Here is a 72,089-nt window from a genome sequence, read left to right on the forward strand (position 1 = left end):
TCGTTTTAAAATGGTATGTTTTGTAGAAGACCTGCATTAAAATAATTTTTTTTTAACAAATAGTTGTGTTAGTCTGCAGGTAGTGATACTAGATTTTGAAGGGTATTTCTTCCTAAATATATTTGAATGCTTGAAAGTAATAACTAGACAAAAATGTAAGTCTTGAACTAGACATCAATTTATGTGCACTTTAAAAAATTTCTAAAAGTATACATTAATTTTTGTAAACAAAAAAAAAAGGACATACATTTATGCCTAGTTCTTAAATTTTTCAATATTTATGTTAACTTTAATAACAGGTCACTTTAAAAATGGACCTAAAATTTCATTATTAAAAAACTGGACATATAGTTTTGTAATTTATAATGCGGGCATATATTTATGGTTAGTTTAAACAAAAAAAAACTTTAAAAACTGCTCATTTAAAAACTGGTTATTAATTTTCGTGATTCTAGAAGTGGACTTTTATTTTTATAAATTATAAAATTAACGTGTATTAATGGACAGGTTCTAAAATTTTCAATATTTAAGTTCACTTTAAAAACTACACATAAAATTTCGTCTTAAAATTTTTAAATTATATGGTGGACATATATTTGTGGTCAGTTTTTAAATTAATAGAAAATTATGTCCAATTTTTAAATAGCAAAAATTTATTGTCTTCGTGAGCTCATAAAATTCCATTAATTAAGAACCGTTAAAAATTAAGTTCTTAAAATATTTAAGATTTGCAATATCTTATGACCAGTTTCTAAAGCACCAAAATTTATGTCCAATTTTTTTTAAATCCAAAAAGGTTCCTGTTCAAAATTCGGGTTTAAAATTAAATACATATATTTTGAATTTTCCAAAATTTATGTCCAGTTTTTAGGTTACCGAGATTTATGTCCAGTTTTTGAATAAATAAAATTTTACCATGTATGTACATTTTGTACTTTCAAGCGTTTGTAGGTATAAAGGTTTTACTAACTTTATGAAAAATACAACGAAATTATTTTTTGTATTCATAAGCACTAGTTCACTGGTTTAATATTTATAAGTTGGTTTCAAATTTGGGTTTACAATTTCTTTCCACCTTAAGTTTTTTTTTTTGCATTGATATCAGATCGGGGTATATGTACATACAAAAAATCGTAGCAACAAATATTTCAAAACTTAAATATTGCGCTATTTTTGGGTATTTATTTGGACATAGAAATTTGTATAAAGCTGGAATTATAATAAAAGCTAAGAAGCGCTATTGTTGCGGTTGCGTTGAGAATCTCAATTCGTTCTCCAGTTAATAAAATATTTTTTCTTACCAATTTTGCATTTAATTTTTTATTACTTTTTAAGAATACTTAACATTTTTCCCAATTATAAGTGACCTTAAAGTGTGTTTTTCATTTTAACGTTGTACTTCAAGCATACTAGTAGTTTACGTGTCTAATTTATTTATTTAGTATTTAATTTCGATTAAAATCGAAATATGCATTTGAATGTGTGACACGAAAAAAAATTTAGAAAATACAATCATCTCAAAGATACAAATAAATGAATGCGTAGTTTCGAAGAAATATACAACGAAAGCGCCATAATCGAACAAAAAAATCAAACATTTCATCGAATAATCGAAAAACCAAAAGCGTAAAATCGATAAAATGCAAAATGCACAATGCCAGGCCATCATCAACTGTGAACTGAGAATTGAAAAAGAGGAAGAAGCGCATAGCTGACATCGAAAGCGTGCAACTACGAAGTGATTAAAAATGAATTTATACAACGAGTTTGAAACTAAAAGAAATAAAAAGAAAAAAAAAAACAAACAAACAAAACAAAAACAATAACTGGAATAATGCATCCAGCGGTAAATAAAAGTACTTTTGTTTGCTAAGTAAAATTAAGAAGAGAATAAAACGATTTAAACTTTCATGGAGACTTTGTAGTGGCGAAAATTACATGCCGTTTCGTGGCCGAGTGGTGGTGGTGTGGAAAAGGACTGTTTCTTTTCTTTGAAGGGGGCAAGAGAGGTGCCAAAGTTGTGATGAGTGAGCTGAATATGAGCTATTGTGGCGTGGGTGGGACTGTGTGTGTGTGTGTGTGTGTATGTATGTGTACAAAAGATGAATGCTCATTCGTTGCCGTATAGCGCAATTGCAGCACTGCGGGACATCCGAGTTGAAAAGTGTGGCGCTGTGATTTTGATGGCTGTTGACGAGATGGACATCGATGGTATGTGGAATGGTTGTTTATGATTTTGACGATGCGTTGATGAAGATGAAGTGTAGATGAAGCAAAAGTATTGCTGAAGGCGCTGATGAGGGTTGTGACTTTGAGGATGCTGTTGTTGGTGGTAACAAAGCAAACCTTGTCTGTTGGTGTTGGCAATGATGAAGCGCTTCAAGATAAAGATAAATTTTCGCCAAATTTATAAATAGATAGTTTGTTTGGCAAACAAAGCAACAAATTTATATTTGTAAAAATTTAAAATTTTTGCTGGGCAAGTGTTGCAAATAAAGTTACAGTTTTTTTTTTGATACAAATTTTCATAACTTTTTTTTTTTAAGAATTTACTTATATATATTTTTCTTGCCTCTAAAATGTTGTTGTTTTGCTTAGCGTTTTTTATGACTATTATGTACAGTGCATGAGCGTTTAATTTTTGTTCTTGTTCTTTTTAAGTTTTTTTGTTTTTTTTTTTATTTTTGTTTTTCATATAGCTTACCAAAGGACTTGCAAGAATTACTCCAATCCTGCTTAGAACCGCTGGAAGACGCTGGAAAAATTTACACAAAATAATTCTAGTAATTTCATACTAAAACACACTTTAAGTTTTTTTTTGTTGTTTTAATAGAAAAAATTATACTTGAGTTTTTTTGAAATTGCAGCACCATTTCGGTTAATACCTTTGTTAACAATTTCGAAATGCATACAAATCTTTTTTTTTTGTCAGTTTGTGAGCATTTTTAATAGGAAAAGAATATTATTTTGTTCTGAATTTTTATTTTTTTGATTGGCAAGCGCACTTGGTCAAATGCAGGTTTTGCTTGGCTTTTTAATTTACTGATAGTAATCGATTGATTGCTCGATTATTATGTGGATCGGTCATGTTGCGATTAATCACGAAAATTGGGAACAATGTTAGTTCTGCTTAAAATATTTGGTGTAAAATTTCTTATATTCTTTTTTTATTAGTTGAAGTGCACTATTTTCTTGCAGGGACGTTCGTTTTGTTTCTTCTTCCATGCTTTAGGTGGAGTTGAAGCGCATCGAACCAATTTGGGAATATATTTTCAGGGGAAATATATGTACATTTTAACGAGAGTTATTTACTTAGTTTTCAGGGATACAAATTAAAAATTAACATAAAAATCTGGTATGTTTTAGAGTTTAGGAAGAAAGAGTTACACATCTTATAAGTTGATAGAGAGAGCAACTAAAAATATTCCAAAGAATTTTCAAGTGCTGTTTCGAAAAAAGTGAAGTTAAATTTGGTAAAATTTTGTTTACAGATTGAATTGAAATTTTTTAAAGTGGAGAAATTGTTGCTCTGAACTTTCAGTTTTTGCTTCTCAATCGAACTCAAAATTTTTGCAAGGTTTGCTATTTAACATTCATACCAGATTTTCATTTTTACCTAAGGGTTAAGACACGTTTTCTACTTTTAGTAAGGTTTAAGTACATTTTAGTTTTTTCCTACAAATAAGAATTTGGTTAATTTCGAATACAATAACGTCAAATGTACGAATGAAATTATATAATGAAATATCAACGAAAAAAGAACAGTGAAATTAAGTCAAAATTTTGAACAACATAGAGAAATGGAATTTGTTGATAAAATTTTTAGGTAATGCAAACATGACACATTTGGTTAATAATTGGCAAAAGACTGGCATTATCACGTAAAATACACATATCAATTAATTTAAAAAATATACAACTAAAAAAAAAGATTTTAAAAAAAAAAAAAATAAAAAATTTAATTGTAAAATATATTCTTTCGTTAGGAAGAAGTAGGTAAAAAAATGAATAGAAAAATTAGATTTTCTTTAAAAAAGCTCTCAAATTAATAGGAATATTTTCGATTAAATTTGTGAAAAAAATTTGTGCAGAAGATTTAAAAGAAATTTTGTGTAAAAAAAACAAATTTCAAAATAGACAAACTGGCATTATTAGTTGAAAATAAATAAGTTTTTTTTTATTTCCGTAGATGTTTCGTAATGCGTTTATCCCGAAATTGGGGGAAAAATTTACCGAAAAGTGGATAAAAAACAATAAAAATTATAAAAAAGAGAATAAAACTAATTTTTAAATGAAATTAGGAAAAAAATTATAAAAAGTTTAAATTTTTAATAAAATGAATTAAATAAAACAAAATAAAAACTTAGTAAAAAATAAAAACTTTGAACAAATTTTTAACAAAATTTTTTTGAAAACCCGTGAAAAAGTGGTAAAGACCATTAAAATATAGATAAAAATTTCCAGTTGTATTGGAAAAGGTTTGAAAATAATACGAATCTAAATTAAAAACAAAAAAGTTTCAAAAATATATTAATTTTACAGTTGCATTGAAAAATGTGGTAAAAATAACATAAAATATTTTTAAAAAAAATATTGAAATTTTTTTATTTTGACAATAATCTCGGGCTTGAAATTAGTCTTGATTGAAATTTTTTCTTTAGCAAGCACAATAAAAATTAAGGCAGAAATATAGAATTGCTTTAAAAAAGGTGTTGAAATCAAAAAATTTAATAGCCTTATTCATAAAAAAATAAAGTAGATTTAAATAGCTTTAAAAAATATATTTTTTCAGTTTATAAACCCTTTTTAAAGCTGCTTTATTTTTTATGAATAAGGCCATATGAATTTTGAGCTTGAGGCTAATTTTTTATTGAACGACTTTTGTAAAAAAAATTAATTACGGGTGAAAAAATATACATACTAAAAAAATACAAAATGTGTAAAAGCTTTTTGTTTAAACAAAAATTTTTAAATAGTTAGTTGTTAAAAAAATATAATAAAAAATACCAAATGTAAAAGCTTCTTTGCTTAAACAAAAATTTTGAAATAAAGGCAAATTTTTTATTGAAGGTTTTTGGAAAAATGGCTTTAATTTTAGATAGAAATAAGATAGATAGAGTGGCATTGGAAAAGGGAGTGATACAAAAAATAGTTAAATCAATTTTTTTTTTTGTTTATAGAAGAATTTTTAGTTTGGAGCCAATTTTTTATTGCAAAGGTTTTGCAAAAAAAAAAAAAATTAATTGCAGACAGAAATTTAGAGTTGTATTAAGAAATTAAAAGAGAAAAGTTTAAGAATTTTGATTGGAAAATTAATATTTTAAATATTAATTTTTTTCCTGAAGTAGAACTATGAAAAGGGTGATATTTTAAACCAAGAAAAGAAAATAAGAATAAAAAAGTGCTGAAATAAACTTTCAATCGTTCGCTTGAATATGCAAGTGACAAATGATGTTTTTAGGGTGTTGACAAAGAGAGGAATTGGCCCAAGAAGGTAGTGAAAGAAATGTGAAAATTAATGAAGAAAATTTAGCTTGAAGAGCAAGCCTAAAAATAGTTACTAAACTACTAACGAGTAAGAAAATTTTTAAAGTGTGTTAAAAACCTTTTACACGAAGAAGAAAGAGAGAAAGATCAGCACAATTTTCGAGACTTATACATAAATACATAGAGAAAAATCTGGTCAAGTACGAGATCAAATTTCAAATCACTAATTGAGCTTTGTAAGATACTCGAACAAACACAGCAAGTAAAACATAGACAGAGAAAGAGAGATTGATAGAAAAAAGTACTATAGCGTGGAGTTAGAAAGAAACAAAGCGCCAGTTGAAGGCAAAAAAAAATGTATAACATAACAGCATACAAAGTAAAAAATGGGGAAAAACACAGAGAAAAAAATATGAAAAGTTATGAAAAGTAGAAATGAACACCGTTTCGAAGGAAGAATTGCTTTTAACAAAATTTTTGGGTAACTTCTTTTTCTATAACCAAATTTTTTATATGGAAATTTTAATTTTGCTACGCGAATTTATTGTTGTAAGTATTTTGCATGCGTATGCCTTGATAAGCCAATTTATTTTTACAGGTAATTCTCTTATTTTGTTTTCGTATTGTATTACGCATTGCTTTTTGGTTGAGTTGATATGCAATTCTCAACCCGCTTTTTACTTTTTTCGCACGCTAGTGACAGAGATAGAGATACACATATGTATGTAGATGTATGAAGGTAAGTAAGTAGTGTCGCTTTTAATGTTCGATGAATAAATGAAAGGAGTAATGCGCATACGGAACGTGAATGAAAAATAGAGAAACGGAGAGAGATAAAGAGAGAGAAAAGGACTGACAGACAAAATGAATGTGTCTTCGTATGTATATATTTGTTTGGACGAATTTGTGTGTGAGCATGCTATATACATTATGTACTATGCACTTTTTTATTACCTGTGTGACAGGATTCTCGCCTGGCCGATAGACAGCATTATGTTGCGGCCTTTTACGACCCATATAATTAACGCATACAAACTCCAATAGCGAGGCATAGATGAAGCACATGCAGACGCCATCCCACACATTCATAGCGGTGAGATTGGAGACGACGGGCAGTGTGCTGCGGAAACCGTTGGATGTTGTGAAGAAATTCAACATTGTTGTTACACCTGTAAGGGCGCGTGGGACGGTTGTGTTGTTGGTTCAAAACAGAAAAGAAGCAGAAGAATTAATAAGAATATTAAACATAGAAATACAAATATGGAAATGACGTTTTTTTGTTGTGTGGGCGTGGTAGTGGACAATTTGGTAATGTGTTAGTATGGCGCTGGAGTGTGAATTACATTTGCTTTTGTTAGTATGTATAATGTGGCGACATATTTGTATGCGTGTGCACAGTTTTTGCGGGATTTTTATTGCATTTCAGGATTTTAAATCACTTTTATATCTGGTTTAACTAGGCAGGTATTTTTTTTACATATATACATACATTGTTTAAGGACTTATTTGAACGCTGATGTTAGTAAAAATTGCATAAATTTTGTATAAAGAGTGTAAGAAATCAAGTGAAATCGTGTATAAATTGTGAAAATATAAATGTAAAGCGAGTGAAATTTTTTGAAAAGTCGATTGATTTTTTTTTGTAATGAAAAATTAGTTTTAATGCAAAAAAGTTTTTTTTGCAAGAAAACTTTTCGCAAAAAGTTATGCTTAAGAAATGATTAGTTTATTGTTTTATTTATTCATAAATAATGAAATTTGGATATTTTTTGTGCAAAAAGTGTGAACCTTTTTCCCAAATACTGGGTCAACCTCGGAAGTCTGACAATTTGAAGTACCATGATTGTACTACAAAACAACAACACTGTTGTAAATTCTCTTCGAAACATTTATAATAAATATTTTAAATTTTCTAAATGTTGCAAATTTATTGAATAATAGAAGCTCCCAAAACACGTTACTGATATTAACAACTGCTGTTCATGCACGCAAACAAATTTGGTATTGCGCTGCGCATTTTCTCTTTGTATGCTTTAGATGGCATCTTTTATGCGACGTTGCAGGTAGCGGGCTCCGGAAGACCAGGAATTGGCTAAGCAGCGTAGTCGTGGATTAAATCAGGCTGAATGGAAAATGGCGCTGGTTGTTTTCCTGAACTACAGACCCATTAGCCTAAGGCCGTTTCTTCAAAAGACCATGTAGAACTGGAGATAGGAGTACATATCAAACAAAACGTAGAGCGCGAGCTTTCTAAACCACAATATGCTCACATAAAGGGAAAATAGAACTGCATAAGCAACAGTCGCGTGGAAAGGGTCGGGCGGGGTTGTTAGGAATTGATATCCCGCAAGTCAGATATAACACTCATGCATCTCCAATTTGTACTTCGGTATTTTCGGTTTCGAAATGTCAGGCTCGCCCGTTCAGAAAAACACTTGACGAAAACCCCTGGGGGGTTGTGCACTGCTGTAACCACAGCAACAATATTACATATGTTCGATATATGAAAGTTAATTGTAAAAATTCTGTTTAATAATTTGCGAAAAACCAAGAAACCCATTTGTGGCCGGAACTTGCATGTAATGCGGTTGGAAATATCCGTTGTCAATAAAAGTGGACGAAGAAATTTGGCTACACAATATATGTACATAGGTACATACCAGGGTTGTTGCGAATATTCGCATTCGCAATAATCAATGTGGAGCTTTTGCGACTGCTAACATTGTGCAAGTGCCTCAAAAAAATATATCAAAAGACATTGAACGCATGGAATGGAACAGCAAAACGGATTTGATAGCTTATGGTACCGACAGCGTTGAGTAATTAATTGTGACTGCCTGCAACTAGGAAAAGCCAAGCTCAGCTAACTTATAAAAAAAAATTAATTACAAGCTATTCATTACAGGTGCACCTTTCCAGGAGGTCACCCGGGTGATTGCAATAATTGAAATTATTATAAAAAACGGGGTACCTTTTTAACAAAATAATAAGATAAAAACTAATTCTGCTGGCAGCCGCGGCTTTCAAAACAGAATTTTCTTCGAAATTTTTATTCCTACAAAATAACTATTTATTAGCCATATCCACATATTCACAACGTCGCGACCCTGTAAGTACACGTTTTTCAAACCAGTCATAGAAGACAGGATTAAAAATGAATTATAAAAACTAACATCGAAAAACGCCGATGACGTAACAGATTCTCCAAATTCTGAAACAACCAAACGAATTGGTTCTCCAAATTGGAACACAACAGTGTCATTTTCGCCTTAATGAACCTCAAAAAATAAAATAAAAATAACTGAAGTCCTCTCAAGTGGTGCAGCGTCAATCGGAAGGAATTAACAATTTTGTAAAGTTTCAAGTTTTTCAAGTTTGTCGCCTCGAGCGAGTTGTTATTTAATAGCGCAGGTTTGATTTACGACCCGTTAGGAGACAGGCTGTAACCCGAAAAAGCAGCAAAGTTACTCTTTCTTAAATACAATGTTCCAATTTTTTAATTTAAATACTAATTAAAAAAATATTCGCATCCGCGGATGTCTAAAATTCCACATTCGCAATATCCCTAGTACATACATATGAGGCATTCTCGGTCAACTGAAGCCGCTCTACAAAATTGGTTTAGATAAAAAAAAATCGATTATAGTTAGACTTGAAAATTCGGTACAAATTTTAAATTTTAAATAATGTTTTCTAAAAAATTATAGGATTTACTTGAAATTTGTTGCCCGGTGGTTCTTTGGGTCGTTGATTACGAATATGATAAAAAATTCTTAAAATTCAAACTGGCGGAACAAACATGGCAGATACATTTTTGAAAATTCATTCATCATTTCTCAAAAATTGGTTCAGGCGAACATAAATTTGCAAAATGAGAAGATTCACATGAAATTTATTATTCGGGCATTTTGGGGTCGCTGAGTACGAATATGATGATGCATTTTTAAAATTCCGCCATCCAATATATGGAATTCAATAAATTCTCTAAAATTTTGCCAGATTCATAGTAATTTTTAAAAACTTTTCCGTTACATATATTCGATCCGCCATATTGCATTTAAAAAAATGCTACTCATAATTTAAAAGTAAATTTTTTTACTGAATTTTCAAGAGATTAACCGATGTTTGTTTAATTGAACTAATTTTGGAGTGAAAGTGGCGTCCCTTGACGAAGAATGCCCCATAAAATATATGTAAGAATGTGTGCATGTGTGTGTTCATAGTGTAAATGCACTACAGGGGTTTATCAAATACTGCTATGAATAACTGAGGAAATAAGCCAACTTAGCTTTGGGCCTACACTACAAAAAGGCAATTAACCGGAAGGATGCTTTGTGTGAGCAAAATAAATGCGGCGAATTATGCTGNGTTGACGAAGAATGGCCCTTAAAAATATATGTAAGAATGTGTGCATGTGTGTGTTCATAGTGTAAATGCACTACAGGGGTTTACCAAATACTGCTATGAATAACTGAGGAAATAAGCCAACTTAGCTTTGGGTCTACACTACAAAAAGGCAATGAACCGGAAGGATGCTTTGTGTGAGCAAAATAAATGCGGCGAATTATGCTGCTGATGTATGTATGTGTATGTGAGTATATACACATGTATATTTGCACATACATATCGCTTAGCTGATTACTCATATCTGAGTAAATATTTAAAAACTTTACATGTAGAAGGAATACAAATAAGTATTTTGTTACTGAGTGAATTTAGTGATTTCTACAAGAGATAAGTTAATGATTTTTTCCATATATACATATGTACGAATCCATTTGTTAAATAAAATGTGATGCATACAAATAACTTTCCCTGTTACTGCAATGCGTATGTTGCATAATAATGCCGGATATATGCTGCTGAGATGCATAGTAAGTAAAGAAAATAAATAGTTGAATACATGCATACATATTTACATAAGTATGTATATTCTTCAAAGGAATTGCACACAAATTACCAAGTACGGCACGTACTATCATCGAAAAGCAACATTTTTCTCTTAGCTTAGCTAAATAAAATTTAGAGCTGCTCATCCTTTTCAACTACACGGATTTATTTACGCTATTTTTCTTCAATGAAGTAAGAACATACTACATACATACATAAATATTACACTAATATCAGGGCCACTATATCCTGGTTTCATGTTACCCTGAACTGTGTATTGCAAGTTTTCAACAAATGTAAAATCCCATCCAAAATAAGCGTAAGTAGTGTAAGTGCAACAGCGCACGAAACGAAATGCAACATGAGCTCTCAGCTTGAGAACAATGGAAATGGAAATGCATAAGAAGCAGCTTTAAAGCTGCACGTAAGACAAAAGATATCTGCATCTAACCCACCGGAGAGGTGGATGGGGTGGCTAGCGATGCGATTTCTCTGTCGCAATAAGTCACTTGTACTCGTATGGCAACCACTATGGCAGGTACCTACTTTAGATTGAGCTGCAGTATTAAGATGCAGATGATTGTTAGCATGCTTGCTCGCTCGCTCCGTGAATCAATAGCTCGGTGTAAAAGCGCATAAAGCCGTAAATTTAAGATAATTTGTCATGTCTGATGAGGAGCGTAAAAAAGTTAACGACAACTTGGATTACAAAAGAAGAACAATTTGAATTTATGTTGCGAAATTTTCGGGCAAGCATTAGACGTTAAACGCTTTGGTGTTTATTCGAGGAGTGCAGTGGAAATACGCGCGGTAGAAGTGAAACTTTGTATTTACCTTAAGAGTAGTCTCAACCCTAATCTAAAGCTTAGTCATTATCTTAGTACTAATCTGCATCTTAATCCTTCTCTTCACCTGGATCTTTGCCTTTATCTTTATCTTTATTTTATTTTTTTTTTATTTTGTCTTTATTTTTATCTTTGTCATCATCTTCACTTTCATCTTCTTCTACNCCATCCTTTTCAAGTACACGGATTTATTTACGCTATTTTTCTTCAATGAAGTAAAGAACATACTACATACATACATAAATATTACACTAATATCAGGGCCACTATATCCTGGTTCATGTTACCCTGAACTGTGTATTGCAAGTTTTCAACAAATGTAAATCCCATCCAAAATAAGCGTAAGTAGTGTAAGTGCAACAGCGCACGAAACGAAATGCAACATGAGCTCTCAGCTTGAGAACAATGGAAATGGAAATGCATAAGAAGCAGCTTTAAAGCTGCACGTAAGACAAAAGATATCTGCATCTAACCCACCGGAGAGGTGGATGGGGTGGCTAGCGATGCGATTTCTCTGTCGCAATAAGTCACTTGTACTCGTATGGCAACCACTATGGCAGGTACCTACTTTAGATTGAGCTGCAGTATTAAGATGCAGATGATTGTTAGCATGCTTGCTCGCTCGCTCCGTGAATCAATAGCTCGGTGTAAAAGCGCATAAAGCCGTAAATTTAAGATAATTTGTCATGTCTGATGAGGAGCGTAAAAAAGTTAACGACCACTTGGATTACAAAAGAAGAACAATTTGAATTTATGTTGCGAAATTTTCGGGCAAGCATTAGACGTTAAACGCTTTGGTGTTTATTCGAGGAGTGCAGTGGAAATACGCGCGGTAGAAGTGAAACTTTGTATTTACCTTAAGAGTAGTCTCAACCCTAATCTAAAGCTTAGTCATTATCTTAGTACTAATCTGCATCTTAATCCTTCTCTTCACCTGGATCTTTGCCTTTATCTTTATCTTTATTTTATTTTTTTTTTATTTTGTCTTTATTTTTATCTTTGTCATCATCTTCACTTTCATCTTCTTCTACTTCGGTATGCTTCTCGTGTGCTGAATCTACACTAACATTATTAAGGGAAACCTCAATACATTTCATTCTATAAATTAAGCCAGAGTGTAGTGTTTGTAGTAGAGTTAGCATTTAATCGTGTGAACCTTTACGCGTAGCGCGGCCTCNTAACATTATTAAGGGAAACCTCAATACATTTCATTCTATAAATTAAGCCAGAGTGTAGTGTTTATAGTAGAGTTAGCATTTAATCGTGTGAACCTTTACGCGTAGCGCGGCCTCCGCTTACTTCCCTTCGTATTAGTCATCATTTCCAACGCAGCTTATTGAAATTTGAAAATGGTCAATTTAAGCTAAAAATTAAAAAAAAATTGTCTGGTAAAGGCAGAGCTTCCTAAAGTGGTAACCGTGGAACCCAATGGTTCCGTAGAAAATTCACCAGGGTTCCGTGAAATTAAATGTACTCGAAGTTGGTATGATTGCCGTACTGTGTGCTATTGATTGTTGCGCTTGAAGCTTTTTGTTTCTAACTTTTATGTGTTATTGGCCCCTGTAGCCAAAGGGTAAGATGGTAAGTTCTACCACTCCGAATGGCCTGGATTCGAGCCGTGGTCATAGCAATGTCACAAAAAACAGAAAAAATATTTTTTCTTCATACCGGTCGCCCCTCGGCAGTCAACCAAGTGTATTTCTGCCATGAAAAAACTTCTCATAAAATCCATTGGCCGTTTGAAGGCGGCGTAAAGCTGCAATGAAATGTGAAATGTCATAACATGATAGTCGATAAATCTCCTAAGATATTTGTCAGATTATATTTAGAATAGTAGTAGTAGTATCGATTGGGTACAAAATCCATTTATGAAGTATTCATATATCTTCNGAATTTGAAAATGGCCAATTTAAGCTAAAAATTGAAAAAAAATTGTCTGGTAAAGGCAGAGCTTCCTAAAGTGGTATCCGTGGAACCCAAGGGTTCCGTAGGAAATTCACCGGGTTCCGTGAAATTAAATGTACTCGAAGTTGGTATGATTGCCGTACTGAGTGCTATTGATTGTTGCGCTTGAAGCTTTTTGTTTCTAACTTTTATGTGTTATTGGCCCCTGTAGCCGAAGGGTAAGCGGTGCGTTCTACCACTCCGAATGGCCTGGATTCGAGCCGTGATCATATCAATGCCACAAAAAACAGAAAAAATATTTTTTCTTCACACCGGTCGCCCCTCGGCAGTCAATGGCAAACTTCCAAGTGTATTTCTGCCATGAAAAAACTTCTCATAAAATCCATTGGGCGTTTGAAGGCGGCGTAAAGCTGTAATGAAATGTGAAATGTCATAACATGATTGTCGATAAATCTCCTAAGATCTTTGTCAGATTATTTTTAGAATAGTAGTAGTAGTATCGATTGGGTACAAAATCCATTTATGAAGTATTCATATATCTTCAGAGTACTTTGACATTGAAACACAAATTAGAGTCTGTGTCTCAGAAAGAGTTTTCGGTTAGTGTGACGGAGTGAATACCATGAAGAGTAGCTAAAAAGGCTGTCTTAACTTTGCATCCTTCTGTCACAACCTATCGTTATGAAACAGGGGTTTCAGCTTATATCTATACAAAAAACAAATTCAGATCGAAATTTAATGCTACCCCACAAATGCGTATACAGCTTTCAGACATAATATCGAACTATAAAGCAATATCTAATAACAGTGAAATAATTGCATTCTTCACATTAAAATTGAAAGTATGTATACTATTTCTAGTGAAAGTTATTGGTCATACTTAAATTGTGGTGTCTTTGATTTTTAGGGTTCCATTATTTTAAAAGTTTGGGAACACCTGGGTTAAGTTTCTACTGCGCAAGCATTCTAGAGGTTTACTTTTAAATAGTTTGATATTAACATAGTATTGATTCAATATGCAAATATACCTGCAAATATACAAATGCTCTAAAAAAGGCAAAATCCTGCTCCTGCGGCTGCAGCATCGGCCAGTATTTGGAATAATATTTTTTGTTATTATTTCCGTTTCAATGGTTGTGAAGCGGAAATTTCTAATAACAACGGTTCTGAATACGTACAGCTTCACGAGTTCACCGCAGTATGTGTGAACAACTTATACAAAATAAATATTTTCGTTCGTGCCGGGCAGCGTAAAAGTAGGCCAGTCAATATAGCACTTAGGTGGGAAAAATTCTGCACAGTATACCAAAAGTACCAAGCCGTTCGGCAAAATATTTTAAACAAAATAAAAAAATGCTCTATCTCTCAATTTGACTGAAAATATTTTCAATTCATTAATTAAAAACTATTGACAATTATTGCATCGCTGCCACCAGCACTGATGCATAAATAGGAAAATGTAGAAAAATATAAGAAGTTATCATAATTTGTTGAAAATTACAAGGTTTACTTTATGGTGATTTCAAATATGAAACCGGGTTTTTCGTACCGGTTACCAGTTTTGAAAAAAACCCATGTTTAAATTACAGGTAATTACGCTTATTTAAAAAATGCCATCGGTTTTTTGTACCGATTACCAATTTTGAAAACTTTAAATTTTCAGTACCGGCTACCAATTTCGAAAAGGCAATTTCTCATCAACCAACAAAAATAATTTACTAATTTATTACACAATTTCGCTCTTGTATTGTGTCGAATCATTGAAAACCGGTTATTCGGAACGGAAAATTCTATTCCTTTGACTGTCAGGGTCATATGAAGCGTCAATATTCCTATTCAATAATTTTTTTACCAAATTTACCCAACTAAGATTAGAATTTTCCGTTCTTTCCGAATTCGAGATAAAAAAGGAGGTTTATCGGTTAAAAAAAAATTGTTAACCTCGAGATTCAAGGTCATCTCACATCTTTCACATATAAAAAAAAAAGTTTAAGCAAAAAGACAAAGAAGGAGGAGGGTAAAGTTCAGAAAGAAAACCCCTTATATCTATTTATTTTTAAAACAATAAAAACTTAAGAGAAAATTATATTAAAAAAAGAAAAAAATTAAAGAAAGATAAAATAGGTCAAATGAGTTAAAATCTAAAAATTAAAAAAAAATATTTATTAAAAATTAAAATAACAAGTTCTTAAAAATAAATTAAAAAAAATATTTCCGCAACAATGAAATCTAAATGTTAAATATTCAGAAAACACTACGATAAGTTTCTAAAATTAAAGTTGAATTAAAACAATGATTTCCTTTTTAAAACAATAAAACGTAAAAATATACTAAAAAATATACGTAAAATAGGTTGCTAAAAATTTAATGAAATTAAAACTATATATGTATTTTTCTTTTTCAAACAATAAAATCCAAAAGATAAATTAAACAAAAAAACATTTATAAAATAAGTTACTTAAAGTTTAATTAAATAAAAAAATATATATTTTACTTTTTACAACCAAAAAAAAAACTGAAAATTAAAAGATTAAAAATAAAGAGAAAATAAATTTAATTAAAGAGGAAGAAAAACGCATTAAAACAAGTTTCTAAACATGAAATCAAATAAGAAAAAAATATTTTTCTTTTTAAACAAATCAAAAAATTAAAAGACAGTCGAGAAAAAACACTTATGTAGAAAAGAAAAATAAAGTAAGATCTTAAAAATTAAATAAGCTAGAAAAATATTTTTTTAAACAAAAAAATTTTAATTTAAGAGAAATCTAAATAAAAAAAATAATTAAAAAAGAAAATATTAAAATAAGTCTAAGAATTTAATGAAATTTAAAAAATTCTTTTCTTTTTTTGTTTTAAATAAGGAAATCTAAGAATGAAGCTGAAAATACAAAAAAAAAATATTTCTAGAAATCGAAGGAAATAAAAAAAATTAAAATTAAGGAATTAAAAAAAGGAAAAAATCCGCCGAGGTTCGAATCCTCGGATCTCTCGAATCGCACGCCAGTACTTTGCTTACTGGGCCATTGCGAATCTTGGAGCAGTGATATAACACTCCCGAGTGTGAATAGGCCCTTCTGACAAAGGGCTTTTCTCTAAGAAATTTGGCAAAGGATTTATATTTTAAAAGCCTTTTTTCCCAGAGTAAATATTATTTTTCAAAATGTCTTGCCGACCCTCTTTCAATTGTCTTACAAAAGACTTCCAGTAAATAACTTGGGCAGATTTTTCCTGCAAATGGCACACTTTTAAATAATTTCTGGGCAATAACTCATAAGAGCTACCAAAAATTAAATTAAAGTCATAAATCCCTAAAATTCACAAATAAATTTCCCATTCGTAGGAGTGCGCGTTACCACTTCACAGTCTGGTGCAACAATCACCAACGTAATGTAGTTCCTTACTTCGTTTTTTTTTCACTTTTCCCTGCTGCTAAATAATTAACTCTGGCGCTATACACGAGTATACTTCTCGGAATAGATGCGAAAATGTGAAGCACCAAGCGGATTATAAGGAGGGGTAATTTTACTCAATTTTCATTGTGCTTGGTAATGTGAACAACGTTTTTCAAGTAATTATCCTGCGCTAGCAACTATTGTATTTTAGCGCTAACTGCAGACGCAACGCATTCACAATGCAGATGAGGCTGCCAACCAACTTTCAGCTCATTTGTGAGAGCTTAATTGTTCGAAAGTGTGCTTGAGAAAATTCGTACGTGTGAAATGCAGTCAGGAAGTTGTCAAATGCAGCTAGAATTAGAGGAGGTCGCTTCATGTATATATGTAAGTATGTATGTACATAGTTATATATACGTTTATATATGAACATGAAATACAGGTGAAATAACTGAGCCCGTCAGTATAAGCACAATGAAATAAAAGCCTCTTTAAGCTTGAACGGTGCGATGTGAATGACTTCACACACGCGAACACTACTATCTCTGATAATAAATAAATAACTACATAACACATAAAGTTCTTCAACGAATTTTTTCTTTTATATTAAATACTGCGGTGCTGACCATATACATAATTTGTCTTGTTGTCTATTTTTCTTAACTAACTAATATTTCATCGTTATTCGTGACAATAAAACCCTTTCAGATTCTGCATTTCTTGAATTTGCAGAGAAAGCATCGCATGTTTAACCCTTAGACCGCCGGTAGAAAAATTTTCTACCCTCAGGAATTTAATCAGCAGAGTGGTTTTGTCTAGAAATTTTTATTTGGAATGAGTTCAGCCAAATAAACATATTTCCAATAAACCCCACTCCGTGAACTGCCAAAATATAAAACTTAATTCGAAGACAAAGCGGTTTCGGCGTTGTGCTATCTTCAGTGCTATGTTTCGTCGGAAACACCAACAACCAAAAAGAATCTAACAGCGAACGTCATCTCTGATTTAGAAGTTGTGCAGGTAATGTCGACAACAGTTAAGACCAGGTAAGAGTCGGATGATATGGAAGTCAATATTTCCGTGATCCCAATCGACTCAGTTTTTAATACTGGAGAGAGCCTACAATTCGCTAATGCGATTCGGTTAGTGTACGCCTTCTGTCAAGAATATGGACGTTTAATGCAATGGTCGTTGTTACCAGCAACGGTGCATGGCGGCTATTCTCAACATTGATGAATGTCGGGGCCCTTCTGGTGACTGCCAGAAAGAGTAGAGCGCCTTCGGAGATTGCTGAGATGCACTTCGCGTATTCCAATTTGGCCCCCATATTTCTACGCCCTGTCGTGGGTGCTGAAATGGTTGGCGGCATTGGTAGGTACGACCGTCCGCTATGGCCGTGGCAACCCTCCGGCCACCGGGTTAAGAGTGGTCTGCAAAAGCTGCAATACCTCTCCTGTAGCCTCTGTGGCTATCGACGTAAAGACGTGGCGTGTTGCCCTAATCTCTCTAGAAACACTCATAGAGTTTAATCTGATCATATACTTAGCTTTCCAAAGCTCTTAGTATTTATAAAGTATTGCAGTCGGTCTATTTGAAACGGTCTTTGGGTGTAGTGGAATTTTTATCGAAGCTCAAACTTATCTTGATTTATCTCTAAACCAAATTTGACAAAAGAGACATGGATATTCCTTTCAATATATGTATGTATGTACAGTATGTAATTTTCGCAACCTGTTGGAATTATTGTTGCTGTTACAAATTCGTCTGTATGATCTGTTTGATCTGATTCGAACTGGAATTCGGTGATTTGTTCGACGACATCTGATTTCATCGTTAGGTTGCTGCCGAGTCTATGCACGTATGTTGTGCTTACCTTGAAGATGATGCGAGTTTGCAGCTCCAACAAACTTTCTTTAAAATCGCTTTTCTCTCTACATATGCTCTTCGTAAATATGATATGAGATTATTATTCGATTTTTTCCCGAGTTGTGAAAAGAGAGCGCGTTAAAGACTTTACGTGATGAGGAGATATGGTTTTAAAATAGCAATAACAAATGATGCCATTTGAGAAAATATTTCGTAATGGGATTCGATTTCATGCATGACTTGTAGAGGTGATGTAATTTGAGAAAATACTTCCCGGTGTTATTTAAAATTTCAGTATTTGGGAAAGAGTTGACCTCACAGATGAGATGGTTCAAACTTATGATGTTATTTGTTACAAAGTTTTGTTGTGGCAATTTTTTCCCAGTTGTAAAAGGAAGTGACCTCTTTGGATATGATGTGATGACGCGATCAGGAGACATGATTTAAAATAGTCATGGTTGACATTATGTGATGCAAATTTTTGCGAATGGTATCATGTTTTATACAAGTTGCGAACATCACAGGAAAGGATGTGATGAGGCGATATGATTTTACAGCAGCAGAAAACACCGGTCGACAGTCAAATTTACACACACACAAAAAATCACAATATTCGTGAAACTAGGGGCCAAATATAGTAAAACTGCGTTTTTAGTTTTCCTCTGACGTCAATTTTTTTTTATAGGACTTTGAGATTTCAAAAATATGATTGATTGAATAAATTATTTAAAAAATCCAGTGCACCGTAAAATAACAATATGGATATGAAAGAAAAGAAAAAATTCTGTAGAATTTGAGAAAAATTTAATTTTTTTTGTACACAAGGACGAATAGAATTTGAAAATGCCCTTTTAATAGTTTTTCTTTGAGAATAATCACTCATGGTGTAGATTTGACAAAATATTTTGCGTAGTGCTTTAATTTCCTGGCAGTTGTAAAAGGAAGTGACAACACGTGATGTGAGGACGTAAAGACGTGATAAAAATTGTTTAAAATTACGCAGAAGAACGATTCATCAACAATTAATCAAACAGATCTCATTGCACAGAGAAGATTAAAAGCTCAAATAGTTTAGAGAAATCATAGATAATCATCGAAATAATTGAAGTAACAAAATATCGTACTATGACGCATTTAGCAAGATGCAACGTATAATTCCTGAAATGTGTTGGAGCAATTAATTTCCACTTAAAGTTAAAAACTCTTTTGATTAGAAACATACTCTGAATGCGGCCTTAATTGTTATACAGCATTTTTTAGTAGATTTCTTTAAGCAAATTTCTTCAGCAAAAACTTCAAACTAAATCTTTAACTGAATTCGGTTCAATTCAGTTCAATGCAGACAAAACGAACACACACAAGATTGTCGGACTATCTACAAACCTCTAATGGTGCGCAAAATTCGTGTATTTCACTTAAAAATGCAATTACGTTCTGTTTACATGAAACTGCCAACTTTGGACAGCCTTTTCCAGCCAAAACTCCAGCCAGCTAGCTAACATCGAACTTCATTTACGCGGGTGTGTGTGTGTAAAGCGCATCAACCCTCCAGATACCACTCACAGCTTTACAATGTTGCATTTACCGTTTGAACGCTTTACGCAACTACATTTCGTTGGCTTTCGAGTGCGTAGAAAGTAAAAAAGCAGCTTTTCGTTTTGATTTTCAACAATTTTCGGCAAATGTCACATCTTGGCTGTTGAGTAAAGTGCAAGCAAGTTTGTGCAGTTGATTGCAAAAATTATTTCACTTTATTTTTTGTTTTTATTTTTTGATTTATTTTTGGAGAGCAAACTAGAAAACATCTGAACTTTGAATATGAGGGAGCTTCTGAAATATTTTGCTACTTTAACAACGACGCCCAATTTGTAAGCAGCAACCGCAGTGGTTTTTGTTAGCACAGTGCTAGTTGCAACATACTCGTACATAGATATGTAGGTGGCTGCGAGTACTTACTACGCTCCAACTAAGTCCTCTTAATTTGCGTTACGCACGTGCAACCTCAGCTCAGTTATTACTTATTACGATGCGCATAGTTTTAATGCCTTTTTTCTCACCACACTTTTGTACAAACAGAATATTGTGTTGGAAGTTTCATTAGAGATACTATAACACATTGTTGTTGTTGGCACACACTATGTAGGTGTGTATTAGGCTGGTCCTTAAAAATCTCTACATACATTTACATTTTGTATGGAACAACCTTTTATGTTGTTCTACGTACAAAATATAGAAATGAAAGAAAATTAAAAAAAAAAATGTTTCAAATTAGGATATGAAAAAATCTAAATATTTTTAAAAATCCCAGACAATTATATAGTTATAGAGTTATAGCTGACCAAAGTCAAAATTTTCTCGATTGTTTGTGGTAAAAAAAAAATTGTTTTTCAAACCCTAATTTTGTTTTTAATTTTGAGATTTTCATGAACGTCTTTTGTTTTGTATTTATGTAGTACAAACTAAGCGGCCGCCCAATGATGCTGATGTTTTAAGGACCACCTTAGTGTTTATTTATAAAAGTACTTACTTTTATGGGTATGGTAAGTGTGTGGAATATTAAACTTTTAATTGTATGGATTTCATTTTGTGGTTTTTGTGTGTGTGCAAATTGCGGATTTTTAATGATTAGTATTTATTTTTTTCTTTAACAGTTTTAATTCTCAATGTGATGTTGTTTTATCATTTTAACATACCAGTTTAAATAAATATGTAATTCCAAAACTTAATATCCAATGTTATGATTTGCATATTTACATATTCATAGTGAATTATTTTTATGTTAAGAGAAAGTGAGTAGCAAATGTGAAAAAATGAAATTAATTTTTACTGCCTTTATGCGTATGTGTGTGTGTGTGTGTGTGCGTTCGAGTGTCAGTTAGTTTTACTAGTAAAAGCGCAAAAATACAAAATATTAAAAGCTATTAAATTATGCATGCAAAGTATCGCACAAGTGCTGCTATAAAATGTGATGTTGTTAAAACTGAAAATCCTTAAATAAATAAATAGGGGGATTTTTACCAATTTTTTTTTTAAACTGCAGACGTTGATTTAATGCCTAAATAAATAAATGTAACTAAATTTTTTCAGCTGAAAGTCTACATATAAATACATACACCCTCGAAAATTCATTATGCTGCAATATTTTTTTAAAACTAAGTATTACACTTTATAATAAACGAGCAATAACTTTCCAATATTTACCATCTTCAAAGCTTATACCTTCTTAACAATCTATGCACAAATATTTGATAAAAAACTGCATCAAAAAAGCTTAAAAATTAGTAATCTTTGTAGTTCTAAACCTCCTCTAGGATATAAAAAAATGGATTTCAAAAATAGCTTGAAATTTGACCTAATGAAGATAATAAATAACTTGGATAAATAAAGTCACAAATTTTTTTTTGTAAATATTCTCAGCCTCAAGGAGCTTTCTTGAAATAACAGTTATAAATAAAAGGGCCTTACAGTCTCCGTTTTGCAAAAATCATCGATTCTTACATTGAAATAAAGTTTGGTGCGAGGAGGACTCAAAAACTAAACTTAGGATAAGCTTAAACGACTAAAAGAGTCGTCTTTGTGCCGCAGAAAAGTCTACAAGCAGACATTTTCGGAAACATGCTACACAAAAGATGAGGCATCGGGGCTCAGCAAGATGTTCTCTAGAACCGATTCGACAATAGGAAGTATCAGTAAACTAGTTTAGCTCATGGACCGACTCTAGCCAGGAAACCTTGGATCTCCTAACAAAAAGGAAATGATTGATATTTAATATTCAAACAACAATTCTAGCTTGGACATAGGAAATGCGCGTAAAAGGCATGCTGGATAGAGAGTATTTAGCTAAAGTGAGCCATCAATTCGTTCGGTTTGTGATAAAAGGTGATGCAGATCTCTGAGAGCAATTATTGGTGATATTTTAATGTTTTTTGTTTAAATTGAGTTGAGTAACGCGTTAAAGTGATCCAAACATCGATTCTGCTTTAAAAAAAAAAAAAAAAAAAAAAAATCATCGTCATCAGAGATTCGCTCATTTGCATCTAAAAGGATACTTTAATAAGAAGAACTACACCCACCACAAAAAAAGCTATGCACCGAACTCGTGAGATTTGCTCATATGAACATTTGTATTTTTAATATACTCTAACATGTCAATAAAGAGCTTACGAATCTAAAGATTCAGGTAGATTCTTCGTGTTTTTTTTTATTTCTTCCACATTTTTAACAATAATACATTGAACGCGCATAGCATAGGATTGAAATTCGGATGGAATAATTTGAGAGATTTATGATCTGTTAAGATAATAATAAGGGGATCTCTTAAACTCTAGTAGTGGGACTATGTGATATTTGATAGTATTTTCTTACAGAAATTTTGACTGTTATAAAAGTACTGGGACATCGAGATTAAAGGCAACATGTGGAGAAGCAGTCTGGATTACTGATCATAGGTTCACTGGCTTCGGTCCTTATGCTGATAATACAATGTAAAAGCTGAGCCAGGGTAAAATACTGAACTCTAGTCTAAGTTTTTCATCTTACAAAAGTTCAATCTACTATAAATCTTTGCTGGCATCAGCCTCTTAATTACATAACCTTTTTAAAACCCAATTCGACATTCTTTTGACGTAAACTATAACTACATTTTTAAATATTATTTCTAAATGTCAATTCATACATTTTTTTTTTATTCTAAACTTATTAGGATTTTTACATACCGATCATAACTCTGGCTGGCACAGCATTCCATTCCAGCCAAAATGTGATAAATGATGATGTCACCAATATAATGCCGGGTATAAAAACAGTGGTGAAATAATATGCACGGTCCCTGGTAAAAGTCAACTCGACTTCTAGGCAACTGTAATTACCTTTAGGAAAGAAATACAACATACAACATAGTACAGAATGCCAAATTGGCTTTTGTGCAAATTATTTAACATTATTAAACTATTTAACTAGTTAAGTAGTTGGTTTTTATAAGTAACGTAAATTCAGTTATTTTTTTGGACTAAAACTATTACATTTTTATTATTGGCATAGACGTTGAACACTTAAGACACAATATGCATTTATTTATAATATGTATGTATTTTATTTTTTTTCTGCAGTAAATGCAATAGACGAGACGAAAGACTTACATATGTAAATAATATATATGCACATATAGGACAAGAGACATTGTACATAGAAGTCGAGTGTGANGTAGTTAAGTAGATGGTTTTTATAAGTAACGTAAATTCAGTTATTTTTTTGGACTAAAACTATTAAATTTTTATTACTGGCATAGACGTTGAACACTTAAGACACATTATGCATTTATTTATAATATGTATGTATTTTTTTTTCTGCAGTAAATGCAATAGACGAGACGAAAGACTTACATATGTAAATAAAATATATGCACATATAGGACAAGAGACATTGTACATAGAAGTCGAGTGTGAAAGCCACAAACGAGGACGCACACAATGAAATGAAAGTTTGTGCGCTTGAAAGCTTTCAGCAGTGAAAATTCGTTGAGTTAAAATAAATACTTCAACGAAAGCTTGCTGCGCGGTGAAGTGATTTTGAGCATGCACAGTGACTCAACTTCTCTTTTGTATAAATCGCCAAATTCTTAGAGAGAGGTATCTGTTTGATCTTCTACAAAATTTCGATATTGCTTTGTATGTATAGCAGCTGAAATCTCCATTTAACTAACTAAAGTTCCCTGGCACTACTTCAATGTTAATGGAGGTAGTGGAAGTTATCTAACTGGTCCACCATAATATTTTTTCCAATCAAGAGTTGAGTCACTGTATTTATGTCTTAAATTTTAATAATTTATCATTTTGTTCACATAGACAAATTATATACGATATCTTACGATTAACCTAAATTAAATTATTCCTCGGTCTTTTGACATGTGCTTAGTCCCTAGTAGGGGCAGTCTTCCGCTGTTAACACTTCCTTACCATATTTAACTAAGAACCTTTTAAATATATGTATGTACTATTACTACTTAGCTACAGTTCGGCATTATGGATTCTAGAACTGAAAATTTCAATTTGTAAAGGTTTTGTGATTTAATTTTAAATATTTATTTTTTTGGCATGCAGTAAATGCAAATATATTTCGCATTATTTTTCCATGAAAGTGACGATACTAATTCTAATAGTAGCAAACGTGTAATATATTTATTTATTAATCATGAGATATAAGGGCATGTCAACGAAATAAATGTACAAAAGGCAAGATTTTGTACGAGAATGAAAAAATGTAAACTGGCTGCAAAAAAACCAACAAATTTATTGCGTAAATATGAGTCACGAGTAAATACTAATTAATTGCTGTCAAACAAATGAAATTATTTACGAAAAATGTATACCAGGCAGTTGATATTTTTACGCCAATTTAATTGAAAAATAATTAAAAAAATATTAATATTAGGGTAGTCCAAAAGTGCAGGAAAATTGATTGGCTGGAATTTTCTTGCTGTCACCCACAGAATTATTGAAAATAAAAAACAAGGGAAAAATTAATATTTCTGAAGGATAATCTTTTTATTTGAGCAAAAAACATTTATTTTTAACAATTTATAGCAATTCTAAGAAAAAACGGTATCTTTTCTAAGTAAACTACTTATGTAAATACACGCAAAATTTAAGAGCCACGGTGGCCGGGTTCAATGTTAACCGATTAACATTGTTCTCGTCATTCTTTAGCTCTGTGGGAGGCTGAAAAAAATGTTGGACTACCCTAATACACATACTTGGGTGATTAACATGGTGTCATAAAGTCATAAATCACTCAAAAATAACCTTATATAAAATTTATGAAAATACGACCATTTACGACAACTTGTGAATCACTTAACTGTAATGTTATTTCCAAATTGTGTAAAGCATATTCAGGCAAAAATAGTAGGGATGGCCTTGCAGAATGCAGATATGGCTGACGAGCGTTTGTACGGGCTAGGATTATATGTATGTGTTTTTGGGTTTGTTTCGAGGGCAGGTGGGAATCACTTTTTTGAAATTAATGTGGCATTAGCAAATTTTCAAACAAATTACTCAACAATAAATCAAAGAAAATTACTGTAATTCAAATTTTTAAGAAATAATTACGAAGATATTAATATTCCAAAAATTTCGAAAAAATGCAAAACTACTGTTTATGAATATTAAAAACGTACTACATAATTTTAGCTGGTACTGTGGTGAGTTTATTCAAAGTGAAGTTAGGGGTGTAAAATGTGTAGCAAATAACCAGTTCGAGCATTCAAAATTATAGAAAATGAATTTTGAATAGCAAAGCTAGCTGGTATACTACATACAAATAAAATTTCTTTTATAAAAGCAAACAAATAATTTTTAATTAAATGTTTGACGAAAAAAGGGTTGTTTTAATTTATATTAAAGTTTTTATATATATGTATATATTTGGTTTTAAATTCATTTATGGCATGAATGGGCTTAGCGGTTGATTGAGTAGTTGTGGATAGTTTTTGTTTTGCATTTTGGTTGCTGTTGTTGTTAAATATATGTATTTTTTTTTAATACGATTTGATTTGGTTTGATTTTGGTTTGTTTACCTATCATTGATCTAGCCGGAACTGCATTCCATTCTAGCCAGAATGTTATAAATGATGACGTCACCAGGATAATGCCAGGTATAAAAACGGTGGTGAAATAGAATGCACGATCTCTGGTAAATATTAAATCGACCCTAAGACAGCTGTAGTTCCCTACAATGGTGATTATAGTTTTTCTCGTTGGTATAAACATATGGACAAGTGAAGTTTATTAAAAGTTATATTAAATAGATATATAGACAGTTATATACTTATTTTGTGGTATGGGAAGTCAAAAGTTTTCAATCTAACTGCATACTTTCTAGCAATGCAAATATTTTTTCAACACGAATTTTATAAGAAAAAAATTTACTAAAGGCTTTGAGGCACGCAGGCAATTTTGGAAACTACTGATAAGTAAAATTGCTAAATATCTAGTATATATATAGTAAGTATATTATATAGACATACGAATAATATTAGCTAAAAAAGTACTAACACAAATAGAAGCACATATTTAAAAATTAGAAAAAAAAAACAAAAAAAAAATTGTCTAAGGAAAAAATAAAAATTAACCACATTCAACTGTGCTGCTAGATTTAAAAATGCAGGCTTTTTATTGGTTTTGACAACTGCGACCTATTGTTCTATACTCGTCTATACAAAATGCACAGAAAATCTTTGCTTTATATTTTAGTAAATTTTTTTCTTTTTGTACTTGCATCTCGCACACTAAATAGTACAGCAAAACCTTCCCCCATAGTGCTCGGTATTTTCATGAAAGCTTCTTTTTGAGATGGAATAAAGCTTTAATTTTTCTAACTTACAGAGTTATTCTAAGAGATAAAAAAATACTACCGATGTTGTAAGAAAGGCTGCATTCCAAAATGATCCTTAGTAATTTTTTTTATGCTTAAAAACAAGTAATAAAATTTGTTTCTAATTAAACATTTATATTAACTCGCTTTGGCAGTATATCGAAAGCTTAAAGCTTTAAGCTGGCATCAAAAATCTTTTAAAATTAACCACTAAAGATACGATTTTCGGGCAAGACTCTCAACTAAAACTACATGTACCTTCAAAGTTAGCTTTAGTACCAGATGAAAGTTCCGACTGAATTTTCGTCATAGTAAATTATGATGTACCCGTACATAAAAGCTTAGTATACACTCCGTGTAAATATTGTAAATGCACCAAATACTGACAAGTTTTAACCATTTTCTTTTGTTTTATAATTGAAGTTACTAAAAAAAATATAGTTTATTCTTTAACAAAAACCGTGTAAATCCAAGTGTCAAACTTTGTGCAATATTAAGAAAAAATTAACAGATTTTCATAAAAATTTCGAGTTTACTAATTTGATTTCAAAGAATGATTTGGAGTATGCAGTTTTCTAGCTCATTAAATTTTAGTATAAAAAAGTGAAAGTTTGAAGTAGCTTGGATTTACCGTTGCTTGTTGTTGTTAGCAAAAAAAAAAAATTTTTTAAAATCAACGCGAATTTCTTGTCGATTTAAACGTGCACTTTTTATATTAAAATCTAATGCATCTTTAAAATTTTTCTAAAAATTCAGAATCAAAAATCTAAAATTTTAGTGAAAACTTGTTGAAATTTGGTAATTTTTGTAGAAAGTTTGAAGTGTTGTACTAAAAAATATTAAGCCAAAAGTGGTCAACATGTCGCTAACTTAATTAATTGACCACATGTTATTGAGAGCAGTTTAAACGGGAACAAAATGAGAACAAAAGGTTCGGGAACATTTCCGTAAAGAACAAACTACTAACAAAACTCTCGGGAACGTTCACAAGAAGAAAAGAAGGAGTATGAAATTTTCGGGAACGTTTCCAATGAGAACAAAGAAAGAAAAATAAAGTATCGGGAACATTTCCAAGTAGGATCAAATAAGAACAAACATCAGGGAAACGTTCTGCTAGAGAACAAAACGAGAACAAACGTTTTGAGAACTTAAGGCGAACTGTCTATTTATGGAACAATTTTTCATTTTCTGTGCAAGAAAAGGTCATATCTTAAGCTTTTCGTTGACTTTATTGCATATTTATTTGTTAGTTCTTTTTTGATTGATTTTAATATTCACACATTTCACACTAATGGCATGCTGTGAGAAAAATTTTGTTCTTGCTTCCATTCTTCTTGAATAGTTAAGAGAAAATTTGTTCCCGTTTTATTCTCTGCTAGAAAGTTCCTGATACTTTAGTTCCCAAATTGTTCTTAGAGAGAAAGTTCCTTAGGCTTTTGTTCTCGTTTTGTTGTTTGCTAAAACGTTGCGGAGACTTTTGTTCCCATTTTGTTCACGAAAGTATTGTTCGCACTTTTGTTCTCTTTGGTAACGTTCCGCGAGGTTTTGTTGTTCCATAAATCCCATTGAGAAAGTCCTCGACAGCTTTGTTCTCATTACGGTTTCGGTTTTAAAGTGTTCTTGGGAACAAAACTACGAGAATGGCATTTAGTTTCGGTCGTACCTTTTGTCTTTAAGTGAAAGGAAGAGTTTGTATGTAGTGCTTTCTACTCATTTGTATTTCTCAGATACTGTAGAATGAATTACACAGTAAATTACTCCTAACTAGCGAGGATTTCAGCTCCGGCAAATACGAATGAAACTTTTACAGTTAATTTACTACGAATATTACAGTAATCTTTGTTTGAATAAAGGTCAACTTGAGGTAGTAATTTCAACTGCCTAAGTACCTACTGAGTGTAAAAAAATTTAAATAAAGACAAAATCAAATGTAATGCTATTTAAAACAGCATTCACTTTTCATTGTTCCTACTGTAGCACACACCTAACATGCTCCTCAGATATTTGTTTGAACACGAAAGACTGACCAGACGTTTAATAAAAATAAATGCATATAGAAATGGTGTCAAATTATATTGAACTACTTGTAAAGATTTATAAAACAAAAAAAATAAATAAATAAAAAAAATATTGCGCTTAACATCTCTATTAATTTACGCATACAATTTCTAATAGCTACACAAATGTTTGCAAAAAAAAAAGGTTCTACTTAATACATAGATATAATATCAATACATATTTGGTTTCGACCCACTCACCTCGCCAACTATTTTGGTCGCAGGGTGTTGTTTGATTTTTTATTAAATACGCGTTTAATGTAGTTAAAGATGGGCTCTTTCGCAGCGTGTCTTCGTCATTTTTCCAAACATACTTGATTTGGGCCTCCTCATAGGAAACTGTGAAATGAAAAACCAAAAATAATTTGACATAACATTTTTAAACCGGCCATATTATTGAGAAATGTTGAGTTTATAATTTTTTTTTGTCCTAACTTACTGGCGACTATAAATGTCATTTTATGAGCTTGTTCCAATCGAAAAATGTAGATATTTATAAAGCACTAAGATCTCATGCAGCTGAGGACCATAGCTGTTCGGATATTCGGTTAATAAACGTTCTAGTTTGTCATGCAGATATTCGGTTTCTATCCGTACAACCGGTTAATATACATTAATTTGCTCTCGGATATCCGGTTAATATTCGTTAATTTTGCTTTACGGATATTCGATTAAGAGTCGTTCATTTTGTTTTCCGGTTATTCGGAAATCTAGTTAATATCCGGATATCCGTATACTCGGATTTTTTAACAGATATTCGAATTTTCGTATAAACGAATTATCCGCATGTTTAAAAATCCAGACAGAACTTCCAGCCCTAATGAGGCTTCGCTCATCGCTGTTATGGTATTCAAACGCGCCTCGCACAGTTACATAAATAACTTTTTTAGTGAAAAATATTTAATTCAATTGATATAAACTAAAAGTTTATTTGTTTTAAATTAAAAATTCCAGGTGTACATATGAGCACATCAAAGTATAAATAAAAAAAAATTAAAATTCCTTATAAGTAAGCCAACAATGTAATAAACTATGTATTGGTTATTAGCGCGCCGCATCGAAGCAACAAAGCTGGTGCCAACCAGCTGAATAGTTAGGAGCCGCAGAACAATCGAAGCTGCTGCCGCCAGGGTATGAAGTAAAAAAGGTCGAACGAAGTGCAGCAACAGTCCGTTTTAAGCTACCGGCTGTTATTGAGCGCCTGCGGCTCGTAAATATCCATGCCAATAGCCTGCAGGAGCACAGCAAATGACAGACAAAAAAAAAAGAACGCTTCCTCTAGCTTTTCTTCGAGCACAAACAAAAGAAACTTGCAGCCGCCTGCTCTCTTGTAGTTATTAACCCTGTATTGTATTGTATTGTGTGGCATGCGCTAGGACTATTCGTATGTGTATGTATGTATGTACATATTGTTGAATGCTGCATTGAACCAGCGTTGGCGGAAATAAATGAATGAATGAGCAAATGAATTGCCTTGCCATTCCCAAGTCACCTTTTAAATGCCGATTTTCATTGATGCTACGGGTTGCTATTGTGTTGTGTTGTTGTTCTTGCTGTTGTTAGGTTTATTGTTTGTTTTTTATTTTGCTTGCTTTTTTTTGTTCTTGTATCGTACAAAAGCTGGCAATTTACTATTTATTGCTGTGCTAATTTTAATTAATATCAAACAATACATTTCTTTAACCTATACATAGAGATGCATTAAAAAATATTGAAATACGAGTGAAAATGTGGTAAAGATGAAAGGATGATAAAGTATGTACATACATATGCATGTTGTTGGTTGAGAAACGCATCAATAAATTTGTTATTTGTTCACGTTGCCTGCTTTTTAATTTATAAAGTATAATTGCTCTGCACACTTAAATTATTTTTATTTTCTACTTACTGCTTTCCATTGAGAAGGAGCACTTTGGATCATCGAATGGGAATATGTGCAGACTACCTTGGCAGGATAGGATCAAATGGCGTCTGTAATGAAGAAAAACGAAATAGAGATGAATGACCTAATGACTAATAATAGTGGAGCGCATATTTATGTATGTATTTTATTTCTATGTATTTGAGAAAACTGAAATCATTGAAGTGGTTCTCTGCGTCTAACAGCTGCAGCATACATTTTAATATTACTCATACGACGTGGTGGCCTACATATGAAAGTTAGTGAATAAGTGTGTGAGCATGTTGGTTGCTCTTTCACGTTAAAACGGCTGCGCGGATTTGCTACAGCTGGGCATACAAATAGCTTATGACCGTGATTAACAAATACGGTATTTTAGAAAGAGATTCCTAACCTGTTAAATAAGTTAAAATCAATTGAAAACAATTTATTTCAAAAATATTTTTAGGAGGGCTGCCACCTGTTTAGATATTCAAAATCAATTTAATGAGCAAGTTCAGCGAAATATTTTAATACGATTATTAAAGAAGAGAGAAATAAAGTATTTTTATGAAAATATTTTGAACGGGGTTGCCATCTGTAATCAAAATTAATATAATTAACAAGGTAACGAAAAAATTTTGTGATGCTTGTACAAACGATAGGGGTTTAAATAATCTTTATTTCAAAAATATAAAAAGATTGCCAACTGCTCAAAAAGTCAAAATCAATTAATATTACTTAATTTATTAATAGGTTAAATAAAAGCTGTTAATAAATGTACACACAAACATAGCTTATAATCGGAAAGAGTGTAGAAGTCTTTATTTCTTGTTTCCATTTTCTAAAAGGGTTGTTATATATTAAGAAATTCAGAATCAATAAAATCAACAAGCTAAATGAAATATTTAAGCATGGATATTAAAGGGTACGTATTTAAAAAGCTTTATTTCGAAAATACTTTTGCAGAGGGTTGCCAACTTTTTAATAGATAAATTTAATTTATTCAATAAGGTAAATTTGGTATTAAAATTTGTACGACAAATAAAAGAATGCTCAGAGAGCTTTATTTTGATACAGTTTTTAAGGGGTTGCCACCTGATTAAAAGTCAAATTCATTTCTATCAATTAGTTTAATATAATTTTACAATATTTATATCAAACGAAACAGGTTTAGGAAAGCTTTTTTTGAAAATATTTTTGCAGATGATTGCCACCTTTTTAACGGTAAAATTCAATTTAATCAATATTTACCTTAAATATAATATTAAAAATTGTATGTAAAATAAAAGAAATTTCAGAGTGCTTTATTTCGAAAATATTGTAAAGGGGTTGCCACCTCTTTAAAAGTTAAATTCATTTGTATTAATAGGTAAAATGAAATATTACAATATTGGTGACAAACGAAACAGGTTTAAGAAATAATTATTTCGAAAGTATAATTGAAGAGGGTTTCCATCTGTGGAAAATTCATATTGAATTTAATAAAAAAGTTCAAGATGAATGTCAATTGAACGAGGTTTAGAAAAGCTTTAATTCAAATTCAATTTGAAAGGGGGTTACCAGCTGTTTAAAAGTCTGATTCCATTTAGTTAAAAAGCTAAATAAAATATTAAATATATATAATATGTATGTCAAAAGCAAGATATTTAAGAAAACTTTGTAAGCAGGGTTACTACCTGTTTATAAGTACATATAAAAAAAATTATAAAAAGGTTAAATGCTATATACATATATATACATGGGTGCCAAACGAAAGAGGGCCAAATTTAACGATTACGCTTTATGCAAAAATCTAAACCCAACCATTTTGCAATCCCGATATTAAAATAGTATTTTCGGTCCTTAAGTTTGTTTGAAAAACAAACGGATAATTATTGTTTATAATTTTCCATCTTGGTTTAAAAATAGGAAATACAATTCAATTTTTCCTAATAAACAATCGTGGTACAAAGCTCAATAAAAATATTAAAACTAAAATGTTAAGAAGCCACAATAACATTGACAAATACAGGAAATACTTCGTGTTTATTAAAGTTTCCACAGGTTTTTAGCGATCTCTAGAGATTTTCTAAAGTTTTTCGGATTTTTGCAGGAATTTGGGAATGTTTCCGAACCCTTTNTTCGTGTTTATTAAAGTTTCCACAGGTTTTTAGCGATCTCTAGAGATTTTTTAAAGTTTTTCGGATTTTTGCAGGAATTTGGGAATGTTTCCGAACCCTTTTCGAATATTTTGGGGATTTTCTAAAAATTTTGAGACTTTGTTGGGCCTTTCAGTATTTTTCTTTGACTACATGTGTTTCATCTGAAACTTTTCGTTATCTTTTAGGAACTTTTGAACTTCCCGTGATTTTTTGAATTCTTGCGGGACTTTTGTGGGTTTGTCCCAGACATTTTAATAGATATTATGAGTGCGTGTGTCTAATTCAGTAAGTTTTACGCGACTCTTAGAAACTTTTATAAAATATTCCTTTTTTATGTAGGCCTGAAACTTTAAGTACCAAAAATTATATCTATATTTTATTTTATTTAGTAATAGGGATCACTAGATTAAAGGAAGTGCCATTTACAATAGTATTAAATTAAATACTCTCTCTCTTTGCATTATTCTTTTTCACAGAACTTTTTACTATAAAGTACTTCCATTTCATTCACGCTTAAATACTGGCATCAAGTTCCAATGGCGGTGTAGTACATACATATCAGAGAGCAGCATGAGTACACTCATTGCCATTTAAACAGTATATACTCATATAGTGAGCAGTGAGATTCATACGTTGTTATTTCAAATCGATGCTAAGATGCATTGCACTTCTCATTTGCTTTCAAATGTAACATTAAATTCTCTTACAAAATAAAGTCAAGCGAGTGAGAAACCACGTTATGCAAAACAAGTCGAGCGATCGAAAGGACAATATGACAGTTGGTATTTTTTGATAAAAATTATCTTTACAATTTGATTTTATTTGATACTCTTATAAATGTTTTAACTATTTGTTTAAAAAATTTACAAAAAGCATCTGGAAACGCAACCTTACATATACGCAATTGTACACACTAGATATTTGTTATTTAAATCAAGCACTTCCTGGTTGCTGTGCTTCACTCACTCATTCGACAATGAGTATTATTAATGCATCCATGCAGCTCTTTAATGCATACTGTAGTAAGTATGTAAGTAACGCCAGCATTTGCATTTACTTATGTAAAGCACTATGCGCGCAATATTACTTATTCAAAAATTTTTGATGCGTGACGGAAAAAATGTCCAATACGGGACGTCGCACGAACAACCGTGGTGGCCAACAAACCACCAAGAATTGTGTGCGATACGCGTGGTCGCTGTGTACATATGTATTATGAATGCGAGCGTTTGTTTGTCCAGTTGGCGTGCTAATGAAATAGCCTTCTACTTTTAGTATTATTTTCATATTTTATTTCTACTTTGTAACTGAAAACTAAAATGGTATACTCGTAGAAAAATTTACATTTTTCGAACATTTCCTTGCACATCGTTGACGCCATTTTGACGTGGGCATTAAAATTTTTGCTTCCTTTTTAAAGTTGAAAAAAATTAAAAAGGCACAGAGCATTAGAATGACAAGCTAGACTTAACACTTACTTACTTTACTTAGCATATACAAAAGTACTACTCGTATAATTAATTTACACACCTCATTGCGTACGTAATGGTCCCATTTCGGTAGATTCTTAAAGCAAAATGCATTGGTATAATGGGATCCTTAAAGTCGCCGTGCATAATGAAATAGGTGTCCGGTGTCCAGATGCTGTCGTGATGATGCAACGCATTCAAGAAGTCATAATGCGATTTGTTGCCATATTGTAAACGTGGATCGTTCCACTGTTGATTGAGTAAAAATTCAACTTCGTATTTCTGGAGAGAGGGGAAGAAGAGAAATGGGAATGGTTTAAGAATAAGTTTGAGATGAATGAAGTGTTTTAAGGAAATTTAATTGTAGTAGTTACTCACCAAACTACTCTCATCGGGCGAGGCTAAACTGAGCAGCAACACATTCACATTTACCGTCAAAGTACCTGAAAAGGTGAGGATTTTAAGAAGAAACAGCTTATTTTTGTATTATTTTGTTTAAATATATTTTTGACAATAATTACGAAAAATTACGAAAACAATCAAACAAAGACGAAATTAATGGATAGTAATAAAATAAATGGATACAGTGGCTGGCAAAGCTAGGGATGCTAATTAAATTTTGATTATTTAATATTTATTATATTTTTATAAAAATATAACGCACTATTTAACAAAAACCACATAAGTCCTTTTTTCAATCTTTGTATGAAAATTGGCAAAATTCGAAAAACTTTCATGAAAATTCACACTTTTTATTTCGAATTTTAAATTCAGGGAATGCAATTTTGAAGTAGCTGGGACTTAACCTTGATTTTTGCGGATTTTTTTTTTTGCTGAGGATGTCACCATTTTCTTCCATAAAAAGTATGTTGGAATTTTTTTTTATATGGAGGAAAATGCATGAACACTAAATACCAGCTCCTTTAAAATTGCATTCCGTTATCTCAATAAGTTAGAAAACTGCATAACTAGAATTTTGCCTTAAGATTCTGAATAAAAAGTGGGAAATTTCGATGAAAATTTGGGAAAAGTTGCCGAATTTTTAAAAGTCCTTTACAATCCTTTGAAATTTTCACTTACATGGTTTTATAAAAAATAATAAAAATTAACTAAACAAAGGGAAATTACAAAAACTTGTTAAAATATCGGGGCCTTATTTATTTGCCCGCCACCGTACATGTATGTATACAAAAAGAAGACTACAACCAAATTTATCTGCATGAGCGAATATGTACTCCAGTAAATAAAAAAAGTAAAATAAATCGAAATAGCTTAAATCCATTAGCCTATGACTAGAACAACAAAATGTTGAAAGAAAAAAAAAAACTTATTTTGAAGTATACAGATTTGAATTCGAGAAAACCAACCGCGGTTATGTGGCCTCCTTGAGTTGCTGACTTTGGCCATATCCGGTGAAGATAAACCGCAACAAAAATCTTCATCTGTAAAATTTAAATATGATTAAATTCGTTGGAAAATGTTCATTATGTATGTATCTTTGGCTGGTCCTTAAAATATCAACATCTGCGTTTTGTATGGCGCACCCCTTTATATTGTTCTACGCACAAAATAAAGACATACACGAAAATTTCAATATTAAAAGAAAACACTTTAGAATTCGCAAACAAGATTTGTAAAATTTTTAATTAAAAAAAAGTCGCAAAAATTCATCTCGAGCGCATTGAATTTTATTCATGTAATATCATAAATTCACTGAGTGATAAACAGGTCGAGGTCAAAATATTTGCGATTTACAATAAAGAAATATTTTTTTCGATCGATGTAAAAATATTATCGAGCTTTTGCGATTAAAAAAAATCATTTTAACCCCTGGTAGGACCTTTAAAATTGGGTTTAAAAATTTCAAGTTTTGATCTAAATAAAGGGGTGCCCCATAATGTTGCTATTATAAAGCCCTCCCTAATGTAGCTGTTTCAAAACATTTAATATTCCTAATATTTAATAGTGTTTCGGATATAATTAAAAATCAGCACTAATTTATACCTCTAGTAATAGTAATAGAAAGTAATAGAACTTTCTCGTTTATGCCTAGTATTTCTATGAAATTAAAGATTTCGTATGCAAAACAACACGGAACAGAACCGAAAAGTTGTATGAGGTAAAAATTGGGCTCTATTTGAGGCCGCAGATATATTGGGGTGGTCAAAAAAAAGAAAGAAAATGTTTCCAGCCACCCCTAAAAATGAAGATTTTCGGAAATAAGGAGACCCGTATTTTTTTATTCTGGTACTGATTAAAACTTAGGGCCGTTTTCACCACATCTGGTGAACACTGATCTCCAATTAAACATCATTTCCGACGTTACTGACTCCATGCATATTACATTATGTCGGTAACGTTGGTAACGATGTTTAAGTGGAGATTAGTGTTAACCAGAGATGGGGAATACGGGCCTTAATGGTGCCGCGAAAGCTGTAAAGTTTTTCATGAAGAAAACGAATTTTTGAAGTAAAACTTGCTTTAGCAGTCCTTACTGCTTACTTTAGTGAGGGAATTTACTTACTTTAGCAGTCCTTACTGCTTACTTTTGAATTTTGAATTGAGTTTTTATTGCAGAGGACCATCGATATATGTATGTACATTAGGGTGGTACAAAGAAGCAAAGTCGGAATTTTAATGCTCTCACCTCTAGGATTATTCTACATCGAACAAATTATACCCCTAAGTTTTTTTTAATTTCGAAATCAAAAAATATTTAGACTTCGCCCAAATTGCTCAAATTTATCCAAGTTTTCGTAAAAAAGGTACAGAATTCTTGAAAATCAATATTTTTCTGTCCGAAAATTCTGTTTGCCTTCAGGAGACCTTTAGTAATAAAAAAACAAGAAAAAATTAAGGCTTCAAAAATTAAATGAAATAAAAAAATTAATTTTTCTTCTTAAAACTATAAAATACAAAAATGAAAAGAAAAACAAATTACCTTAATTAAAAAAATAAATAAAAAATAAATTGATATGAATTAAATGGAATTTAAAAGAATACATATTTTGAAACAATAAAAATCAAAGCAGAATCTAACTAAAAAAAAAAAATAGTTTCTAAAAATTAAATGAATAATAATAATATTCCTCTTTTTTGAAGAAATAACACCTAAACATTAAAGGAATATTAAATTAATAAAGAAAACATATATATATAATAAGTTTCTAAAAAGTAATGAAATTTCATACCTTTCCTTTTAAATTTATTTGAACAAATCGGTTAAAAGGTCTGAAATTTTAAGAAAAAACATATGCCTAGGCCCTATGAGTGTTACTCTAGAGGAAATATGCTAAAACATAACACCGGTGTATCCGGTTTTTTCTGAACTTGAAAATGGTTGACCAGATTTCACAAAATGCCATCTTGCGATTAATTCGAACCCCGTTTTTCGAAAAAAAGCGAATAATCAAACGCTCTAGTATTTAAGTTCTCGGATTACATAATTTTTTTATAACCGACAATCTTATCTTTTGTATACGAAAATAGGATATTTTCTTATTCTACTTCTTCTTAATTTACGTGTTCGTGAAATAAGATTACTGGTTGTGAAAAATATGCATCATAATTTTAATTTTTGAAGATTTCTGAGGAGAAATATTCTCAGCCACAGGAAAGTTACAAAATATTAATTTCCATGTGTATTTTTGGACCATCCTAATGTACATATATGCATGGATTTCCTCCATGTTTGTTGTAATAATATGCTTTACCCTTTTCCCGCACACTTTCCTATTTATATGTTAAAATATATTTTTCATATGGCTGATTAGGTCCTTCGAAAACCCTCTCCAATTTCAGATGACATTTTCTGACTTTGCAATGTGTTTTTTTTTTGCAATTTTTTCATGTATGTCGATTTTTTTGGCATTTCATTACCCACCAATGTTCATTCTTGCCACACAGATATGCATTTCTCTACATACTTGTATGATGCGGTTTAGTTAACAAAACCAACAAGTTACCTCCTGTGACTCTGCTTTACATGCGCACAAGTCTCGTGTGTACATTTATGCGCATAAAAAATGAAAATTAAAAAAAGGAAAAAACACACACTCCCAAACGAAAAGCTTACAAGCATGTATGTACAATTTCCCAGCTGAGTAAACGAACACTCCAAAATAACTGGCATTCACACGAAAAAATGGCGCATATGCATACATATGTACATAGGTATGTATACATGTGTATGGTATGGGTAAGTTTGAAAGGTAATGCATACATTTATATATATAGCGTTAAACATACATACATACGCATACTCACACTCCTATACTCACCGTTAACAGGCGGCAGTAGACGTTTATCGTAACGTTTCTTCTCCAGCAACAAGTCCAAAATTTCCTTATCCGAGCTGGACTCGTCGAATCTGCGAATAAAAGAGTTGCAAGAGGGCGCAAAAGTCGAGAAAGGAAAAAAAAACAAAAATACAAAAAAATAAAAATAAATGGTTATAACTGTAAATTCAAGGTATGTATGTGTGTATTTGTAATGATTATACAGAACAATTTTTTAACATTTTACATATATTCTAAAGAGTAGAAATTATTATTTTTTCTTTTCATATGAAAAGGGCAATCTAAGCAAAGTAGGTAATGTAAATATGTAAAAATGTTTTGAATGCATGTATGTGAGTATGTGTGCGTTTGCGGTGGAGACTGTGTGCAGCAGACGGTATACATACATAGGGATTTTGTTAATGGAAAAGTAAGTTTTGTTTTTCTAAGTGCGGTATGCCTTTACCTAAGGGTATGTTTTCACTGAAACACACACTTCTACTAAGTATGTATGTTTGTATGCATGTACAGCGTCGAATGTGGTCTAACTGCAACGTATTCCATTACATTTCATTATCACTTTGAATACTAACTTTACTTGAAATGAAATTTTGTACAAATATAAAACCTACTTTGGGCAAAGCTTTGTACTTTTTGGGTGTAGTAGCTCTGCTAATTAAATTAAACATTCTCTTAGCTGAGAGCGGCCACGTGAAGTGTAGCACTAAAATTTGGCCAAGACAAGGACTAAAAACAATACAAATATTTTTTTGAATTCTCTTATTTGTCCAAGTTATTTTCACTTATATTTTAAAATATAACAAAATTTAAATTTAAACTGNATTTGGCCAAGACAAGGACTAAAAACAATACAAATATTTTTTTGAATTCTGTTATTGGTCCAAGATATTTTGAGTCATATCTTAAAATATGACAAGATTTTAATTTAAACAACAAATACAAATTACAAATAATAACTTTTGCATTAATTTAATTTTTTGAAAACATTTTTTTTTGTGTGTTATTCACGCTACTATGAAAGGCAAATATGCAGAAATATGCGCCTATCGAAAAAGCAAAAGCAATCGAATGTATGAAAAGGATGATAATTAAAATTTTGAATAAATTTTATGTTTTTTCGATGTGCAATGGCAAAGCAGCTGTTGATTGTATCATATCAATTTCTACGACTACTTACTTAAGCGCACAATTACGTTCTCCACATCCATGGAGACGATGAGAACTGCGTCCAATTAAAATTATATGTGGGATTTGATTTATAAAAATTTTTGATTTTACTGAAGTTTAATTTTTAAGTTACTAAATCTGTGTGCAACTTTGAATGCAGTTACAAAAAAAAAGCTAAATTTTTTATACACAGAGAAAGCTTAGAGTTTATTAACAGATGCCTAACGGTACTTTTATACAAAGTTTACACTAATGTATACAACGTTATTTTCAAAATAGTCTAAGGTAATAAACGTATTTGAAATTTGGACATATGTACATACAAACAAAAGCTTAAAAACTTTGGGAATAATTGATAAGCAAAACTTTTATAAAACATTGCGGCAATTTCTGCTGCTGTGGGAAGCAAATATTGCTTTACCGAAAACAAAATGTTTAGCACGCGATGACACATAACAATTCTAACTCAAACTAAGCTTCCAGCTCGAAATTAAAGTGAACATAGTCACATTCGATCCAGACCAGTAGCCGGCAGTAGCCGAATCTTTTTTTTAGCAGACAAGGAGGGAGTAACACCCTTAGGGCTCTTCCTGAGAAACATTACAGTAAGCCTGGCAGGCGAAAGCAGAAGTTATTTTTACCCTCCCTTAGTGCTGGTATCAGGCGTATCTACAGTAGAACAAAAATATGAAGCAAGGTTTATACCCCAGGTTTGACCAACATGTCAGCCAGCTCCTTTCCTTTTTGTCCCGGCACACAGTAGATTTCTTACTGTATGCCACGTTTTCAATACAGTGCAGTCTTCGAAGCTGGAACGTACCAGATTTATATCTGACCAAGTACTGCAATAGCATTTCACAATGGTAATTTTTATGCTTGTACCACAACCATAAATGGTGAGTTCCAGCTGTCTCGTAAAAAACAGACGAGGAATGAAAGTTATTTGTAGATGATAAATATATTACATATATATTAGGCTTTCATATGGTATCGTAATTTGCCGTAGCGTTACATGTCGTATATTTTAAATACTTCTACGGTACTCATACCACAACCAAATAGTTTGAACTATCACAAAATCTCCTAAATATATGATTTTAGGGCTGTTTGAACAGTGGAGAGTTAACTTACATACGGCCCTTAATTTTTCATTTCTGAACTGAAAATCTTTAATTAACTGCCAAAGGTGAGTTAACTCGTCACATGATATTTTCCGAAACCCCCTAACGTATTTCTAATCATTATACAATTTATGAGATCCGAGACTTTACCGTAACTTGTGAAACACCTGACTCGTACTATTTCGCGGGAAATGCCTCATATTTTTGAATTTAAATTTCTTAGGCAAGACGACATATAAGGCAAAATTTCTCGACGTTTTCGGAGTTTCCTACTCGTCTCTAGAAGACTTTTTTGGGACTTTCGTTTCTTTCGAACCCTTTGAGTTTTTTCGAGACTTTTGGTTAGATATTTTTAGGCCTTTAGGGAACTCTTCGCTATTTTCGGGAGTATTTTGATAATTTTTTTGGTATCACAAAGGAGCATGTTCTAATTGTCTAAGTGAACCCCGGTTACACGGGGCTGCCATCTAACTTGAACTTAACCTAACCTAGGATATGATGGATTCTTTTGGGTTTTTCAAAGCCCTTATCAAACTTTTCCGGATTATTGGGGATTTTTTGATATTTTTTCAGGATATTGTGGCCTTTTTGCGATCTTTTGGAGATGATTTGAGGTTTCCAGGTATTTTTCGTTGCCCTTCATAGTTTTTCCGATTTGTCTGGACTTTGTCGGAAACCTTCGGCAATCTTCGGAATCTTTAGGGATTTTTTTGAAAGCTTCTGAATTGTTCGGATTTTTCGAGATTTTGGCGTGTTTTCTTTTGTGGGATTTACCGCAATTTTCATGATATTTTTCTGGACTTTTGTGACTTTTTGAGACTTTTTCGAAATTGTTCTATTGTTAGGGATGATTTTCGCAACTTTCAGAGGCTTGCTTCTAATCAGTAGGCTTCCGAAACTTCTCGAAATTTATCCAGTAAGTTTTGGGTAATTTCTTGATTATTTCTGTATTCTTTGATAAAAAAAAAAATAAAAAAGGGTGTAAAGCGCATTGTTTTGTACGAAAATTTTGTAAAAATTTTATAAACCAACAATAATATTTTGAAATATCGTATATTAATTGAGAGAATTGTTGACTCTCAATGATTTGCTTGAGGTATCGCTTTTGTGTTTTTTTGTTTGGTTGGGACGCAAACTAATTGAAAGCTATGTATATCTAAACATCATGTAAACTTAAAAAAATCTCAATTTTTAAATAGCTCAGATGTATGCATGTATTGACTTTTGTATTGTTATAATTTTTAATGTATGAAGCACTTTGAAACAACAATAGACAAATAAAATCTTTAATTAAAGAAATGACATGCAAACTGTTTTAAGTGTAGTTCGTCTTCGCTAACTTTGCTTTAATGCACAAATTTGAACAGGAATTAAAAATTTGGTTNAAGCTATGTATATCTAAACATCATGTAAACTTAAAAAAATCTCAATTTTTTTTTGTATTGTTATAATTTTTAATGTATGAAGCACTTTGAAACAACAATAGACAAATAAAATCTTTAATTAAAGAAATGACATGCAACTANTTTATAAACCAACAATAATATTTTGAAATATCGTATATTAATTGAGAGAATTGTTGACTCTCAATGATTTGCTTGAGGTATCGCTTTTGTGTTTTTTTGTTTGGTTGGGACGCAAACTAATTGAAAGCTATGTATATCTAAACATCATGTAAACTTAAAAAAATCTCAATTTTTAAATAGCTCAGATGTATGCATGTATTGACTTTTGTATTGTTATAATTTTTAATGTATGAAGCACTTTGAAACAACAATAGACAAATAAAATCTTTAATTAAAGAAATGACATGCAAACTGTTTTAAGTGTAGTTCGTCTTCGCTAACTTTGCTTTAATGCACAAATTTGAACAGGAATTAAAAATTTGGTTTAAGAGGCTTTTTGTTTAGTAGGCAGTAAGCTGAGCGCGACTGGTTTTATCAAAGCTTTATATTTTTTATTGTATTTATGTAATTTGGCTAAGTTTTGGTTTATTAATTTCATTAAAATAAAATTTGGAAATTTTTAAGCGTGTTAATTTTTGAATAATTTGCTTTTAATGAGCGCACTTACTTTGACCAATCGATGCCTTGACTGAAAGAAAGAAAAAATCAAAGAAAAAGGAGTATATAACAAAATTTTATAAACCAATTAAATTTGAAAAAAATTTAGCTAAACTTTTATATTGAAAATAGTGTAAAAATAAAAGGATACACTTAAGCCGAATCGGTTTAGGAGAGTATAAATAATATGCTAAGTAAGAAATAAGGGAAAATCTATTAACGCTCTATCGCGATTTCGAATGCCTTGAAATAGAGTGGAGTAGTGGAGAGTGTATGTATGTATGTAGTGCACAATTAGGCGTTTAAAAAGTAGACACAAGTAAAATAAATTTCGAAGTATGGATATCAAAAAGACTACCAACGTGTTTTGCTGTGCTTTTCGCTAGCTAGTTCTAGGTGTTCATGTGTGCGCTTGTTTAATGTGCGTATGTATATGTATGTATGTGTGTGTGTTTGCTTTATTAACTTTCTGTGCAACGCTTCAAGTCCATTGTGCTGTCTATGCCTACTAAAGAGATATGATGTTTTCTTACAATTTATCACACTCCTACTCTGGTTTGCGTTTTCACACTCAACACCCCCACCCCCTTCTCCCAGTCATCTACTTACATAGGATGCTTATCGAACGGCGCCTTGTCGGGCGAGTGTGCCGCCGCTGTTGTTGTAGTCAAATAGCAGAGCACCAAAATAACACTCGAAGCGGCATAAAAGCTCAAGGAATTGCCCAGCAGATGATAGTAGTTGTGACCGATGTAGCTAAAGGCACCATAAGCGGCAGCCGCAACTGTCTGAACGCCGCGTCGCAAGCGATGTCGCTGCTGTTGTTGCTGGTATTTTTGCGGTTGTTGTGGCTTTTTTTGTGACTTTTGCGGCTGTTGCGGTTCTTGTTGCTGTTGAAGTTTTTGTGGGGAATGGTGTTGTTGTAATTGTGACGCTTTGAGTTGTTTTTGTTTCTTCTTATTGACGGACATTGTTTGATGTTGATGTTGTTGTTGTTGTTGCTCCTGCGGTTGCTGTTGGTGGTGGCTGTGGTGTTGTTGCTGTTCTTCGATTTGTTGTTGGTGGTGGTGGTGGCAGTATGTCAACGCATTCCTTTGCTGCCCCAAAGTGTTTGGCAGCTCCTGCTGCTCAACGCGCTGCTGCTGCTGGCGGCAGCATTTTGCAGTTTGCACTACATCAATTCGTTGCTTTTGACGCTGTTGTTGCGGCTGCTCGTCGCGCCGCACTCGCGCCTGTTGGCGCTCACGCTTATATGCCATCTGCAGCGACTGGCGCTTGCCCTCATCAAGCCTCTGCAGCAGCGCCGGCTGGCTGTGTCGCCGGCGTCGCTCATGGCTCAATCCCTGTGACCATGTGCCAGCGCTCTCCATCGGCTCTTCCCCCGCGCATTGGTCCCTCGCTTTGCTCAAACTATATCGCAGTCCAGCCAGCCGCTCGGTTAGGGCGCTGCGCGCATAATGCAGCAGCTCATAGCAGCTTGTGCGCGCCAGGGCGGTGGCTGGCGCAAGCGGACGCGCGCTCGTCTCCATTTCCCTCCGCAGCGCCAAGCTACCGTATGCCGCGCGCCACGTTTCATTTTCTCTTGGTTTCTCTGGTTCGTATTCTTGCCTCGCTTGAGGTGGCAACTCGTCGCGCGTGTGCGGCAGTTCTTGCGGCAACTGTCGGTGGCAACAATTATTTCTTCCGCTTGCCGTGCGGTGACGAAAGTTTGCGTAACAACTTTCCTTGTCGTTGCTGCTGCTGTTGTGTTGCGCGTTAATATCAAATTCACTTGGGCAACAATTTACACAAGTGGCATACAATTCGCAATGGCGTCCGCCTACAGTACACAGCAATCCTTCAACCGCAACACCAACCACTTCCGCCTCGACGCTCTCACTTTGGCTGTACTCAATTTGTCGCAGCTTTTCAGTGTCTTCCGCTTTAGCGCCTTCGACTTTTAGTTCTCTTTCCCTTTGCTGCTTTTGTGTATTTTCTATGACTGTTGTAACTGTCGTTGTGTCTGTCTGTCGCTGGCAGTTATTTTCTTTTGAAATTGTTGGCTCCTCGTCGCTGTCAACTGTGCTTTGACAGATCACCTCTGCACTCAATAAACGCAAACTATTGCTGTCGCTGCTGCTTTTATAGTTGTCACAACAGTTGTTGTTTGTGTTGTTGCAATTGCAGTTACTATTACTGTAACTGATTGTGCTATTGTTGGTGTTGTTCTTGTGTTTATAATAGCCGTTGATGCTGCTGCGTTGTGTCCTCGTTCTGGCAGCTTCGGAGGAGCAGCCCATGTTAAGGCATCTACAAATAGAGGGCAAAGAAGAATGGACGAACATTAGTCACTCTTGGCTGCATAGGATGTATGGAAAATACACATTTCATATCAAGATATATATCTCACAACATACAGAAACTCATCCAAGGTTTTTATAATTCGCACTTGACTTCAGAAATTAATTCAACAATGGCTTAACGCCATTAAGTCTCTAAAATCCAACGTAATAGCGTCCAAGTCAGGGATAGTATGCAGATGGTTTCTCAACCTATTTGCGTCTAAATGCTCGGTGATTGTTGTCTGGGCTCGTGGACACAAGAGAATGCCCGGCAACTGCACGGCCGACGAGTTGCCTGGGAAAATGAAGGATATTTCCTTCCGTAGCTAATTAAGTATAGCAAACTCATCGGTAAGGTAAAACCAGGTGGGCCATGGAAACCACCCGCCTGACTAATAACCAAATTTGGCGAAAGTTGGTGTAAAGCGAGCTGAAGCTCTGACTCTGCATGGCCGCTCATCTCTAAGATTAATAGTCAGGGTAATCGCCAGATACTGTGGCTAAGTAATTAGAGGTGCGTACTACCAATCTGCAGGACATGGGGTCGATAACAGCGCCAAAATAACATAATAATTATTATTATTACCCGGACATTGCCTTATGGGCATACATGGCAAGAGATTGGTATAGGCAATCAACCAACGTAACATAAAACATGGGACGAGGTGTGTTCACCACAGGCCTTACCGTCTTCTTCCGACAGCTAAGAACTTATGCCCTTGCGAGCCGTTTCCATAGTAGCGAGTTGACCCTAGGTTCGGCAGTTAATTCAAGTTTTTTTTTGAACGAATGAGAGTTAAGTCGCCGCAGTGAAAGGAGATCTAAGTGATGGGGCTTAAAACTGTATTCGTTCTAGTAAAGAGATTAATCCTTGGCGTCACACAGTGGGTTAATCGATCCTGAAAGTGGAAATCAATTCATACGTACATTTAATGTAAAATATTTTGACGTATTTGTATAACTAGCACCAAATGAAGTAAAAAGAAGACAAATCCAAAAATAGTTTAGTGGGATTTTTTTTTTTATGTAGGTTTTTATGGCGTTACCAAAGAGCCAGAAAAGTTAAAATTTAGTTGTTTCTCCCATAAATAATATTTATTATTAATGATAATTTGTCAAAAATCCTAATCATCATTTATTACAAGTTATACACCACTTCTATCATTATAATAATTATCTTCATCATTATCTTCATTACAATTTTCATCATTAACATCACCTACAACATCACTTTTTTAGGTAATTTTTTATATGGTAAACGAATACGAATTATACAAATTTTCTCATCAACAATTATCTACGTGTTTTTGTTAAGCCTAGAAAGTAATTTAGAATATATAATCTTTAATCAAAATAATCACCGTCTTCGCTTGCGTCATTGTCATCAATATCAACATTTTCATCACCGCTATGAGGCTTCATAATTAGCAGCTGTTGTGCTTCTTACGGCAAATCCTGTAATTTTTTTCTGGTAGTTTTCTCATACTTGATACAACAGGGTCGGAACTAATCAAAAGTCTATTGAATATATCTTCATTCGTTTTTTTTTCTGTTGCACTTGCCAGAAAAATGTTCGCTGTAGCTCTTAAAATATTTTTCGTGCCTCTAGAGCTTCCTCTGACAATTGACGTTTATTATTTCTGAACACGGAAAACCTGTAGAGGACTCAATCCAACTTTTATTTGCTTTGAAAAAACGTTCTTCGTGACTACAGGACAAATATCTTTTCATTAAATTCTTTTAAATTTTCATCAGATGGCCTGATGCGATCTCTTATTTGTCCCGTTAAAACTTTAAATCTATCATTGAATAGATCGCAGCCAAAGTTTTTCATTATTTCATAAAGGCTTTGACGAGTAACCCAAATGATATTTGAGCTCGTTCTTATAAAGAAAATAATCATATAATTAGGCCTTTAAAGTCTCCGTTTCCCCATTAGTTAAAAATATCATCACTATCATTATTTCTATTCACTGCACATGATGTTCATGCATAGAAATAGCAATAAATAATAATTAACATTAAAAATATGCAATATGTACCATTCTATACTGTGTCACATATACCCTATAAATCATTGGACAAGTAAATTACATAATTCTAAGCTATTATTGTAAAATTTAATAAGCCCAAATTTTATTTTATAAGTCTGAGCAGATATGCACATAAATGTATACATACTTTCTTTGATACGTGCAAGTACTAAAAGTTTCGCTTTGCAACCAAACAGTATTTAGCATACTTTTGATAATATACGTATGTACCTAATAGTTATGCCGTATGTAGGGTATAAAAAAACAGTAATTGAGCAATCAGCGATCGTGGAGAGTAACAATATTACTTTCTTGTGTGATTTGTACTTAGTTTTCACTTGTTATGTTTGGTTTTGTTCTTCATCGAGAATATCGTGTATATTTCACCAACGAGGTTATATTATATAAATCGATAAGCTGAACAAGTAATTTTTAGCAAAAAAACCGACTTAAATATATATATATATATATTTCATGATCCAATAAGCGGATTTATACCAGATTAGTATGGGACCACCTCTGTGACACTGCCTTTCAGATGCAAAAAGAATTATTGAAATCGGTAGACAGTTATGCGGTAACATACATAAAAAAAAAATAATATTTAGACAAACTGATAACCTCCTCCTTTTTTTGGAAGCCGGTTAAAACATGCCGGAACTTATTTTTAACAGAATGACACTATAACGTCCAAGGTATACATATGTAAATTCTTACACTTTTGCTTGATCGCACCTACTTCTCAACTATATGTCAACGTATACAGCCAAAAACCCCCTATTTTTACGCTTACGCTAAAAAATAAAATAAAATACTTAGAACCACAGTAAAAGAAAACTAAAAATCACTTTGTATCGCCTAAATACCTGAACAAGAAGGTTCTATTGCCGTTTTTGATATGTCTTTAAAGAAAACTCAGATATAGCTTGGAAATTTGAAATATTAAATCATGTTTTTCACTTTGTATGTGTATTCTGCCATTCTCATAAGAATACAATCGCCGTTCGGAGTTGGCGTAGAACTGTAGGTCCCTCCGCTTTATGTGACAACATCAAAGCGCACACCACAAATCGGAGGAGAAGCTCGGCCAAACACTAACATATATGTAAGCACCAATCTATTATTAGTATTATATTATTAATTTAAAGCTTTTATGTAGGAGTATGTTTTAAAGATCAATTGCGACCGAAGCATTTCCCCCGGGAGAAGCCTTTAAAACCTTTCTATAAATTTGGTATGGATGCGATCTAAGTAAAAGCTCTCTGTCATCGCTAGTATAGACGTTTTTAGGTTAAAAGCTGTTTCTGCCTATTACTTGAGTAGAGCATCTGCCCATCGCTGCCGTAGAGTAGTAAAAGAGAGGTGTTGAGAGAAGTTCTCATCAATAAAAAAATTTACAGGGTTGCCACTTTATTTAAGCTCTTTATATTTACTCAACTAAAAAGCATTGTTTTTTATTTTACTCAACGTTCAGATATCTCGATATTAACGGTGATTTTAAGATTAACATCCTTCATTAAGATTGCCACATATTTCATGGCATTGAAAAGATAATTTTTATTTTTTATTTGGGTATATTTTTTTTTGAACTAAAAACTATTGTATTTTGTTATATTTTTTTATATCAAAGTATATATGCAAAGCGCAAGTGTATATGCAGTTTGTAGTAAGAGTATTTTAAAGGTGTAAGCATAAACGAACTGATTTAGTTATTCTTGTTTTTTAACACTTTTTGATATTGCTAACTTTTAAACCCGCTTGAAACTTCAATCCACCTTAATTAATTGATCTCTCGCTTAATCTTATAAATAGCTGACGTAATTCCTAAACATGCGCTCCCCTTTAAAATCCCAATTTTAACCCTTCTATTCATAGCGCTGCCAATTAGATTACAGCCTCTCCAAAGTCAAAGCACAAATTATGACACAAGCATAAGGAACATAATTATCCCATCAAAAAAGTGTTGTAACAAAAGAACAAAGTGAAATCTAAATTTGGCGCAAAAAGTGCTCACTAAAACAACACTGAAACATTCGGCTGGAGAAGAGAGGAAAAGTTATGCACGGGTAAGAACAATTAGTTGAGAAAAAGTTTTTGATAATTATTTTTGGTAACATGATGAGTGCAAGNGGGGGGGGGGGGGGGCGCAGCTTGCATAATTATGTAATGAAAAAAAAAAACAACATTGCCATCTCATAACAAGAACAACTTACAACTATACAACACAAGCAATAACTACCGAAAAGCGACTCATCCAGCAACATGAATAACAATAAAAACAAAAACGTTGGCAAAAATACGAGTACAACATGAAAATATGAAAACTTCTTTCTTGTTTGACAAAATTAAATTATGTGTGTCGAGCAGGGAGAGAACGCGCCAATTGGGCGCGCGTCAAGTGAAAATGAAAGCTTGAACTTTGCAAATGATGAGGAAAATGATGAAAGCAATGCAGGCAGCAAAGGGGAGCTTGCGAATATATGTATTAGCCGCGGCATGAGTTGCAGCGAGTCAGCCGGCCGCCTAGTCTGCCCAGTCAGGCAGTCAGCCAGACAACCAAGCAGCATCAAATTGAGGGTAAAATATGAAATATCACAACTTTTATTTATAGCAGCCGAACTCTGTACTACCAACTAGCATAGTGCAAAAAAGCCAAATTGTAGCAGCTGTAGTTGGTAGTTGGGAAAACAACATAGAATACAAGGGTAGGGGCGAGGGAGAGAGAGAGGAAGAAGTCGAAAAAAGCATGTTAAATGAATAAGCATAACAAAGAGCAGCGAATGCTTGCTGGAATATTAGCTAGTGGCGTCCTGGGAGATATGAGTTGAATTCGAGCTGAGTATGTAGTTAATTGGGCAGAAACTAAGTTAAATGTAGTTAGAGTAGACATTGGGTTAAGAGAGTATTCTACGTGATACCAAAAAAAGTTAGAACATAGATTATTATTATTAAGTATTATTATGGGCCATGCGCACCATGACCTCCAAAGTGATCTATTGTACGTGGCCCTCCGCCATATATAGGAAAGCTTTTAATGTAGCCTAGCACTTCCAAAGGCATTTTGATTCAAATTCCGTATAAATTAAGTGGAGCAGCACCCAAGTGAGTTAGTCTGCGTCCAGCGAGAGCCACACTTTGACAGAGAATGTGTTCTGGCATTTCTTCGTCCAGCTCAAAAAAGCGACAGCCATTTGTTGCTAAGAGATTAATTTTACTGAGCTAATCGCAAAGGGAGCAGTGTGCCGTGTAGTACTCAGTATGAGTTTTGAGATCCTCTCGCATAAATTGAGTCGTTTCTTTGAAGGACAGATAAATTATTCGTCTTGTCTCCTCCCTGGACATACCATCCAGTGCTTGTTGAACCAGTTATTTATGGTCTTGAGCCCACAAAAGGGTTCCGGACCATTAAAATACTGCAGTAGCTCCCTGTTGCGCAAAGCAGCCAGCCTCTTGGATGCCATTATGTCCCTCATGCCCCGTTACCCATCTTAATGAAACTGTATTCTTGGCTCCAAGCGAATTTAGAACATTGAAGCAATCATAAACTAGCTGAGAAATTAGCTTGTAGCACTTCAAGGCCAGTGAGGCGGCCTGACTGCCCGCCATAACACAGCTATATTTCGAAGATGTGCCCCTTCTAAGACATTCTGTGCCACAAATTTCTATTGCACGAATCCCCACTTGCAATATGGAGGGGCAGCTACCCATTGCTATCGATTTTTTGAAGTTCCGCCGATTTATATGTACCAGCACCAGTTTTACCATTTTCAAGTTTAGATCCATTTGTGTACCGAACCTCCACACTCGATCTGTAATGTGTACCTGTGAATGTGCTTGGGATTCTCAGTGCTGCATTTCTATAGGCTAGTTGGGTGCTAATATTCTAGTCTGGGAAAAGAGATACCGATAAATTAAGGCAGCGATATTTATATTCGTATTATTAAATATGTCGAAATCTTCATCGGTGAGTATGTATGTACATTAGGGTGGTCCTTAAAATATGAACATCGTGGTCACCCACTTAATTTTGTACGTAGAACATACGAAATTAATGAGAAAATCATATTTTTTTTAAATCGCAAAAATTCGACAAAATTTTTACATTTACTAGCAATAACTATATATTATGTAAAAATAGTCGTAAAAATATAAATAAAAACTAATGATTTCGGAACGATTTTAAATAAAAAATCCTTCCGTGCCTGATATATTACCTTTGTTATGGATAACTTTTATGTACGTGTATTGGTAGCGATTATTTTTAATCGAAGAAATAGAAATCACAAAATAGCTTTTGAAAACGATAAAATAATAAAAATCATAAAATAACGATTATTTTAAATCGACAATTTAAAAATCATAAAAAACGACGATTAAAAATGATCTTAAAAATATAAATACCGATTTTAAATAAAAAATCCTTCATAAGAACGATTATTTTGCGTGCCTGATATATGATCTCTGATATCGATAATTTGTATGTATGTATATTGATATTAGTACTGTTATCAATAACTTTATCGATAGTTACTTTACGGTTAATTTAGAAATAACGTAATCGGTAAATATTTGTATCAACAAAGTGACCTAAAAGGAAATCGATAAATATCTAATAATATCTATATTACTAGTGATAGGTATATCGATAGTTAGCTTACAGTTATTTTGAAGATCATATCCGTTGAAAAAGAAATCGATAACAATGTATATCGATAAATCTGTGGTCATAAGCAATAATCGCCTAAGTCGAAAACCCTGAATTCGAGTATATTGATATTAGTACTGTTATCAATAACTGTATCGATAGTTACTTTTTCGGTTAATTCAGAAATAACGTAATGGGTAAATATTTGTATCAACAAAGTGACCTAAAAGCAAATCGATAAATATCTAAGCATATCGATATTACTAGTGATAGGTAAATCCATAGTTAGCTTAGAGTTATTTTGAAGATCATATCCGTTGAAAAAGAAATCGATAACAATGTATATCGATAAATAATGGAAACAAAATTGATGTAAGTACCGGTAGTTGTCCAAATTAAACAACGTCAGAACAACTGACTGACTGACTGACCTACTGACCAGCTGGTCGGTCAACAAATGATTGAACTGCATACATACATACATACATACAAATATATATTTACAACATCCTATGGTTGCCTGCATACGACAGTTTGACAGCTCGAAAGATGAACTAAAGATGAGTTACATAACACGTTATACACATACATACATATATTTAGCTGAGCGTTGAGCTGTCAGGTCAGCAAGCTGACCGTACACTGCCGTGAACATGTTTATCAATAAATATATGTAAATGTGTAAATGAGTTATGTTTATGCCCATAGCGTCGCCATCGTATGCCACGGAGTGAGCGTACATATGTGGCCAAGTAGGTAATGGAAGGAGGCCAGTTGCATTAAATTTTCAGTTTGAACATGATGAGATTATTTGGCTCATGGCGGCGGCCGCATCATGGCACTCACGTTCACGCAACATAATTAAGTAGGTTACTGCTGTTGAGCTGCGTGAGGGAATTACTTACCCGGAAAATTTTTGTTAAATATATAGTAAAAATTATGTATTTAGTTCAAAATGAGTGGTCAAAGTGAGTATTCAAATTAAGGGTACGAATTGAAGGTAGAAAAGTGAGTAGAAAGCGACGCTGCAAATTATGAAAAGTAGTTTAAAGTTGCATATAAGTGCTTTCAAACAAGCGCTGCATGTGCGCTGTGTTTATTAAATAGCCATAGCTATTTATTCTGCCCGCCAGTGTTAAATAAATAAATTCCAAATGGATACCCTATTACATTTTCATATTCCTCGTTATTGCGAATTCAATATTTCTCTAGTTACCAATGCTTAATTGATTAATTTATTGATTGTCTGCCTTATGGTTAGCATCTCAATTCTGTTATTGTCGCCTGTCAAGCTGTATTGTGGCTATTAAACTGTTACAATGTGATTAATTGACTAAACACAGGAAATTGTAGTNCTATTGTCGCCTGTCAAGCTGTATTAAACTGTTACAATGTGATTAATTGACTAAACACAGGAAATTGTAGTAATTTATTGGTTTTAATGCATCGACGTTCAGTGGCTTCGCAATATTGCTGAGATAGTGTTGGTGGGAATTGGTGATATCAATATGAGTGCATACAAATTCGCCTTGATGTTATTTTGTAGTTCATGTATAAATTTGGGCGTGGCTGGGTTTGGTATGTCTATATCATAGAATTTATTCAGTATATAAAAATAAGGAATTTCGTGATTTATTTGAGTCTTTGGGACCACATCTCGATTTTGGTGTTTATTTCAGTATTCTCGGGACCGCTCCGGGATTTTGGGACTATAATGATATTTGCGGGGCTATTTCGAGACTAATTCGCGATGTCGGGACTGTTTCGGGATTTTCCGAATAATTTCGATGAGTGGAGTGAGTTGAAGTGAGGTGAACTAAGGTGAGTTGAGTTAAGCTAAGGTGAGTTGAGGGGAATTGAGGTGAGGTGAGTTGAGTTGAGTTAAGGTGAATTGTGTTAGGGTGCTCTAAAGAAGAGTTGAGGTGAGGTGAGTTGAGTTGAGTTGAGTTAAGGTGCGCTGAGGTGAGCTGAGGTGAGTTAAGGTGCGTTGAGGTGAGGTATGTTGCGGTGAAATTAGGTGAGACGATTTGAGGTAAGTTCAGGTGGGTTAAGGTGACAGATAAGGTGAAGTGAAGAGGAGTGTAGCATCTGGTAAATACTATCATGGTTTTTATTTTGGTATCTAAGTAGCAACTTTTGAATAACTACTTTTTTTAATTTAGTATTTAGCAACTCCTACACTCTTATTTTTTTTTACTTGAGTTTGGGCTCACCGCTGACCCAAGCAAAACTAGTGCTGTGCTCTTCACTAATAGGAGGAGGTCGGATGTTCTCATTCACCTCACACTTAAAGTAGTCACAATTCAGGCTTTTCCCGAAGGGAAAGTATCTAAGAGTAATCGTGGATACGAAATTACCGTGAAAACCTTCAAAGCATTGGCAGNTGAGGAGGTCGGATGGTCTCATTCACCTCACACTTAAAGTAGTCACAATTCAGGCTTTTCCCGAAGGGAAGTATCTAGGAGTAATCGTGGATACGAAATTACCGTGAAAACCTTCAAAGCATTGGCAGCATTTTGGCAAAGTAAACCGGTCTTTGGCAAAAGGTGGGGTCTGACACCAAAGTGAATCCTCTGTATTTATAGCTCTATGGACTGACCCATAATCAGCTATGCGTCAGTGGTATGGTGGAGCAGACTCTCAATCAAAAGCGTGGGAAATCCGCTTGCTAAAGTTCGAAGAATTATTGGCGTTTGCTGCACGGAAGCTTTCTCTACAACATCAAGCGCTGCTGTGAGCCCAGACTCATACATTGTCGCATTTTCACTGATGGCTTCAAAACTGACTTTAGGTCAGGATCGCAGTTATTGCGATAATGTTCACTTTTCTCTTGGGGAGTATGCTTCCGTTTTCCAGGCTTAGATATTTGCAAGGCCATGTACTACGTAATGGAATATAGGTGAAGGATAAGTAGCTTACGTGTCTGCAATGACGGTCAAGCAGCACTTAAAGCATTAGCCAGGTCTCTAGCTACTTCAAAATTAGTTCGGCAGTGCTAGTCTCGACCAAATTATATTGGTAAACATAACGAGCTTGCTTTACTCTGGGTGTCAGGTTACTTGGGAGTACGTGGTAATGAGACGTCTGACCATTTGGTCAGAATCGGGTCAGACCAGGTATTCCTCGGTCCGGAACATCGAAGCGGGCAAAACTCAATGATGCCTTTAATCTCAGAAAGTCTATCTAGTTGTTTGCTCTCATTGAGCAGACGGGACTGCAGACAACTTGTTGGACTGCTGACTGGCCACTTTACGTGTCACAAATATCTGAATGTCATAGATGTAAAGGACAACTCCATCTCCCCGTTCCGCCTTGAAGAGGATGGGTCGGAAATTGTTCAAAAACTGCCGAACGTTTGGGAGGGGGAGATAGGGAGGTGATGGCTCCATCGCTAAGAGGAGATTTCATGCACATACCAAGTGGACGTTGACGCTTTCAGTCATTTGCAGCGATTAGACTGAAAGTTATACCTTTTTGCGTGTTAAAAGAATAAAAAGTAACGAGCCCCTAGTGGAACCCCTAGTGGAACGAAACACAGTACAAGAACGCTAAATTATTCAGTAATCCTGAAATTTTGTTTATTTACCTTTCTGAAACTATTGCATAACCTTAATTGTTTCAGCTAAGCCAAAGCATATTTTACGCTAACAGTGAATTTAAAAATTTGTAGTTAACAACTAAATCTCACTTAAAACCACTAAACTCATAAACTTGCATACACACACTTTTACATGTGCACATCTCAAATTTTAAGGCAGAGGTATATTTTGGACTTATATATGTATATGTACGTATGTATATAAAACCACACGAAAATTGCAATTTAATTGTAAACTTATATTCACAAAATTGAGTTACGAACCAACTTTTAATCCACTAAATAAAATTGCACCTGCACAACAACAAGGTTAATGAATGTTTTATTTGTTGTAAAGCCACAAAGTTTGCTAAGTGATTGAACTTTCATAGTGAACTTTACATATTTTATTTATTGATATTTTATTACTATGCTGTAGCTGGGATGCATATTTTTATTTACCACATCAAATTTAACCGAGCGAAGGTGGCACTGGCGACTACGACACATAGACATAATCATACGAAGTAATCAATTTGTATTTAAATACACGAAAAATATGTCAACCCGATGGCGTTTATAAAAATACGAAAACCAACAACCGCTAAGGTCTATTTGTAGTATCTGATCTAATTACCTAAGAAATCGATAGACTAAAATTGCTAAACTGATGACAATTATAAAAACAAATTGGCGGTTATTTAAAGTCAGTTGTGGGCGATATTCTCAGAAAGGGTTACCCCTGAAAAAAAAAACGGAAAATCGTAATTAGTTTTGTATATATTAAGTGAGGATGTAGCAGCGAGTGCTATAGAACTTAGAAAATACTTTTTCAGGCATAATATATTTTTCCATATTCTTTTTTACTTAATTTTTATCGGGAAGCGTATCAGTGGATTTTCCTAATGTAAATCTGAATGCACAAGAAATCCCGAATTAAAAAAGAGAAAACATAAAACCAGTTTAAAAGGTTCCGAAGTAAAAATCCATTAAAGGCAAGCATAAAATGAAAAAAAAACTATTACCATAGCGATCAAAGGAAACATTTGTTATAAAAACAAGCAAAATGGGGAAAAATACTCGTAAAGGGACGACATAATACGTAGTAGCAAAATGTAAAATGGTGACAAAAACTGGTAATAAAAAGAAAAATTTGCAAGACATTAAGGACAAAGCAAAGCAACAAAAAAAAAAAACCAACAAAAATTCACAACAATCAGTGGCGACCCAAGCAAAGTGCAACCAAAAAAAAAAATAAACCCCAAAACAAATGAATGTCGTGTGTGAAAATACAAACATATACAAATGGAAAGAATCAGCATAGCGGTTAACTGAAAAAAGAGTGCCCAAAATAAATTTAAAAAATTTCACAGATTTCGTAATGGGAAAATAATGCTCGGCACCCCCTGCTAAATATATAAACATATGCATGCATTTCATTGTTGCGCGCTTATTTGTTATGCTTGCGGTTCGTAAAAAAATAGAAACAAGAAATACAAAATAAAAAAAAAAAACGGAAAAGTTAAAAAGTAAGAGTTCAACAAAAAAAGAGAAAAAAGAAGAAGAAAAAAACAAGTGTGAGAAAATTGTTGAATTGCTTTCGAAATGCGGTAGACGGGGTGTATGAGTGCTCCCACTGCACATTTGTTCATAGATATGTACGTACATATGTACATACATATGTATGAATGTATGTGCGCGCGTGTTGGGGTGTACGATAACAGCTTTTGAAAACAAGCACCACTTTGCGCGCATAAACACAACGCAACACACACACACACACGCCCATACATGCATAAGTATATGAAAATATGCAGTAAAACAAATGCAGCTGCATGCTGGCTGCTTGGATGCTGACTGTTCTCCGCTTACTAAGAGGCGTTTAAAGGACATATGCGGTTACAAGGGTATAAAGCAGCAAACGAGCGGACGACAATGAGTAGTTACATACATATAATGTATACACAACGTATACTAGCATTGAATGTGGATGAGTGAGGGGGGAGGAGGTGCCAGAAGAGGTTTAAGCGAATGTGCCAAAGCCATTGGAAGGCCAAGAAAGCATTGAAAGTAGCCGCTTTGATAGCTTTGTGGATAGAAATGTGTGGGTATGAAAAAGAAAATCGTTAAATATATGACATTTGTTTGATTAAACCATTATAAATATGTTCATGGCGGGGCATATCGCTGATGGATGCTGCTGCAACGCCAGAGTATGGGAAATAAGGGAAAGTAAAAGTTGTGTAAAATTTTTATCCAAAGAAGAAGCGAAATTGGTTGTTTACTTGGAAGTTTTTGTTTTTTTTTTTTTAAATAAAAAATAGAAAATTTATGGAAAATAAATTTTTAGAAAAGTAATCAGAGCACAAAAAAAAAACAAAGTTAAAAAAATGTTATTAATTTAATTTAAAAAATGAAAAAATAACAAAAAATTTAGGAAAAATGTATTTAAAATATTAAAAAAAATTCATTATAAAAGCTTGAGAAATTACAAAAAAGCATCCGAGGAAAATTTGAAACACTTAAAAATTAAAGTTAAATATACACAAAATTTAAATGATTTGGAAAGTGTGTTTATAAAAAAAGCAAAAACAAATTTGCATTAAAATATTTTATAAAGCCTTGAAAAAATAAAAAGTAAAATTCTGACCAAAAATATAACAAGTAATGTTTAAGCAAAAAACAAAACCAACTTCAGTTTTCATATAAAAATGTAAGAGTATCGGATTTAAACGAAATAATTATAGGACCAGCTCTGAGATACCACCGTTATTTTAAAAAATAAATTATAGAAATCGATTAACGTTATTAAAGTTATGCGGTAACATACATAAAAAAAATAAATAAAAATATTCCGACGAATTGATAAAATCCCCCTTTTTTGAAGTCGGTTAAAAGGTTAAAAAAATTTAAAAATGTAAAGAAATTTGCATCAAAATATGTTAACCAAACCTTGAAAATTAAAAAAAAAAAATCATGCTGAAAAAGTAACAATTACAACTAAATTAAACAGATTTAAAAATAAAGTTATTTCTTTGAAAAATTAACAGAAAACTGAAACGTAAGAAAAAAGACGTTTTTGAAAATTTTGAAACCAAGTTTAAATACAAGTACCATTAAAAGTCTAAAGCGGAATATTTAAATTAAAAAAACTGCAAAGGGTTAAAGACAAAATAACAAAATTAAAAAATTGAGTTTATAAAAAAATAATGAAAACAAAAATTATAAAAAAAAGTTGCAAATGTTAAATTTTTTTTTTAATTATCTGAAAACAAGTTAAAAAGAAAAGAAACCCTATTTTTCAATCCTAGAAACATATGTATTCGCTTCAAATATATGCATATTTATTACTTAAAGTTTAATAAGTTATAAAATATACCGCTCTATGAAGGACCTGTCCTGGAAGTCGGTTACGATATCTCTACACCTTTCTAATTATTTTGTCGCCCTTAAAAGGTCGACGCAGTATATAATGGCGATAGGTTTAGAACATGTTCTGGGGTTTGAATTTTATTTGGACAGAGTCAATCATGGTGAAAATTTCCATTTTCGTCTATTTAAGTATTTTTGAAGGCATCAGAAAACATCCAATACATTCCGATTCACGTGAAAAAGCATCCAAGATCTTAACTTTGGTACTATATTGTGGTTAAGTATATACATATGTACTTATGTACACACTTAAATTCAGTTAACGTCTTCAACACCCACAAAATTCTTACCCTCTTTTTCGTATGCAATACAACTGCTTATCCAAAACAAAAATCGCAATGTATTTCTCCCAAAAAGCACTTAAAAAACGCAATTTTCTACAACATTTTCATAGCTTTCAAGCAAGTTATTTCCCCTCAAGGCGTTGTAAGTATTTCTTATCTTTGACATTGCATTTATGACATTTCTGCTATTAAAGTTTATCCTTTTATCCTTTCAGCTGAATGGAGTTTAAATTTGCTTCATTTTTATTCCAAGGACGTTAAATTATTCATTAGCACAGCATTGAAATACTTAAATTCGGTTTCGTGCTGCTAAGCTATTCACGTTTGAATCTTGGCGTACTTTTTCTAAAGTTACATACCCAAAATGGCTAGTGGTTAGCCGTTCACAGAGGGAGCTGTTGGTTTATGCTTCAACGTTAATGGAAATCAATCAAATGTACAATAAGAGCGCTGGAGATAAGTCTGGTTTTATCTTAAGTTGTTCACTACAAAGAAAAGAGGTATAATAATGTTGACGAAAGTCAATGCATGTATGTATTGTATATTGTTTATGTAAATAGATACCGATATTGAATGAAAGCGCCTTTGCTGAGTTTTGTTGCCAGTTCAACTTCGGACTTCATCTGATGGGATGTCTTAGCATCCAAAAGCAAAAATCAGAATGCATACATGGCGTGCATTCTTGTATTTTTACGAATCGAAAATCCTGAAATTTTCCATTTACTTCTTTATATACATTGATATTTAAAACCTTCCAAAATGCGCTCCGTATGTACATACATATATGCAGTATTGGACATACATATATATAGCACCCCTATTTCAAAGTGATATTGTCTGCCACTTATGCTTAATTATTTATTTTTAAGAATTTTCGATCAAAACATAGTTCATACACTACCAAAACTAATTAAAAGACTACAAAAAATTCAACAAATTTTCACATAAATTTCAAACTTTTTTCTCAGAAATGCCAAAATTTTTTCGAGTGCACAGTTTTAAAGCCCTTGCAATTTTAGTCTAAGAATATGCAAGTTTAAAGTGGCAAAATATTACCGTTGATTTTTTAAACTTTTTTTGTCACATTCGCTTCCATATAACGAATAAATGCAATTTATTTTTATGTGGAAGAATCGGTTCTAAAAAATCAACGGTAATTGTTAGCCTCTTGAAACTTGCACATTATTCGACCAATTGAATGGGCTATAAAACTGTGTACTCAAAAAAATTCTAGCAATTTTGAGAAAAATGTTTGAAATTTGGGTGAAAATTTGTTGCTCTTTTTTGTAGTCTTTTAAAAAGTTTTAAAGTTTGGTGTGCATGAGTTTGTTAGAGAATGAACTGCAGTTTAATTGAAAATTCCTAAAAATAAACAAACAAACATGAGTGGTACACAATATCACTTTGAAATGGGGGTGCTATTATATTGGCCAATACTGTATATTACGTTGCACCACCCCCGTACAAAAAAAAGCCAAAAATCGGTACTTTTTTCCATTGTAAAAATATTTTGAAAAGTATTAAGTTTGACAGTGCCGGTTAAACGCGGATGAATTGTGTTTCGTTTTTAATATTTACAATATTTTTCAAGCTAAAATGTTTTTGATATTTTTCTATAAAAATATGGTTTATGCTTTAACCAAAACTATATAAATCACGCTTTCAAACTTAACACAGAACTTAGAAAAAACCCACAAATTTTTGTCTAAATTTCGAGCTGTTTTCAAGCTTGTGAAATTCTAGTAAAACAAGTGCGATTTTTGACCTTACACTTATTTTACTAAAATTTCTAAATTTCTAAAAATTCTGATTAAAAAGTTCAAAATTTATATAAAAATTCTGTGGAATTTTTGCTTGTTATGTATAAAGTTTGAAAGTTTGATTAATACAGTTTTCGTGAACAAAATTGTTATTAAAAAATATCAAAAAAATTCAGTTTTGACCACCACTGTACGTGCGCTAGACTTAATTGAAAATGCTTTCAAAAATAAATTTCTTTAACAAATGAAATTAGTTTTTAAAACATTTTCCTCTAAAAAATCACCTTCATTGATAGCAGCATTCAAGCTTAAAAATGTTTAAAAAATGTATCAACGGAATTAAAATAATGAGATTTTTGGATATATTTTCAAATTTAGGTGGGAAGTCTTAAAAAAAGAAGATTTTTTTTTAGTTCCGGTGGAAAAATCGTAACTGGGTTCTATGGTGAGGCACCCTAATGTACGTATAAAACAAATGAATAATAATCTTACCAAACTAATTACTTTTCGCATGATTTTTGGTATTAATGAATGGCCCAAATAATAAAAAAAACAGGGACCAAAAATAACAGGCAACGTTAAAAATAAACGTTGGGTTATAACTCTTATCGAAGAAATAAAATAATATATCTCATCTAATAACTGTTGTGGAGCAACGTTTTTGCTATAAAACTTATAACTGTTATGTTCCTGAAAAAAACATTTGTTAGTCATCAGGAAGCCAAGTTTTGTTAGCTATTAGGCTAAAAGATTTGGTTTCTTTGGGAAGCTTTATATTGTAAGCTCTCAGAAAACAATTCCGAATTTAAAATCAAAGTTAAACAAAAATAGATTTAGTCGCTCTTTCCATTTCCATTTTTCCCCCAACAAGCACATCGTGGTACAAAGCCCAATAGCATTGCTAAAATCAAAGATGGTATAACTGATTTATGGTCGCAGTTATTTGAAGTGAGGAGCTGTAACAAAAGAAGCAGGCAAATATATACCTACAATTGTAACACCAGGACAGGACGCTTTTAAGGTCTCGTCTTCATATGAATAAAGCGTAAAAACCTCTTTAGCCACAAGTGGTCTGCAAGGTCATTAAGTAAGTTGCAACAAATCTTTATATAGCATATGTATAGGGACTGGAAAAGCTCAACATCTGCTCTATGGCTGCCCAGCATATGTAAGCTTAAGAGGTTGATATGACTTTTGTGAAGAAAAAAATCGCGAATGGAATCTTACTACAGAGAATCTTGATAACAGCAAAACAAGTCAAACCAATCCTAGCTTTTAATATTATTGATAAAATAAACTTTAGCCTCAAATTCTTCTCACCAATTACAAACTTTTAATTCGAGATGAAAGACATAGGTATTACTTTTGATTTCAAGCTAACATGATGGCTGGAAACCGAGCAGGGAGCATTTTTGATTTCAAGCTAACATGATGGCTGGAAACCGAGCAGGGAGCAGGTTAAGGCCCAGCACGATATTGAGGCAGTCGCTGCATGCGATTTACGATATTGACACCACAGTCAAACGACCGATCATAAGTTATGAAAATAAGCGGAAGTGAGCAGAAATTATATCGTCTGCCTGATGATTGCTGTGTCCTTCGAGCGGAGATCTATCGCATTGAGCAGACTGATTTTCTTCTACTACAAAAGAGGAGGAAAGTCCCGGAATTCGTTGATAATTAAGCGGCATCTCCAGACAAGAGGACTCCAGCCCCTGAAATCTCGCCTTTATACTGGCATGAGAGGGATAAGAGTTGTGCTCTTTAATTTCACTTGCGACAATAATTCTAGTAAGAAGGCTATTAAAGAAAATATAACTAATCCTGGCACAGATAAAAATGAGCAAATATCCCTCCAAGTGGAAGTGTGAAGTCTTCTTGCACGCCCGTCTAGCCAAACTAAAGCTTTGATCATTTTAGCAAAAAAAGTGCTTGTTATTTACGAGCATTTGTGCATACATATGTATCTTAAAACTAAAAGCTTCAACGTTTCATAAAAAGCCTCGTAAGACTAAGTTTAGTTTCGGAGGAAGTAAGATTTCTTAGCATGTTTGCTTAGAAACTTCTAAATATAAGCAAACAGATATGTACATAATTATACATACATTAGGGTGCCTCACTAAAAAAATTGCGTTTTTTTTATTGGAATATACAATTTAATTATACTCGTATTTGAAGACTTCCGCCAAAATATTTCGGATAAATTTTAAAATTTACGTGTGCTGTATTGATTTGAAAATTCTGCCATAAATCTTATCCTTTTGATTCGGTTGATAAAATTGTTAAACATAAACGTTAAAGCTTGAACTCTGCTATAGTCTGCGGTATTTTTTTTCTTTTTCTTTTTTAACTAATGTAAAATTTTATTATACTCGTATTTGAAAATTTCCGCCAAAATATTTCGGATAAATATTAAAATTTACGTGTTCTGTATTGATTTCAAAATTGTTCCATAAATCTTATACTTTTGATTCGGTTGATTAAATTATGAAACATTTTATTGCAGACCTTTAAAGATTGAACTCTGCTATAATCTGTGGTAATTCTTTTTGAAAACAAATTTTTTTTTTAAATAATATTATTTATAAAAAAAACTCGATTTTTAAGGCATTTTAAAATCGGTCCACCCGATATTTTTGTGAAATATTTTATCGGCAGTCTCAAAATATAATAGACTATGGCTGAATTTCTTTATTCATTCTGAAGGTTTGGAATAAACTTTTTTGTTTACTTATTCTTTAGAACGTTCCTGATGATATGTTAACGTATATTTCAAAAGCATTCTGTTTATTCCGGCTGTGAAATGGGATTATCCGGAATGTATAAAGAAACGCAGCCTATAATTCCGATGGAAAAACTGTACTGAGTTTATTATGTTTGGAGAGTGTAACACCCTAATATACATACATAAGTGCATATTTAAATTTAGCTTTATGCAAAATCTTACTAAAACACTCCAGGCGTCTGCAGCTGTAAAATGTAGGCAAAATAAGTAAATACAAGCATCAGCACATCAACACTTGACAGCATTACACAACAAGATGTCTGACTTAGTAGCCATACACACACACAACCACACAAAACTCGAGTATCGCTGCCCAATTACCAGCTTAGTTTAAAGTAGATCAAGTTGAACCCTCAGAGATTGGCTAGAGATACATATGTATGTAGTTATGTGGGTAGATGCAAGGAAAAACAAGGAAACGTGAGAGGTTGGTTTATTTATACAAGAACGATTGTTTGCACATTTACATACATAGTTTTTGTTTATGTATATGCATAAGTTTATGTACTTACATGAGTGGGAGTGTAACTGTGTAAGCAGATAAGATAACATGCATATGTACATTTGTTTACGGAAAGATGTTTGCCCAGCGGTTGATACAATTTACAAGTATATGAATGCAATTGTATGCATGCAAGGAAGTTTTAGAGCACATATGTATGTATGTAAATGTGTGCATGCGTGTAGAATTATAGTTATAGAAAAAAAACGTGATCCCACTCGTTGTCTATTTCTTTGACCAACTCATGGGCAGTCTTCGGCCCCTTTAGTTTAATTTGTCGACCAAGAAAAATTGCAGCCCAGTAAACTACAGCAGCGAGCGGCTAAAGCGAGAAATTTGCTAAAAATAGAACAAACTAAATAAGCTGTAATGCTTTAGGCAGGCTTGTTTATACATATACATATGTATTAGAGGGCTGCATGAATGCATTCAAAACGGCTTTTGAATTATTCATATACAAAGCGAATTACTGGTTTTGTCTTAAATTTTTTTTGAATTTGAGTAAATAGCTGTTCAGATATTTGTGTCGACATCACAATAATCAAACAAAGTGAAAATAAATTGAGTTGAAATAAATGACAATTTTTTGTATGCATATCCAAAAATATTTTTTCTATGCACATTCTTCCATTTGAAGGTAGAAAATATAAAACAAAATGTATATTCATAATTTATGCCGAATTTCCACTAGGCATTGAAATGACAAAAAATGCATGCCATTTAAAAAAATGCCATGTGGAAATGAACTTAATGACTATGTTTTTAATGTAATGACACGATTATTTTTTAATGCCCGACTTTGTCATTTGTCATTTTTGCCATTTAATGCCTAGTGGAAATCCAGCATTACAAAATTCCAAACGCTGAGTGTTTTGTATGTGAAGTAAAATAATATGTACATATACATATATCCATAGATATAAATAAATATAAACCAATTTAATTTTTTGCAGCAGGCTTGCTGACGAGCAACAGCAATCTTAAACACACACACTAACTCTTATATCTGCAGCAATTACTGCAATACAACCAGCACTACACTTGCTAATTCACAACAATGCCTCGCCGCCAAGCTACGAGTACGTTTTCCAAACAAAGTAGTAGTGGTTTGATGCAACACCACAAACGAACGAACGAACACACACCGCGAATAAAAACTTCATTGCCGCTGTTGACCACAAAATGCAAATCAAGTTTGTGGCACTGTGAGTTAGTTGTTGGAAGTTTTTTTTTGTTTTTTTTTTGGTTGTATTTATTCATAAAGACAATAGAAAATATGACGTTGCAAGCATAATAAGAATATCAGAAAGCAGCAAGGAGAATAAATAAGTTAACCATACTCGCAAGCATTTGCTATTCATAGCTGCTGCGCCGTTTGTGTTTTAGCTGTGGTAATAAAGCTTTTAAGCTTGCACATAGGCCAGGTAAATAAATACGAGTAATTTAGATACCACATTTTATGAGGAGTGATGTGTGCTGTAGTGATGTGGTTAGCAAATGTTTAGTTGTTCTAAATAAAAAGCTGAATGTGAATTCGCTGAAGTTGAAAATGGAAAAATAAAGAATTTTAATTCGCATTCGTATTTGCATTCGAATCTGCTTTTATATACGTATTCATGTTCCCATTTCTATTCGTAATTCTATTTGCATCCGTATTCGCATTCCTAATTATATGTATACGTACATTTGTATTCGTATTCGTATTCGTATTCGCATTCACATTCGTTTCCACTTGTTTTCAAATACTAACACCAATTCCTCTTTGCATTCGTATTCACATTTGTATTCGTATTTGCATATATTTTGCGTATATTTGTATGCGTTTTTGTATTCGTATTCCTATTCATATACGCATACGTATTGGTATTCATATTCGCATTCGCATTTGCATTCGTATTGGTACTGCTATTGTATTTGAATTTATATTCGCATTCACATTCGTACTCGTTTTCGACTTCTAACTCGACTTCCTATTTGCATTCGTATTCGTATTCATATTCGTATTTGTATTTGTATTTGTATTCATATTTGTATTCGTATTCCAATTCACATTCGAATGCGAATTCGTATTTGTATTCGTCTTCCTATTCATATACGCATTCGTATTTGTGGTCATATTCGCATTTGCATTCGTGTTGCTATTTGAATTCATATTTGAATTCATATTCTCATTCGTATTTGAATTCACGTTCGTATGGCTATTCGCATTCGTATTGGTATGGTTATTCCTATTCCTATTTGGACTCGTGTTATTATTCGTATTCGAACTGCCATCTGCATTTGTATTTGTACTCGAATTCGTAGCCCCATTCATTTGCGAATTCGAAATCCTGCTCAAACCTGCGTTAGTATTCTTATGTAAAACAACAGCAGTCCCACGAAGAACATTGCTCTGTGGCTTTAGCTTGGTTAGGTACTGTAACTTAATAAATGCCCTGAAGGGTTTGCAAAAATTATAATGTTAAAAGACTTGGTATAATTTTAATATATATAAGCTCAGAATAAGTTTAAATCAAAAGTACAAAAAAAACATTAATCTCTAATCCTTATGGAATTCAATTACTTATTTTTTATTTCAAATTGCTCACCTACCCTGCTTGCATTTGTTTTTCCCACGCTCTACTTCCGTTTTATTTATATTCTTGGAAAATCAATAAACAAACCTGTAAACAGCCATAGCAAAATTTGTATTACACTAAGTAAATATAAATAAACGCAGGTAAGCAGCAGATACTAGTAAGTATTGGGTAGCTGGGCGTAAACGAATTTTGCGTATACGCCCCCGGTATACGTGTTTACACTAAACCAAGAAATGCACGCTAACGTCTCAACACCTTTTTGTACATGCATTCAATTTGTAGATGAAAATTGTGTAACAGTAAAGTGTTGTTGGTTTTATTTTTTGGTAAATAAATACTATAATTTTCGAGTGAAAGCGAAAAATCTTAGTAGTAAGGCAAAGAGTTATGTAGTGGCGTCATACGACTTTTTGATGTGGAAAGCAGTTATAGTTTTATCTTAATTTTTTATATATTTTTAATGAAAGCTCACATGCTTTTAACTCAATCACTTGACTTGACTTGACTTGAATGCTGCGCAGCAGTACGATTTGAGCTGCATTTTACTTACTGGAGAGGAACGTTAGGCGGGCATTTCTCAAGGTGAAGGAGTCACATATTTTTATGGCTCGCCACCATCAACTCAGTACTACTGAAGCTCAGCCAGGGGGGAGTAAAATTAGTGGTCTACGCTGATGAAACAGTAATTTTAGTAAGCAGGTTATTTTTATCTGTGATCGGAAAGGAATAAGGTCCCTAGCTTTGAATTACGAAAGTGCAATGACAAGCGTACGATTATCTTAACGAGCGAAGTATCTGGGGGTCATACTGTATCCTAAGCTTATTTGGTGATTAAATATAGAAGAGAGAGGCAAGACACCGAATCTTGTCATTTACTCTTGCAAGCGCTTTTCCGAGAAAACATGCCATCTTAATCCAAAGGTTGTGGACATTCTTTTTGAGCATACTTTTCCATTTTATGTATTGTCAATTTCAGTACGACCCGACGCCTCATTTCGAAGCCTTATCTAATAAAGTTGCAAGTACGGCGGTTATCATTTTGGACGATTGGTGAACACATACTTTTTGATAAAAATATGTAAAAACTGGAGATACTTAGTGTAATTTTTAGATCGTCGTTCTCAAAAAAAAAAAAAAAATTGTTCATTAAAGCATTTTTTTCGAATGAAAAGTTCTATGCTACGGCCATAATTGATGATTTTATACACTCTGTGTCCTTCATCCTTGAGGAAATGTAAATCCAGTGTCAAATCAATTCGAATCCTCTCAGCAGCTTTCATTAAACGCGTGTATGTAAATCGATTTATAAATCATGAGCCGCTCAAATGCTTGCTCTAAAATTGCGCAGATAATAATAATGCATTTAACCACAAAAAAATAATTAAATACTCATATTAAGTACATCTTCAGTAAAATATGCTTCAGGCCAATAAGCATCATAATGCACTCAAGTGTGATAAACTAACCAAAATAAGCTTAAAGTTTTTAGACTGTAAAATTGCCAGCTCTTATATACACACATACAAATGTACATATGTATATATATTCTTACATATAAGCTTTAAATAATACTGTTTTTATAAGTGATTATTTTTGCATATTTTAGTTAGTGTCATATTTTATGTTTTGAATTTCGTTCGCATCTGCATATGCATAGCAAGCACATATGGATGTACGTACACATACACATTATTATGGAAATGAAATTAAAGACTAGTCTAGCTTATATTTATCCATATAACTGCATCTGTATGTACGCGCCATACATTTCTCATGCAAATATTATACATTTTATGTTTGTCAATTTGTTTTCAGCGGCAGAGTGCATTAAATGGAGAAGTCATCGAGTGTGCAAAATTAATTAAGTACAGAAATTTAATGCCTTCAGGGCGTGAAAATCGGTCAAGTATTCAATGGAAAAGATGGTGCGTGTTTTGAAGTACATACATATGTATATGTGTGTACATTTGTATATATGGTAATGCGAATGACAATAATGAAGTATCACAAATAATGAATAGCTCTTAATGTCAGTTTAGCGATGACAAGTGTTTATACAGTATTTAAATCCAATTATTATAATTAAATATATTTAAATATTTTTTTGACGTAGAATACGTCTAACCTTAAGGTATGGGGGCTATGTTCAAATGTTGTAGTTGTAATTTTTAGAGCTTCACAAAAACGCTTATTGCACGAGAACTAATAAAGCGATTTCAAAGAAAAGTGTGGCGTTTCAAAGATAAAATTCCAAACCTGTCGACAGATTCATTTTTGTAAATAACCAATTCGGTTTCTGTCGTAAAAACAACGGTAAACATTGCCTTATTTTGGGGTCAATTTTGAGCCTTTAAAGTGCTCTAGCAACTTATTGTTGGCATATATAACTTTCATTTTCGGGATATAGGTTCTTTGGAGCAGTAGAAATATTATCGGGTACAAATTTTATATAAATTTAACAAATATTGAGCATTTTAAGGCAAAAAATTGTTGAAAAAATTTGCAAATTTTTTTCATTACCAAAATGCTCGAAAACCGCTCGAATGATTTTGTTTTTGTTTTCTTTAATCAAAAATTCAAGAGTTTTCCTTTCGTTTGGTATATGGGAAGTATTGGTTGATATCTTCTATATATGTTTATTTTATTCAAATATATGGGCATAAATGATTTTCCATACAAAATCACCTCGTCATCATTTTGCAAACACGTGCATATGTTGGAAGTGTGGGAAGGAGACAAAAAGTATGTATGCGTATGTAATGCGGCTTTTGATCGCAGCGTATGTACATATGTAAATGCATATATACGTACATATGAAAGTTTCAGTTAATGTGGATCTGTTTGGTTTTGTTATCGATATTTTTATCGATTTTGTTATCGATTTTGCTATCGATTTTGTTATCGATATTTTTATAGATTTTGTTGCCGATATTTTAATCGATTTTGCCATCGATATTTTTATCGGTTTTGTTACCGATATTTTCACCGATTTTGTTATCGAAATTTGTATCGATGTTGTTATTGATTTTGCTATCGATATTTTCGGAACTTATCGATATAATGATCGATATTTTTATCGATTTTGTTATCGATTTTGTAATCGATTCTGTTATTGATTTTATTATTGATTATTTATCGGTTTTGTTATCGATATTTTTCTTGATTGTTTTAACAATTTTGCTATCGATATTGTTATCGCTTTTGTTATCGATATTTTTGTCGCTTTTGTCATCAATATTTTTATCGATTTTTCTATAGATATTGTTATCGCTTTTGTTGTCGGTATTTTTATCGGTTTTTTTACCGATTTTGCTATCGATATTGCCATCGCTTTTGTTATCGATAGTTTTATCGATTTTTTTATCGAATTTATTACCGATTTTGTAATGGATTTTTTGATAGATTTTGTTATCAATTTTGTTATTGACTTTGGAATCGATTTTGTTATCGATTTTGTAATCGATTTTTCGATAGATTTTGTAATCGATTTTTTAAGCTATCGATATTTTCGGAACTTATCGATATAATGATCGATATTTTTATCGATTTTGTTATCGATTTTATTATCGCTTTTGTTATCGATATTTTTTTCTTAGTTTGTGCTTTCGTTTTTGACTTGGATATGCTCTTAACCATACCACGTATTCTACGTTTAAATTTAGCGGGTGTATCTCCGATACAGCCTGCAGACCAAGACGAAGGCGCTGGACTGTTCCTTTTTTTATTTAGCTACTGATAAAAAGAGAAGCGCTCAAATTTTCTAACTATTTTTTCGAAGATATGTACCAATAAAATCCCATCTCATGGTATATTATGATTTCCCCAGCACTTAAAGAAGCTGGACTTTTATTATATTGATTATTTTTGGGTTTTATTAGAAAGAAATAATGAGAGAAAAAGTTTCTGTCATGAGTTTCCAAGATATACTCGAGACCGTTCAGAACTTATTGGCACTCTTCGCGCTGTACTTTTCGACAGCTTTTTAGGATTTTTTCTGGATTTTATCGGCACATTTTTCGGCATATGCTTCAAAATTTGTTCAAACCACTTGGGACTATTTAATATTCTCCATCATTTTCTTTTCAGATTTTTTACAAGTTACCTGCATGTCGGGAGGTATTGATTTTTTTTTAAATTATTTGGATTTACTCGGAACTATTATGACCAACATTCGTTTCGTTATTTCTTGGGACTTTTCGGGACTTTGTCGTGCTTTCTCTTTCGCAAGAATGACTACGATTTATGGCCATTTGGCTGGCAGGTCACATACTTATTGCTGAATGATGGTATAGAAGGCATATTTGGTCAAATGGTCGAAAAAAATCAGAGGGAAGATCGATACGTGTAACCTCGCGATATCTAAATTTAGTATCTCTTCGAAGGTAAAAAGGATGTGTTAAATAACATTTAATATATGAAGCTTTAGACAGGCCAACTCTCTTTCGTAATATTTTAGAATCGGATGGCTGGTAAAAAGCTACTTAAGAGCTGAAAAAATAAATTGCCCAGAGACAATATTTTGTTATAACACTGTACGATATATTCAGTTTGTTTCTGAGGAATTGATGAAACTAAGTTTTTCTGTAAGTCTAAATTATATATAGGAATCTAATTTCTCAGTTTTCCCAAGTTTACCACACCTGTCTCGTTTGATAGCCTTATTAAAATATTTTAATAATTAAACTGTTATTGAATTTCCAAAGATATGGCAACACTCTTAAAAATTCATATTCAAATTATTCTTAATTAATCTTCTTAATTAAACCTCTCTCGCTTGATACCCAGATAAAAGTATTTTTTCTTTATAACTTGTTACCTAAATTGATTTAAACATTTCGCATAAGTTCAAAGTTATTTTGAAACAAATCGTTTTAAAATTCCGCTCGCTTGACACCCAAATATTGTAGTATTTTACTTTTCCTATTAATTAAATGATTTTAACTTTAGGATAGGATTGGACCCCATTTTGGAATCAAATCCTCCTCTGTCTTTGATTGACCGGGATGTTTGAAAATCGTTTAACATAGTTTCCTCAGAGCAATTCTTATTAGAAATGCATTGTTAAGAAGCGTTCTACACTTTGCCGAGTGGTACAATCTAAAAATATATTAGAAGATGTTGCAATTCTTTAGTTAATATTTTGTAAAGAAACTTGTTTATCCCTATCTACATACAGACATACATACGAACACATGTAGATGAACCTTGGTACACATTT

General features: G+C 32.8%; 3 protein-coding genes across 4 annotated transcripts; all 3 read right to left on the minus strand.

The window, feature by feature from the left end:
• Positions 1-1,849: 1,849 nt before the first annotated feature.
• On the minus strand, positions 1,850-44,325 carry LOC108368024 (uncharacterized). 2 transcript variants are annotated; one of them, XM_017622763.1, is made up of 10 exons: positions 43,563-44,325; positions 38,585-38,673; positions 34,683-34,747; positions 34,366-34,586; positions 30,701-30,783; positions 29,014-29,151; positions 25,959-26,111; positions 6,442-6,656; positions 2,705-2,755; positions 1,850-2,377 (listed from the first exon to the last, which is right to left on the minus strand). In XM_017622763.1, exons 1-10 carry the CDS (start codon positions 44,321-44,323, stop codon positions 2,111-2,113), a joined length of 2,043 nt encoding a protein of 680 aa, XP_017478252.1. In that variant the 5' UTR covers positions 44,324-44,325; the 3' UTR covers positions 1,850-2,110. The 2 variants fall into 2 exon arrangements, with proteins under 2 accessions (XP_017478252.1, XP_017478251.1); XM_017622762.1 differs by lacking the exons at positions 1,850-2,377; positions 25,959-26,111 and adding exons at positions 23,101-23,253; positions 35,672-35,746 and having other exon boundaries at positions 2,542-2,755.
• Positions 44,326-44,391: 66 nt separating this feature from the next.
• On the minus strand, positions 44,392-45,237 carry LOC108368025 (transcriptional repressor NF-X1 homolog). Its single transcript, XM_017622764.1, has 2 exons — positions 44,467-45,237; positions 44,392-44,399 (listed from the first exon to the last, which is right to left on the minus strand). Exons 1-2 carry the CDS (start codon positions 45,230-45,232, stop codon positions 44,392-44,394), a joined length of 774 nt encoding a protein of 257 aa, XP_017478253.1. The 5' UTR covers positions 45,233-45,237.
• Positions 45,238-66,249: 21,012 nt separating this feature from the next.
• Positions 66,250-66,606, minus strand: LOC108368026 (circumsporozoite protein-like). Its single transcript, XM_017622765.1, has one exon. The coding sequence runs from the start codon at positions 66,604-66,606 to the stop codon at positions 66,250-66,252; it is 357 nt and encodes a 118-aa protein (XP_017478254.1).
• Positions 66,607-72,089: the final 5,483 nt, after the last annotated feature.

Source organism: Rhagoletis zephyria, unplaced genomic scaffold (genome assembly GCF_001687245.7).
Source record: "Rhagoletis zephyria isolate East Lansing unplaced genomic scaffold, Rhagoletis_zephyria_1.1 Rzeph_scaffold_02921, whole genome shotgun sequence".
Lineage (NCBI taxonomy): Eukaryota > Metazoa > Arthropoda > Insecta > Diptera > Tephritidae > Rhagoletis > Rhagoletis zephyria.

Coding starts and splice junctions, on each gene's coding strand:
- LOC108368024 (XM_017622763.1), bottom strand. CDS start 44,323: ATGGAGAGCGCTGGCACATGGTCACAGGGATTGAGCCATGAGCGACGC. Junction 29,152..30,700: donor CTCCTTCTCAATGGAAAGCA/GTAAGTAGAAAA, acceptor TTCATTTCACAG/TTTCCTATGAGGAGGCCCAA. Junction 2,378..2,704: donor TAATTCTTGCAAGTCCTTTG/GTAAGCTATATG, acceptor TTTATCTTGAAG/CGCTTCATCATTGCCAACAC.
- LOC108368025 (XM_017622764.1), bottom strand. CDS start 45,232: ATGGGCTGCTCCTCCGAAGCTGCCAGAACGAGGACACAACGCAGCAGC.
- LOC108368026 (XM_017622765.1), bottom strand. CDS start 66,606: ATGAATGGGGCTACGAATTCGAGTACAAATACAAATGCAGATGGCAGT.